General features: G+C 46.3%; 1 protein-coding gene across 1 annotated transcript; it reads left to right on the top strand.

Annotated features, from left to right (window-relative positions):
• The first annotated feature begins 28175 nt into the window (after nt 1–28175).
• On the top strand, nt 28176–54253 carry LOC137523000 (indolethylamine N-methyltransferase-like). The gene is made up of 6 exons (XM_068243175.1): nt 28176–28386; nt 31781–31984; nt 35906–36109; nt 39504–39707; nt 53327–53534; nt 53633–54253. The coding sequence occupies exons 4-6, from the start codon at nt 39551–39553 to the stop codon at nt 54057–54059; spliced, it is 792 nt and encodes a 263-aa protein (XP_068099276.1). The 5' UTR covers nt 28176–28386; nt 31781–31984; nt 35906–36109; nt 39504–39550; the 3' UTR covers nt 54060–54253.
• Nucleotides 54254–72089: the final 17836 nt, after the last annotated feature.

The raw sequence follows: 72089 nt of genomic DNA, 5'->3' as shown, positions 1-72089 counted from the left end.
GGTCAGGTGTGCCCAGCTTGCTGCTAGAAAGATGCATAACACTGAATAAGGCACCACAGAAAGGTGAAAAATTAATATTCACAAATAATCTAAAATCATGAAAGATATACACGTATAAGCAACCATATCTATATATATAAAATCGGATGTATGTGTGTGTGTGTGTGTGTGTGTGTGTGTGTGTATGTGTGTGTGTGTGTATGTGCCGCGATCACTCGAAAACCCCTTGACCGATTTGAACGAAACTTGGTATACAGGTTCCTTACTACCTGGGATGATAGGTTCTGGGGGTCTCGCGGCCCCCCTGCCCATCTGGGCGGAGCTACAAACAGCAAATCAGATTCCACCCATTCAAGTCAATGGAAAAAATGTAAAAGGCTGCCATTCTCACAGTAATCAAGCCAGAGTCCCCACACTTGGCACAGTTGGTCACTTGGTGACCGAGGTTACAAATCCAGGAAAAGCGGGTGGAGCATAAAACAGCCAATCAAAATTCAGCCATTCCTTTTAAATGGGAAAAAATGCAGCCATTCTTACACTGTTAATCGCAGGGTTCTCAAACTTGCCACACTTCGCCACTGGGTGAATAAGATTAAGATTTTGGAAAGTGGGTGGAGCCTACAACAGCCAATCAAAATTCACCTATTGCGTTTAAAGGGGAATATTTAAACTGCTGCCATTCTTACACTGTTTATGGCAGAGGCTTCAGACTTGCTGCAGTCAGTCATTAGGTGACTGGGGTCCAAATTCACTAAAGGGGTGGGGCCACAAACAGCCAATCAGATTTCTTTGCTGGATAAACTGCTTCCATTCACACAATTTTGATGCCAGGAACCTGAAAGCTCACAAAATTGGTCATTGAGTGACTGTGTGACAAGGTTACACAAAGTGGGTGGAGCCAAAAACACATTTTACTGGGAAAATATAAACTGCAGCCATTCTTACACTGTTAATGGCAGGGTTGTCAAACTTTGCACAGTTGGTCATTGAGTGAATGTGATTAAGATTTTGGGAAGTGGGTAGAGCCTACAACAGCCAATCAAAATTCAACTTTTGATTGTCAAAGGGAATATTTAAACTGCAACCATTCTTATACTGTTAATAGCAGATGCCTCAAACCTGGTACAGCTGGGCACTGGGTGACTGGGGTTCAAATTCAGAAAGGGGCGGAGCCACAAACAGCCAATCAGATATACAAAGTATTGATACCAAGGATCCCAAAGCTGATAAACTTGGTAATTGAGTGACTATATGTCAAGGTTACAAAAAGTGGGCGGTGCCAGAAACTTAATTTTTTACATGGCAGGGTTCCCAAACTTGATACAATTGGCCACTGGGTGCCTGGGATTATTATTCAGAAATGTGGGTGGAGCCTACAACAGCCAATCAAAATTCAGCTATTGATTTTCATGGGGAATATTTACATTGCTACCATTCTTACACTGTTAATGGCAGAGGCCTCAAACCTGATACAGTCAGTAATTGGGTGACTGGGGACCAAATTCACTAAAGGCGGTGGAGCCACAAACAGCCAATCAGATTTGTTAGATTGATTTCAGCCATTCTGTTATTGGCAGGGTTCTCAAACTTGACACAGTTGGCCACTGGGTGACTAGGATTAATATTTAGGAAAGTGGGTGGAGTGTACAGCAGCCAATCAAAATTCATCTTTTGATTTTCAAGGGGAATATTTACATTGCTGCCATTCTTGCACTGTTAATGGCACAGATTATTATACAGAAAAGTGGGTGGAGCCTAAAAAAAACAATCAAAATTCACCTGTTGATTTTCAAAGGGAATATTAAAATTGCTGCCATTCTTGCACTGTTAATGGCACAAGCCTCAAACCTGGTACAGTTGATCATTGGGTCACTGGGGTTCAAATTCAGAAAAGGGGATAGAGGAGGCATGGGCAAACTTGGCCCTCCAGCTGTTGAGGAACTACAAGTCCCACAATGCATTGCAGGAGTCTGACAGCCACAGTCATGACTCATAAAGGCAAATGCATTGTGGGATTTGTAGTTCCTTAACAGCTGGAGGGCCAAGTTTGCCCATGCCTGTGATAGAGCCACAAACAGCCAATCAGATGTTTCATTTCACTGGGAAAATACAAATTATTGATGCCAAGGACCCAAAGCTCACAAACATGGTCATTGAGTGACTGTGTGTCCAGTTTACAAAAAGTGGGCGGAGCCAAAAACAAATTTCAATGGGAAAATGTAAACTGCAGCCCTTCTTCACTGTTAATGGCAGGGATCTCAAACTTTGCCAAGATGGTCACTGGGTGACTGAGATTAATATTCAGGGAAGTGGGTGGAGCCTATAATAGCCAAAATAGCCAAAATAGTCAAAATTCACCTGTTGATTTTCAAAAGGAATATTTAAATTGCTGCCATTTTTACACTGGTATTAGCAGATCAGAGCAGTTTCTAGGCTAAATTTCACCCAGGGCGAGGGTGTAAAAATCGCCCCCCACCCCACCCCCATGGAGCCAGGCATAGGTGCCCGCAGTACAGGTTGAACAGGTTAGCTACGTAGGTGCCTCCAGTATAGGGTAGCCTGCATAGTTGCCCCCAGTGTAGGTTAGATAGGTAGGTGCCTGCTTTATAGGTTATCTACATTGGTGCCTCCAGTATAGGGTAGCCCGTATAGTTGCCACCAGTGTGGGTTAGATAGGTAGGTGCCCCCAGTATAGGTTAGATAGGTAGGTTCCTGCAGTATAGGTTCGATAGGTAGGTTCCCCCAGTATGGGTTAGATCGGTAGGTTCCCCCAGTATAGGTTCAATAGGTAGGTTCCCCCAGTATAGGTTAGATAGGTAGGTCCCCCCAGTATGGGTTAGATAGGTAGGTTCCTGCAGTTTAGGATAGTTAGGTAGGTTCCCGCAGTATAGCTTGGCTAGGTAGGTTCCCGCAGTATAGGTTAGTTAGGTAGGTTCCCGCAGTATAGGTTAGTTAGGTAAGTTCCCGCAGTATAGGATAGTTAGGTAGGTTCCCACAGTATAGCTTGGCTAGGTAGGTTCTCGCAGTATAGGTTAGTTAGGTAGGTTCCCGCAGTATAGGTTAGTTAGGTAGGTTCCCGCAGTATAGGTTAGTTAGGTAGGTTCCCGCAGTATAGGATAGTTAGGTAGGTTCCTACAGTATAGCTTGGCTAGGTAGGTTCCCGCAGTATAGGTTAGTTAGGTAGGTTCCCGCAGTATAGGTTAGTTAGGTAGGTTCCCGCAGTATAGGTTAGTTAGGTAGGTTCCCGCAGTATAGGTTAGTTAGGTAGGTTCCCGCAGTATAGGTTAGTTAGGTAGGTAGGTTCCTGCAGTGTAGGATAAATAGGTAGGTTCCTGCAGTTTAGGTTAGTTAGGTAGGTTCCCACAGTTTAGGTTAGTTGGTATGGGCGGTATGAGTTGGGCGCAGGAGCGGGGGGAGCGAACATAATAGTAAAAACTCACCTGCTTCCGCCGAACCCGCGCTGCTTCAATGTCCTTCCTTTCCCGGCATCTATCTCATTAGTCACAGTGCTTCCTGTGATGACATGCGGTATGTCATCACAGGGGGCGCTGTTACCAGGCGACGGACGCCGGGAGAGGAAAGATATTGAAACTGCGGGGAACGGATGAAGAAGGTGAGTTATAACTATTATGTCCGTTCCCCCGCTCCGGCGCCCCCCCTCCTGCCGCACAATAAAGCACCCCGGGCGATTGCACGTATCACACACCCATAGAAACGGGGCTGTAGCAGATGCCTCAAACCTGCTATAGTTGGTCATTGGGTGACTGGGGTTCAAATGTTGGAGAGGAGTGCAGCCACAGACAGCCAATCTGATTTGTTTAATTTCTATGGGAATATACAAATTATTGATGCCAAAGACCCCGAAGTTCACAAACTTGGTCATTGAGTGTTCGTGCATTAGGGTTAGAAAAAGTGGGCGGAGCCAAAACCGGTCAAATACATACACAGGCAGTTCCACGTCATTAGTGGGTGGAGACAAATGCAAATTTCACTGGGAAAATGTAAACTGCAGCCATACTTACACTGTTAATGGTAGGGTTCTCAAACTTTGCACAGTTGGTCACTGGGTGACTGGGTTAAATATTCAGAAAAGTGGGTGGAGCCTACAAAAGTGAATCAAACTTCACCTATTGCTTCTCAAGGGGAATATTTAATTGCTGCCATTCTTGCACTGTTAATGGCACAGGCCTCAAACCTGCTACAGTTGGTCATTGGGTGACTGGGGTTCAAATTCAGAAAAGGGGTGGAGCCACAAACAGCCAATCAGATTTTTTTCATTTCAATGCAAATTATTGTTTCCAAAGACCGCAAAGCTCACAAACTTGGTCATTGAGTAATTGTGTGTTAGGGTTAGAAAAAGTGGGCGGAGCCAACACTAGCCAAATACATACCCGGGCAACGCCGGGCAATCAGCTAGTATCCTATAAAAATACTGATACATTTTTATGTTCATTCAATCCAAGTGGTCCTACTGCAACAAAAAAAAAAATTCTTGTGCCAGTTGCCACCCCTCCTATACCTTATTACTTTTTCCACCCCCGAAAAAATATCTCAATTTCGTAGAGTCTGCCGTGTGTACCTGTCTTATATCTTCAACTACCTTTGGGCATCCTTTCATACAGTCATTGCCCAAAGATCTACAATGTTTCTGATACCAGTCTTTCATCATCCCAGTGGACATTCCAATGTAGATCATCTGATAAGGGCAGATCAGTGCATATAATATTCCCTTGGTCTGCCAGTTGATAAACTGTTTAAACCTACACATCAGACCAACTCGGTTCTGCACGGCTCTAGTTTTCATCCCTCATCCACTGTCCGAAGCCTCCCTTTTGGTTAGTTCCTCTGTTTTAGGAGGAATGCAACCACCTGGCAGGATGGTGTCGAGCAGTCGGATAGACTATGGTTCAGACTAACAGCTAGAGGATATAATCAGGACCTTATAACTTTTGAAAAGGTAGCAAAAAGAGACATAAGCTCTTTCCTCAAACTTAAAGTTACAATTCCCCAAAATCAATTCTTCATGCATTTTACCTTTTCACCTATGTTTGACAGAATTTACAAAAATCAATAAAAGGCAACTGGTGGCTCTTACAAGAGGACAAGTTGCTTAGTGAGAAATATCAGATGCCCCCTTGTATTTCCTACAAAAAGGGGTTCTAGCCAGAAGGACCATTTGACAGTGACACATAGTGAATTTGTTAGTAGCCATACTACTAGCTGGCTAGGGGGGAATGGACCCAAGGGGAACTACAGATGTAATTATTGCTCCTGATGTAACTTTCTGGTCATGGGCAGATTTAATTCTAATACGTTCTAATATCTAAGGAACCATGGCTACTCAATTTGTGTATCTAGTTAGCTGTAATTGTGAGGGGAATGGTTAGTGTTAGGAGTGGAGGGGGGTGAGGTAAGTGGTAGGGTAGGAGAGTGTAATGAGTCAAAAAAGTAAGGTTAGGATTGGAGTGGGAGGTTAGTGTTAAGTGTTCAAAGCAGGGAATGTTAGTGTTACAGAGTACAGAGCGTGAATAAGTTGAGAAATTTCAGAAAAAATAACCAACGACATTCCACACCAACAGAACAAACAATCCAGACAACGATAACAAATGTACGTAAGAAAGGATGCTGTTTTTACAGAAAAAGGGGGCTGGGGGGTCGATTTCAGTGTTTGTCATAAGCAACATGTTACCCAGATACGCCTCTTCCAAAAAGTAGGTGAAATAAAGTACGGTCAAAATTATTCAAGTATTATTCGATTATTTTCTTGCTTTCTGGTGGTTAAAGGCCATTATTGATAAGGTGTGAAATATCACCTAGGAGAAAACTTAGGGGATATCTAATGGTTAATTTATAAATCTGCAAAGAGCTGGCTAATAACCGAACGATGTATTGTCACCAAAATGACATAAGAAGTCTTCTACATTTGTTGCCAGTCTCTACTAGTAAAACAAGTCATAAAATGCCATTATTTCATGAAGGTTTGAATTTAGGATGATACCATTTATGGGCTAACTTAAAAGAAAAAGAATAAAGTTTTGACTAATAAAGCTTGTTCAGTAACTATACAGAAAAGACATCCATGTAGAAAAAATGTTTTTTCTTGCAAAAAAGACTGATGCCAGCATGTATTCATAATAAATATGCTTTACTGAGAACCAAGAGTCCAAGAATGATAAAATCAATCAAAACCACAAACCTGTGGAGGTCCATAGAGACCTGATGTATGCATCATTCACAATACAAATATATCAGTAACCACATCCAGGAAAAAAAATCTTACAATCCATGTACATGCGTATGCCATAATAAGCATCGGTTAGTCTAACTAACTGGTGATAGCAGGGCCGGATTTAACATAAGGCACTGTAGGCATGTGCCTACAGGTGCCTGATGAGGGAAAGGTGGCTCACTCCCATCCCTGAATGCCTCCCTCCTTCCCTATACAGTCCTAAATGTGGAGATGTTACTCACTCAGGTCTCAGCATTCCACTGTTGAGATCTCACTTCAGTCAGGAGCACCTCTAGCTACCTAATACTTGAGGGGACCTCTAGCTACTTAACACTGAGGGTACCCCTGGCTACCTAATGCTAGGGGACACCTGTAGCTACCTATGACGGGGAAGGGAGGAGTGACCAGGTCAGCCAGCACACTTGGGGTGCAGGTTGGCGGGGGTTTGTAAGTTCATGGAGAGTGGAGACTAGGGTGCCAGGTCATTTGTGCCTAAAGGCTCCTGTGATGCAAATCCGGGCCTGACTGATAGTATGAGATAGGACAACCCCCTGATATCCACATAATGTATGTCCTGTTTGTCACAAGACAAGTGCAGCTGCTGCATGTAGTATAAGCAATAAACTATACCTGGATAAAAGAGGATGCCACTCCCATGCCCCCACGAGCTCTCTCACGAGTTCCATTTTAGATATGCTTCTCCAGAGGTGCATACCTGACACCCAAGTCCCCATTTATATAGTGTGAGAGATGCAGAATCCTAATGTCAATGATTTACTGATTGTGCTCCATGCGTGGCCACGCATGTGGAGTGATCACGCAGGGCGTCATCACATGATGTCCCTGCTGATCTTGTCTCCGCCCCATCCTACACTATACTGAATATTATGCTGTCGTATTATGCAGGCAAAGTCTTTCTTCTAGAATACATACAAATGAAAAGTATCACTATTGCAAGGTTAGAGTGGACTAGGATAGAATAATACATAACTTATAGGCTAACAATCAATTCTAGATTGTTCATATACTACAGAAGACGAGTATCTATGCCCCTGAGATGGGAGGAGTACTCCCGCGGGGGGAAGATATACTGCTGTGGCTAGTGGTTAAGGGTTAGCTGCAGTAAGTATGGTTATTTACACCTATTTTAGCACATGTGCACTTTTAGGTTCAGCTGCAGCAAATATGGCTTTTCACTGGCACTACAATTATCTATTCTGGAGACAGTTCTCGCCTCGTTCTTGGTCACCTTATGGCTGTGGGTTCACCTTTTTTGGTTGAAGCAGTTCCATGATGTGTTTTTTCCAGTTTATTTCTTCTTAAATGTGTACTATAGATATGTGATACGTGTAATATGAATATGTGATTGGTACTTCCAAGATATAACTATCACTTTATATTTATGGTCATGAAAACAAGAGGATCAGACAACTCATTTTTGCAGTAGTACCTTTATCATACATAATTTTTGCAATTTTATATGTAGGTTTTTGCACTGTGTGTGTACACATTTTGTGCATGTTTTTTAGATTTTTTTTTTAGATATTTTAGATTTTTGAGGAACTTCTTCCACTTTACTATAGGTGTCGAGGTGTTGAATATATAGTACTATCTTTGTAGAGATAGTAGAGCCTGTTTATGCATAGTTTGAGCTACACTAATTTCTTTCACTATTAGGAACTCTTGGATATGTACTCTGTAGTCTGTATATCTGTGTTAATTGTTTTTGCCTGTGTACAAGTCCTGCATTGCTTTATGCTTTCTCTGGCTGCATTTTATCTTATGCATAGATATGTTTTGGTCATATACAGTACTTTGTGATCATCTGTTTTTTATCCACTAAATGGAGCTCTTTTATACATGAAATATAGTGTATTTATGTTGCTTATTGGTTATTTATTTTACATCCACCAGATGGAGTTATTATATTATTCCTATATCTACAATTGTTTGTTAGCCTATAAGCTATGCCTTTTTCTATCCTAGTCCTCTATAATGTTGCAATAGTGATACTTTTCATTTGTATGTATTCTTGATGAAAGACTTTGCCAGCATTATAGGGCAATTCAGTATAGTGTAGGTCGAGGTGATGACGCCCTGCGTGATCTGGTCACATGCGTGGCCACGCATGGATCTCAACCAGGAAGTAATTGGCATTCGAATTTGGCGCCACTCACACTATATATATGTATATGGGGACATGGGGGTCAGGTATTCACCTCTGGAGAAGTGAGTCTTACGCAGAATGCGTGAGATGTGGAGTTTTCAACATAATTCCCTAATAAAGTCATACGCATGTAGGTTAATACATAGCTAAATAACAGGGCCTCTTAATTATCAGCTTAGATAGAAAGCAAGTGATTTCAGTCTGCCAGAAGCTAGACACTAATTATTGATTTTTGCATACAGAGATCAATCCAAAGTACCTTTATCCTTTACTTTGCATGTTTGAGTTAGCCAGGGTGACCTAGCTACTGGCTCTTTTAGGACATGTCAAACTGATAAGGCATTTTTATGTAAAATTGCTACTTTCTGCAAACTATATGATGACTTGCATTTTAGGGACCAGCACCAAGCTGTAATCATTAACTTATTGACATGTGATTTCTGTGTGAGTGAGTTGCATAAAGATAGGAGAGATTTTCAATAATAATAATACTCTGAGGTGTTGGGCCTCTCTCTCTCTCAAATTCACAGGTCCTAGGTACGGACTTTACAGAGGGAGCACAAACGGCATCCTCTTTCATCCAGGTATAGTTTATTGCTTATACTACATGCAGCAGTGGCACTTTCTTGTGGCAAACAACAGGACATACATTGTGTGGATATATGAGTGTTGTCCTGTCTCATCCTGTCAGATTGCCAGACTTGTAATATCAGGTTGGAGTGTGCTTTAGAATTGGTGCTTATTATGGCAAATGCATGTACATGGATTGTAAGAAGATAGTTTTTTTTCCCTGGATGTGATTACTAATATATTTGTATGCTGACATCAGTCTTTTTTTTTTTTTGCAAGCAAAAGGCTTTTCCATCATGGATGTTTTTTTCTGTATAGTTACTGTTCATGTACTATATCCATGGCTGTACTTATCAAGGTGGTCCTAATTATAATTTTAAATAGGTTTATACGGTTTGTTAGTAATAATGATTTTTCTGACTCCATTGTTGTATGCTGTTTGCTAACACAGTACAATACTATACTGCTGCTACATTATGTCATGAAGGGAGTTAAAGAGAACCTGAACTGAAAATTAAAAGTCAGAATAAACATAAACACGTCAGCACACAGTTAAACTGTAATATCGCCCACTTAAGCCATAAGGAAACATGGACATTACCTTGCACATTCAATTGTAATTGACAGCTGCTGATATACAACTGACAGCAACTGGTATATTTCAGTTCTGACAAAATATTGTCAGAACTGGAAGGGATCACTGTAAAAAGGTAGGTATGTAATATTCATCTGCAGCTACATCATGTGTTTATTTTAAATAATTTTACTCAGTTCAGGTTCCCTTTAAAGTCTGGCATAACATTAAATAAAAACCATGCTCCATGTTTCCATGCTCCTTGTTAAAAAATCCACAGTTATCCTACCTGCCTTTGCCCCAAAAGAAATGTAGTTTGTGTAAAAATCAGAATTCCTTCCAGATTACACTGCTGCACTGTGCTGAAAGTTGTCATTCAGTCTGTATGCTATGTCTAGTTCAATCAAAAACCTTGTTGTAGCCCACTTGAAATGGCCTGAGCTTCACACAAGGGATAGACCCAGAGATCCGCTAATGCTGTTGCCTGAGCCTCATACGAGCTGCCGCTGGGGAGATACACACTGATACTGTTGCATGTCTGAGCCTCACACAAACGATAGACCCAGAGATCCGCTGACGCTGTTGCCTGAGCCTCACACAAGCGATAGACCCAGAGACCCGCTGATGCCTTTGCCTAGGCCTCACACAAACGATACACCCAGAGACCCGCTGATGCTGTTGCCTGAGCCTCACACAAACGATAGACCCAGAGACCCGCTTACCCTGTTGCCTGAGCCTCACACAAACAATAGACCCAGAGACCCGCTGATGCTGTTGCCTGAGCCTCACACAAGCGATAGACCCAGAGACCCGCTGATGCTGTTGCCTGAGCCTCACACAAGCGATAGACCCAGAGACCCGCTGATGCTGTTGCCTGAGCCTCACACAAGCGATAGGCCCAGAGACCCGCTGACGCTGTTGCCTGAGCCTCACACAAACGATAGACCCAGAGACCCGCTGACGCTGTTGCCTGAGCCTCACACAAACAATAGACCCAGAGACCCGCTGAATCTGTTGCCTGAGCCTCACACAAGCGATAGACCCAGAGACCCGCTGATGCTGTTGCCTGAGCCTCACACAAGCGATAGACCCAGAGACCCGCTGATGCTGTTGCCTGAGCCTCACACAAGCGATAGACCCAGAGACCCGCTGATGCTGTTGCCTGAGCCTCACACAAACGATAGACCCAGAGACCCGCTGATGCTGTTGCCTGAGCCTCACACAAGCGATAGACCCAGAGACCCGCTGATGCTGTTGCCTGAGCCTCACACAAACGATAGACCCAGAGACCTGCTGACACTGTTGTCTGAGCCTCACACAAACGATAGACCCAGAGACCTGCTGACACTGTTGTCTGAGCCTCACACAAACGATAGACCCATAGACCCGCTGATGCTGTTGCCTGAGCCTCACACAAACGATAGACCCAGAGACCCGCTGACGCTGTTGCCTGAGCCTCACACAAACAATAGACCCAGAGACCCGCTGATGCTGTTGCCTGAGCCTCACACAAGTGATAGACCCAGAGACCCACTGATGCTGTTGCCTGAGCCTCACACAAGCGATAGACCCAGAGACCCGCTGATGCTGTTGCCTGAGCCTCACACAAGTGATAGACCCAGAGACCCGCTGATGCTGTTGCCTGAGCCTCACACAAACAATAGACCCAGAGACCCGCTGATGCTGTTGCCTGAGCCTCACACAAGCGATAGACCCAGAGACCCGCTGATGCTGTTGCCTGAGCCTCACACAAACAATAGACCCAGAGACCCGCTGACACTGTTGCCTGAGCCTCACACAAGTGATAGACTCAGAGACCCGCTGATGCTGTTGCCTGAGCCTCACACAAACGATAGACCCAGAGACCCGCTGAATCTGTTGCCTGAGCCTCACACAAGTGATAGACCCAGAGACCCGCTGATGCTGTTGCCTCCACTTCACACAAGTAATAGACCCAGAGACCTGCTGATGTTGTTGCCTGAGCCTCACACAAACGATAGACCCAGAGACCCGCTGATGCTGTTGCCTCCACTTCACACAAGCGATAGACCCAGAGACCCGCTGATGCTGTTGCCTGAGCCTCACACAAACGATAGACCCAGAGACCTGCTGACACTGTTGTCTGAGCCTCACACAAACGATAGACCCAGAGACCTGCTGACACTGTTGTCTGAGCCTCACACAAACGATAGACCCAGAGACCCGCTGATGCTGTTGCCTGAGCCTCACACAAACGATAGACCCAGAGACCCGCTGACGCTGTTGCCTGAGCCTCACACAAACAATAGACCCAGAGACCCGCTGATGCTGTTGCCTGAGCCTCACACAAGTGATAGACCCAGAGACCCACTGATGCTGTTGCCTGAGCCTCACACAAGCGATAGACCCAGAGACCCGCTGATGCTGTTGCCTGAGCCTCACACAAGTGATAGACCCAGAGACCCGCTGATGCTGTTGCCTGAGCCTCACACAAACAATAGACCCAGAGACCCGCTGATGCTGTTGCCTGAGCCTCACACAAGCGATAGACCCAGAGACCCGCTGATGCTGTTGCCTGAGCCTCACACAAACAATAGACCCAGAGACCCGCTGACACTGTTGCCTGAGCCTCACACAAGTGATAGACTCAGAGACCCGCTGATGCTGTTGCCTGAGCCTCACACAAACGATAGACCCAGAGACCCGCTGAATCTGTTGCCTGAGCCTCACACAAGTGATAGACCCAGAGACCCGCTGATGCTGTTGCCTCCACTTCACACAAGTAATAGACCCAGAGACCTGCTGATGTTGTTGCCTCCACTTCACACAAGCTGCCACCAAAGCTGGAGAAAGAGACCACCACAGACATCTTGTTACAGTAAGAGACACTATACTAGTATTCTGCATGATTCTCTGTTAAAGGAGCACTATTAAGGGGCCGATGTAGTGAGGGGGTATGGGGGCTCTATACTGAGATTCTCTCTACTAAAGGGGCAGTATTGAGGGGAACTATGTACTGAGAGGGTATTACTACTATGGGGCTCTATACTGAGGGGGCCTTACCTAGATTCTCTGTACTAAAGGGGCACTATTGTGGGGAACTATGTAATAAGGGGGGTATTACTACTAAGAGGACTCTATACTAAGGGGATCTTATCTAGATTGATTCTTTCTACTAAAGGGAACTGTTGAGAGGCGCTATGTACTGAGTGGATATTACTAGTATGGAGGCTCTATACTGGCATGATGTAGTAGTAGTAGCAGCAGCAGCAGCAGAAGCAGAAGAAGAAGGCTGTATCTAGTCTACTAAGGGGGCACTGTTTACCGAGGTGGCAGGCATGAGAAGAAGAGAGCAGTGAAAGGGAGCAATGCAAATGTAGGGGTAAAAAAAAGGACTTGTTTTATTTTTATTTTTTCATTTAACTTTCAGGCAGTGTGTGCCAATATCACCTCATAGGATGGCATCACCTTCATCAGCATCCAATATCTGGAACCATTTCCAAATTGCACGAAATTAAAAATATGCAAATTGCAACCTGTGTTCAGCAAAGATACCCAGAGGAAGAGAGTCACATACAACCTCAGCAACGTGGAAACTGAAAGGCAAACATTTTTCCAAATTTCTGGAAATGTAAGGTTCACCATCGCCAGTATTGCCTCCAGCTTCACCAGCCACCTCAAGCCCTCAGTGTGTCAGTGCGGATTTACCATCCAAAGACAAAGAGTGCCCAACCCCAGATGAACTGGCTTCTGTTGGACGTCCTGCATCAATGTGTAGTCCAGCTTCTAGTCCAGGATCAGCTGAGTCATCATTTGCAGACAGCCTGTTCAAACTACCCCCAGTGAGACCCAAAGGTGTACCACCACCTTCTTCTAACTAATGCACTATGACAGTCTTTCTTGACAAAATGCAAAGCTTTAAACCTGTACACAAAGAGCTAAAACAGTTACCCAATAAGTCGCTGAAATGATCTGCAAAGATTGTGAACCACTATCCATAGTAAAGGATAAAGGTTTCAGAAACCACCTAGAGCCAAGTTATGTCATCCCCAAGCAGGAAACACTTTGCAGAAAAAGTAATTCCAGAAATGTATGAAGAGGTAAAGATGAAAAATTGGAAAAATCCGGCCACTTTGGATACAAGGGAATGGTTTGTCGGGATGGATTAATTGTGTAAGAATGAGGATTTGGGACGTGCAGCTAGACTTGAAGAAGTGTGGAGAAGCCTCACAACTAACCTTAGTTAGGTTACCTTAAAGAGAGTGGCTGGGGTGGGGAGAGGGGCATGTGTAGGAGGGTGTTGATGTATATGTGTAGGAATGTGGTATGAGAAGGATAGTTAAATAGCAGGCTCAGCAACAGTCGTTTAATGATGAGGGAGGGTGAGAAAAGAAAGACCTAAAACGCTTGTATGTAGCTCCTACCAAACTATGATGATCACACAATTCAGTTCAGGGGTATGGCAAGAAAAGAGTATTGCTAATGCCACATGTAACTGATTACTCATGAATTTGGGTCTGTGTGCTGAGTTTAAAAAAAAAAAAAAAGATGAAAAATTATACTCACAAGGGTGGGTTGCACTCCAGAACCACCGACAGAGCCTACAGGAAATGAACCGTTCCCATTCAGTATCCCATATCCACTAGGCAGGTGCACTTTACTCTTGGCAAAACCCAACCGCCCTGGACTTCTCTACCAGCCGTGGTGCAGCTGATGTACCAGGCTGTCTTGCAGTTGGTCAAGATGCTTTCTATAGTGACATGACACGAAAAGACAATTAACATTTTTATTGCGCTTTTCTTCTCCTGGCGGACTCAAAGCATCAGAGCTGCAGGCACTAGAACGTGCTCTATAGGCAGTAGCAGTGTTAGGGAGTGTTGCCCAAGGTCTCCTACTAAATAGGTGCTGGCTTACCGTGCCAGAGGCAGAGCCCTTAACCATTACGCTATCCAGCTATCTGCAGAAATTAACCAGCAGCTTATGTGGAAAGTTAGCACTCCTTAGCTTTCTCAAAAGGTAGAGGCATGGTTGTGCTTCTTCTTCTGGTCAAAACTCAGGTTGGAGGCTTAGAATTGAATGGTTGAATAGTCAGAATGGAGTGTTTAGGCGTAGAAATCCAGTTTTGCCCTTAAAATTTTGGTTTTAGGCTTGGAATGTAAGGTTTAGGGTTAGAATTTAGGGTTTAGGGTTAGAAATTAGGGTTAGAAATTAGGGTTTAGGGTTAGAATTTAGGTTTTAGGGTTAGAAATTTGGGTTAGAAAGAAAAGTTGAAAAAAAAATTAGTTGTTTTTTAGGGGGATTTTTTTCCCACAAAAAAATTTCTTCTCGTAAAAAAAAAAAACTTGTTTTTTTTTTGCCAAAGAAGACGATTCTTCTTCTTCTTCTTCTTCTTCCTCAGGTTGGAGGCTAAGAATTGAAGTTGAATAGTCAGAATGGAGGGTTTAGGCTTATAAATCCAGTTTTGCCCTTTGGTTTTAGTCTTAGAATGTAAGGTTTAGGGTTAGAATTTAGGGTTTAGGGTTAGAAATTAGGGTTAGAGAGAACAGTAAAAAAAAAAAAAAAATAGTTTTTTTGGGGGGGATTTTTTATCATGGTCCAAAGGGGCTGGTATAGCATAGAGTGCAGAGCATCTTATGGTCCAGGATCCGATTCTGTATGTGCCAGCCTGCATGGGTGACAAAAGAGACTTAAGAGGGGGGTCCCGCACATCCTTTTTTATGCAGATAACAGGTATGTTTGCCAGGGATCCTTATACAGCAATATTGCAGCTGTACTGTGATCCCTAGAAACAAGCATTGCCACTTTGCTCCAGGGTTTCCTGTTGACCAGTATACAGTAACCAACAGGAAACCCCAGCAGGAAATTCACTGCTTTTCTGGTACGTAGGTAGGTATGTTATCTCTAATTTAACCATGTTTAAAAACAATTTTTCCAATTGTAACTTTAAAATTAATATTTTCAAAAACTGCAAAGTCTTTTTTGAAAAAATGTCACCTCGTTCCTACTGTTCTCAACATATGTAGCAAATTCTAGGCAATTTATGCATGTATGCTTTGCTATTAACCAATTAAAGAGACTCTGTAACAAAATGTTCAGCCTTATTTCTTCTATCCTATAAGTTCCTATACCTGTTCTAATGTGGTCTGGATTACTGCAGCCTTTTCTAGTTGCTCTATCTCTGTAATATATCTAATCTTTTCTTTGTCAAGCTTTGTTGACCCAGGGAGGAATGGGCTGCCTTTGTTGTAATGGGAACAAGTTATGCACACCCCCTGCATGCCCCCACCAGGGTGTGTGCTTTGTTTATTCCTCACAGGCAGTGTCCCTGCTGTCAGTTTCAGCTTGTCTGACCTTAGTCTCCGACCTTAGTCTCCTCTGCCTGATTTGCCCGCCCTTCACTATAGAAAGTGCATTGTTTCAGCCTGAGAAATTTTGGCCAATCAGAGAGGAACAGAGGTGTGGGAGGGGAAAACAGAAGGGTGAAGAGGCTTCAGCCAATCAGGCTGCATTAGTTCAGTCTGAGGGGAAGTAGAGAAGCAAAAAAAGACAACCCAGCATGCCCTGCAACTTCTCTTTTGTGTACCAAATTTCATGTCAACTTGGGAACGATAATTTATCAACAAGAAGAGTAATAGTGATTTTAACTTTTGGATTGCCTGATTAGCATCCTTATTACTTGTTTACCAGATAAAAATAAAGAATTGATTTTTTATTTTATGCCCGACAGTTACTCTTTAAGACGGTGGTATTATTCATTGCAATTTCACCCCAAAATCTGTTGGTGTATTCACAAAAATGTTAAAGGCAAATTTTAACGTGAAATACACCTCAACAAGTTTGGCAAGCAAAAATTTTGTCACAAATTCAAGTTCAGAAATTTAGCCTGCTCATCCCTATCCATATATAAATAATAATAATAATGGTTGCTCTTTGCTGTTTTTACAGCTGCTACAACATAGGTTTAGGCTCGGTTAAAGGTGGGGTTTTTTTTGCGGACCGGAATCGGAACGTATACTGTACAAACGAATCGGATGCAAACGGATCCAATGTTAACCTATTGGACCGTTCACATGCATCCGTTGGTATGGATCCATTGCATACGTTTCTGTAACAAAATGTTCAGCCTTATTTCTTCTATCCTATAAGTTCCTATACCTGTTCTAATGTGGTCTGGATTACTGCAGCCTTTTCTAGTTGCTCTATCTCTGTAATATATCTAATCTTTTCTTTGTCAAGCTTTGTTGACCCAGGGAGGAATGGGCTGCCTTTGTTGTAATGGGAACAAGTTATGCACACCCCCTGCATGCCCCCACCAGGGTGTGTGCTTTGTTTATTCCTCACAGGCAGTGTCCCTGCTGTCAGTTTCAGCTTGTCTGACCTTAGTCTCCGACCTTAGTCTCCTCTGCCTGATTTGCCCGCCCTTCACTATAGAAAGTGCATTGTTTCAGCCTGAGAAATTTTGGCCAATCAGAGAGGAACAGAGGTGTGGGAGGGGAAAACAGAAGGGTGAAGAGGCTTCAGCCAATCAGGCTGCATTAGTTCAGTCTGAGGGGAAGTAGAGAAGCAAAAAAAGACAACCCAGCATGCCCTGCAACTTCTCTTTTGTGTACCAAATTTTTTGTGTACCAAATAAGAGTCATGTAAACTGGGGAATGATAATTTCTCAACAAGAAAAGTAATAGTGATTTTAACTTTTGGATTGCCTGATTAGCATCCTTATTACTTGTTTACCAGATAAAAATAAAGAATTGATTTTTTATTTTATGCCCGACAGTTACTCTTTAAGACGGTGGTATTATTCATTGCAATTTCACCCCAAAAATCTGTTGGTGTATTCACAAAAATGTTAAAGGCAAATTTTAACGTGAAATACACCTCAACAAGTTTGGTAAGCAAAAATTTTGTCACAAATTCAAGTTCAGAAATTTAGCCTGCTTATCCCTATCCATATATAAATAATAATAATAATGATTGCTCTTTGCTGTTTTCACAGCTGCTACAACATAGGTTTAGGCTCGGTTAACAGTAGCGTTTTTTTTGCAGACCGGAATCGGAACGTATACTGTACAAACGAATCGGATGCAAACGGATCCAATGTTAACCTATTGGACCGTTCACATGCATCCGTTGGTATGGATCCTTTGCATACGTTTCACTCCATGGACTGAAAACAATGCTGCAGGCCCTAATTTTATGGACCGTTCTGCCCAGCAAAACGGCACCGGAAAAAATGCTATGCCTTGGGAGAAATGGGGAACGGAACGTTTCTTCACACTAGTGAAGAAATGGACCATTCAGAGGGCATCCATGGGGGGTGGGGGGATGTGGGGACGCAAATCTGAGTGGCGGGAGGGTAAGGATTGGGTGCAGCAGCTGGGTGGGTGGGTGCGTGAGCGGGGGTTGAAATACATACCTAAGGTCTATTGAAGCCAGCAGTAGAGGCTTAGGTCTTTTTCCGCGTCATGTGACTACATGTCGTGTCATGTGACTAGTCAAATAACACGTCGTGTAGTCACAGCGGAGGAAGAGGAAACCTCTACCGCTGGCTTCAAAAGACCATTAGGTATGTATTTGCCAGCATACAGAGTGATCTCGATTGGTGATCAGATCCGTTTTCACTTTCCGATTTGCCAATGTGCACAGAGCCATCCGGATCCGGTGAAGCGGAGACCGAATCCGCTTCCCGGATCCGTTTGGCTCACAAAAAGCATTGTGAACCGGGCCTTAAAGTTCCACAAGTGGTAGGGAAACACGGTACTGGAACCCTCACAGGGAAACAGGTCCCTGGACCACCGGTGCCAAGCCTCACTCAGGTCGCCCCGTGAGTAGGAACAAACAATACAATGAAGTGAAGAGGCGGCACACCACTGGCTTCACTAATTAAAGCATGTATTGTAGTACAGGGCTACTCATCAGGATTCCGGATATCCGGGTAACTTGGATATCCAAACTTTTTTCAGCTATTTGACCGGATTCGGATTCTGGATACCTGGGCCCAAATCCATATAGCAACCCGCGGATATTTGGTCGCATACCTGGATATCCGTTGATACCGGTCGGATATCCAAATACGGGTACTGTTACCATGGAGATGATGTCCATGACGTCATTGAGCCAATCAGAGGGCTCCAGGCCTAATCCCAAGCAACCAATCACAGAGGGGAACTTTGGCCAGTCCCTCCTGTATATAAGGAGGGGGGCCATGATGAGGATCTCGTCCTTGCTTTGTTACATGCCACTGAGAGACAACTCCAGTGTATTTGGCTAAAGCAAGTGCATTATCAGACTGTGAAACCTAGCGTTTTTACACATAAACACCTTCACTACACTACTGTTATATTGTATTGTAGTTAGCTAGCCTGTGTATAATGTGTCAGTGTCAGTCAGTCAGACTTTGAGCTGCAGCAGCTGCCTGCTAGTTAGGTCCTGTGTCTGTGTGTGTGCTGTGCACAGTCCAGGCCTCCTGCTGCTGGCTGGCCTGCTATTAGCCTTAGCTAGCTAGTAGTTACAGTATAGGTAGGTAGGATTACTGTGTTATTTATGTAGTTACTGGCTGCAATGCTATTAGTTGTTAGAGAGTCAGTAGTATTGTATTAGCTACTACAGATTATTGCAGTGCTGCTGTGCTGCTGACTGAGCAGTGAGCAGTGTCAGTGTATCTTGTTCTACTCTGCTGTCTGTCACTCCATGCTGATTCACAGTCCAAGCCCCATATTAATAAAGGACAAGTACCCCACACATCATCTGTGACATCACATATCTTGTACTATGTCTGGCACTGGCAGCCAGGGGAGGGTCAGCAAGGCCAAGACGAGTGGGAGCAACATTGCATCCTCCGTCAGCAGTTCTGCCGCATCAGTCTCCATTCCACCGCTACCCACTGGCGGTCCAGCTGTTAGGGGGAGTTACGCTGCAGAGACGCAGCAGCGTGTAGCGGACATTTTCAAGCTGGGTCAGTGGCGCAAAGTGGAGGAGAAAGACGCCACACCTGTGATACAGCTGAATGCAGCTGTTGGTGGATGACGAGCAGGCCACCACTAGCGCTACAAAACACATTCTGGACACAATGGGCTTTGTGGAAGAGTCTGAGATGGTGGCAGTAATTGTTTGGGGGGAGCCCGTCATCCATGATGTGTCAGCAGAAGAGGAGTTTGGGGCTGGCTCATCATCCCAGCAGTTGTTCGAGGAGGAGGCGTTTGATGTTGATGACGAGGTGAAGGACCCGAACCACCATACACAGGAGGGGGATGTCAGCTCTGACTCTGAGGAGGAGGATGTGTCAGTGGGTCTGGCACAGAGGATCAGCATTGCAGGGATTGGCAGGAGCAGCAGTGGGCATGGAATGCGTGACCCACAGCCTGCTGCTCCATCTGCCACTACTACCACCAGCCGCACCACTCAACCCCAGGCCCCAACCACCACTGGGAGAAAATCTGCAGCAGCATCCCATTCTGGGCGACGTAAGGGGCAGGGCAAATTGCAATCCCCCATCTGCCCTCACTTGAAAGCAAGTTTGTGACTTGTAATGTGTCCCATATGCAGATAAGCAGAGGGTCTAACCCCTCCAACTATGGCACCTCCAGCTTTATCAACTATCTGGCCAATAAACACAAACCGCAGCACGAGGAATTCAAGAGGCGGAAGGAAGCTGGCGCTGGCCCTTGCAGTGGTCAGAGCTAGTGTTGGGCGAACATCTAGATGTTCGGGTTCGGGCCGAACAGGCCGAACATGGCCGCGATGTTCGGGTGTTCGAGCCGCACTCCAAACATAATGGAAGTCAATGGGGACCTGAACTTTCGTGCTTTGTAAAGCCTCCTTACATGCTACATACCCCAAATTTACAGGGTATGTGCACCTTGGGAGTGGGTACAAGAGGAAAAAAAATTAGCAAAAAGAGCTTATAGTTTTTGAGAAAATCGATTTTACAGTTTCAAAGGGAAAACTGTCTTTTAAATGCGGGAAATGTCTGTTTTCTTTGCACAGGTAACATGCTTTTTGTCGGCATGCAGTCATAAATGTAATACAGATAAGAGGTTCCAGGAAAAGGGACTGGTAACGCTAACCCAGCAGCAGCACACGTGATGGAACAGGAGGAGGGTGGCGCAGGAGGAGAAGGCCACGCTTTGAGACACAACAACCCAGGCCTTGCATGAGGACAAGAAGCGTGCGGATAGCAATGTGCATTTTGTCGGCATGCAGTCATAAATGTAATACAGATGAGAGGTTCAATAAACAGGGACCGGAAACGCTAACCCATCACAGATGTTCATTGTTCATGTTACTTGGTTGGGGTCCGGGAGTGTTGCGTAGTCGTTTTCAATCCAGGATTGATTCATTTTAATTTGAGTCAGACGGTCTGCATTTTCTGTGGAGAGGCGGATACGCCGATCTGTGACGATGCCTCCGGCAGCACTGAAACAGCGTTCCGACATAACGCTGGCTGCCGGGCAAGCCAGCACCTCTATTGCGTACATTGCCAGTTCGTGCCAGGTGTCTAGCTTCGATACCCAATAGTTGAAGGGTGCAGATGGATTGTTCAACACAGCTATGCCATCTGACATGTAGTCCTTGACCATCTTCTCCAGGCGATCGGTGTTGGAGGTGGATCTGCACGCTTGCTGTTCTGTGTGCTGCTGCATGGGTGTCAGAAAATTTTCCCACTCCAAGGACACTGCCGATACCATTCCCTTTTGGGCACTAGCTGCGGTTTGTGTTGTTTGCTGCCCTCCTGGTCGTCCTGGGTTTGCGGAAGTCAGTCTGTCGGCGTACAACTGGCTAGAGGAGGGGGAGGATGTCAATCTCCTCTCTAAAGTCTCCACAAGGGCCTGCTGGTATTCTTCCATTTTGACCTGTCTGACTCTTTCTTCAAGCAGTTTTGGAACATTGTGTTTGTACCGTGGATCCAGAAGGGTATAAACCCAGTAAGTGGTGTTGTCCAGAATGCGCACAATGCGTGGGTCGCGTTCAATGCAGTCCTAGGCCGAAGAGGTCATAGCTTAGGGTCACAAACACCTGTTTATTTGGGCAATTTCAATGGTAGTGATGCTGACGTACATAAATCTCAGCCACGGCCGTTAGCAACGTCTGAATTGCAGGTAGAAGACATATTGTTAGACTTGGATTCCAAAGATGGGGTCCCTACATCTCTGCAAACCAGAGTTACAGGGGTCCAAAATTGGTAAAATCCCCCATAGGCTTTCATTGCCTCCCTATTTCACTTTCCAAAATCTCACATCTTTTCAAAGGGCAATTGCTCAGCAGTGGCAAATTTTCTAGCATTGTAGGGACCCTTAGGGGGAACATGACTGGTGAGTTTTGGGCCCCTAGGCCGAAGAGGTCATAGCCTAGGGTCACAAAAACCTGTTTATTTGGGCAATTTCAATGGTGGCGAGTCTGACGTACATAAATTGCAGCAATAGCCGTTAGCAACGTCTGAATCTCACAAAATGTCTCATGCAGGTAGAAGACATATTGTTAGACTTGGGCTCCAAAGATGGGTTCCCTACATCTCTGCAAACCAGAGTTACAGGGCTCCAAATTTGGTAAAATCCCATATAGGCTTTCATTGGGCCTTCTATTTACAGTTCCAAAATCTCACATCTTTTCAAAGGGCAATTGCTCAGCAGTGGCAAATTTTCTAGCATTGTAGGAACTGTTAGGGGGATCATAACTGGTGAGTTTCGGGCACCTAGGCCGAAGAGGTCATAGCCTAGGGTCACAAAAACCTGTTTATTTGGGCTATTTCAATGGTAGTGATGCTGACGTACATAAATCTCAGCCATGGCTGTTAGCAACGTCTGAATTTCACGAAATGTCTCATGCAGGTAGAAGACATATTGTTAGACTTGGATTCCAAAGATGGGGTCCCTACATCTCTGCAAACCAGAGTTACAGGGGTGCAAAATTGGTAAAATCCCCCATAGGCTTTCATTGCCTCCCTATTTCACTTTCCAAAATCTCACATCTTTTCAAAGGGCAATTGCTCAGCAGTGGCAAATTTTCTAGCATTGTAGGGACCCTTAGGGGGAACATGACTGGTGAGTTTCGGGCCCCTAGGCCGAAGAGGTCATAGCCTAGGGTCACAAAAACCTGTTTATTTGGGCTATTTCAATGGTAGTGATGCTGACGTACATAAATCTCAGCCATGGCCGTTTGCAACGTCTGAATTTCACGAAATGTCTCATGCAGGTAGAAGACATATTGTTAGACTTGGATTCCAAAGATGGGGTCCCTACATCTCTGCAAACCAGAGTTACAGGGGTGCAAAATTGGTAAAATCCCCATAGGCTTTCATTGCCTCCCTATTTCACTTTCCAAAATCTCACATCTTTTCAAAGAGCAATTGCTCAGCAGTGGCAAATTTTCTAGCATTGTAGGGACCCTTAGGGGGAACATGACTGGTGAGTTTCGGGCCCCTAGGCCAAAGAGGTCATAGCCTAGGGTCACAAAAACCTGTTTATTTGGGCAATTTCAATGGTAGTGATGCTGACGTACATAAACCTCTTCGGCCTAGGGGCCCGAAACTCACCAGTCATGTTCCCCCTAAGGGTCCCTACAATGCTAGAAAATTTGCCACTGCTGAGCAATTGCCCTTTGAAAAGATGTGAGATTTTGGAAAGTGAAATAGGGAGGCAATGAAAGCCTATGGGGGATTTTACCAATTTTGTACCCCTGTAACTCTGGTTTGCAGAGATGTAGGGACCCCATCTTTGGAATCCAATTTAACAATATGTCTTCTACCTGCATGAGACATTTCGTGAAATTCAGACGTTGCTAACGGCCATGGCTGAGATTTATGTACGTCAGCATCACTGCCATTGAAATAGCCCAAATAAACAGGTTTTTGTGACCCTAGGTTATGACCTCTTCGGCCTAGGGGTCCGAAACTCACCAGTTATAATCCCCCTAACAGTTCCTACAATGCTAGAAAATTTGCCACTGCTGAGCAATTGCCCTTTGAAAAGATGTGAGATTTTGGAACTGTAAATAGGAGGCCCATCACGTGTGCTGCTGCTGGGTTAGCGTTACCGGTCCCTTTTCCTGGAACCTCTCATCTGTATTACATTTATGACTGCATGCCGACAAAATGCAAATTGCTATCCGCACGCTTCTTGTCCTCATGCAAGGCCTGGGTTGTTGTGTCTCAAAGCGTGGCCTTCTCCTCCTGCGCCGCCCTCCTCCTGTTCCATCACGTGTGCTGCTGCTGGGTTAGCGTTACCGGTCCCTTTTCCTGGAACCTCTTATCTGTATTACATTTATGACTGCATGTCGACAAAAAGCATGTTACCTGTGCAAAGAAAACAGACATTTCCCGCATTTAAAAGACAGTTTTCCCTTTGAAACTTTAAAATCGATTTTCTCAAAAACTATAAGCTCTTTTTGCTAATTTTTTTTCCTCTTGTACCCACTCCCAAGGTGCACATACCCTGTAAATTTGGGGTATGTAGCATGTAAGGAGGCTTTACAAAGCACGAAAGGTCGGGTTCCCATTGACTTCCATTATGTTCGGAGTTCGGATCGAACACCCGAACATCGCGACCATGTCCGTCCCGAACCCGAACATCTAGATGTTCGCCCAACACTACACGTGAGCCGTTCGGCCAATCACAGCGCTAGCCGAACGTTCGGGGAACGTTCGGCCATGCGCTCTTAGTTCGGCCATAAGGCCGAACGGTTTGACCGAACACCATCAGGTGTTCGGTCAAACTCGAACATCACCCGAACAGGGTGATGTTCTGCAGAACCCGAACAGTGGCGAACACTGTTCGCCCAACACTAGTCAGAGCACCATTAAGGCCTATACACACGTCGGATTTTTGCGAACGACCCGTCGTTTGAACGTTCCGTCGTTCGCACGTCAAATCCGGCGTGTGTACAGACTATCGTTCGGGTGATAAGACTGGTTTTCAGCGCTGAAAACCAGTCTTATCACCCAAACGATAGTCTGTACACACGCCGGATTTGACGTGCGAACGACGGAACGTTCAAACGACGGGTCGTTCGCAAAAATCCGATGTGTGTATGGGCCTTAACCCTCTTTGCCACTCCTGCCGACACAGAGGCCTGTTCAGGCAGCCAGTCCTCCTCAGTGGTCTCCTCTGCTCCCTCCTCGGCTTCCCATGCAAGCCAAAAATGCCAGCACCACCACCAGACCCTGCTGAGCGAGTCCTTCGTGATCAGAGCTCAGCCTCCCGGCAGGAGTTGCATACGTCAGCTGAACGGCCTGCTTGCATGGGCCATGTCCTCCCAGCTCCTCCCATACTCGTTTGTGCACGAGGGGAGCCAGATGCATGTGCTCCTGCAGTGCGCAGCGCCGGATTGGCCAATCCCCAGCCGGCACTACTTTGCACGCACGGCCATCCCAGCACTGCACCAGTTTGTGAAGGCCAACATGGAGCGTGGGCTGGATCATGCGGTGGGTGAGTGGGTCCATGTGACCATGGACTCCTGGAGCAGCAGGTTCGGGACAGGCCACTATCTGTCCTTCACGGCGCACTGGGTCAGTTTAGTGGAAGGGGGTGAGGAGGGGACAGCAGCATCATCATCCCAGTGGGTGGTGCCACCCCGCAGCAGGGTCAGGGGGAGGGCAGCAGGTTCCAGCTCTGATCTGGTTCCATCCTCCGGCTAACCCGCCGCCAAACGCCTCAGCAGCATTATGAAGGCCCGCCACTGCCAAGCGCTGCTGCAGATGGTCACCCTGGGGAAGAACAAACTTACGGCAGACCACGTCCTGGCTAAACTCTGAGAGCAGGAGAGGAGTTGGCTGACCCCCAGAGGCCTGAAAGTGGGAGAAGTGGTGGCCGACAATGGGGCAAACCTGGTTGCCGCCATCCACCGGGGAAACCTCACCCACATCCCCTGTCTGGCCCACGTCCTGAACCTGGTGGTGCAGAAATTTCTGCGCACCTACCAGGGGATGGACACTCTTTTGGGAGCGGCAAGGAAAACCGTGGGTCATTTCCGCCGCTCGGGTGGTGCCACAGCATCCCTGGAAGCCATGCAACTGGAGCTGAACCTCCCACAGCACCGGCTCATCATAGACATTCCAACATGCTGGAATTCCACCCTGGCAATGTTGGAACGTCTGGTTGAACAGAGGCGGGCTGTCAACCACTACCTGGCCAAAGCCACCATGGAGGTCAACTTCTCCGGGACCGGCACCACCCACCTCCTGGACATCATCCGCCCTGCTGAGTGGGAAAAAATGCAGCTGGTGTGCATGGTGCTGGCACCCTTCCTGGAGGCCACCAACATGGTCAGCCGGAATCATGAGTCGCTGTGTGAGTGGGTGACCATGGTGTGCATGCTGGACAAGGCCCTCGATGCTATGCAGGAAGTGGGAGAGGCAGCCTTGATTCAGCAGGAGCAGCAGCAGCAACCTTCACAGTCCACCTCTGTGGCAGGAGAAGGAGGTTGAGGACTTGGAGGAGTTGGAGGTGCCTGACCTTGAAGAGGAGGGGGCACAGCGGAGTGCAGCTGCAGTGGTGTGGGGTGGAGAGAGCAGGAGGAGGCTCAGGAGTCAGAGGAGGAGGACAGCACTGGGGGTGATGAAGATGAGTATGTGTCAGCAGAGATTGCAGCCCTCTTCCTCATGGCAGCGCAAATGCTGCAGTGCCTGCGCAAAGACCCAAGGGTGAAGCAGATGCGTGCTCGGGAGGACATCTGGATAACCCTGATGCTGGACCCACGGCTGAAGGGGAAGCTGGCTCAGTTCCTGCCTGTAGGAGGAGACCCTGTGCGCCGAATGAGGGACTTGCAACGGATTCTGGTTCGGCGCTTGGAGGAAGCCTTCCGCCGGACTCCCACCCCCCTTGCTGTCAAAGTCCAGCCAGCACAGCAGCAGGTGCCTGCATCCAGCAGCAGCAACAAACCTGCTGTCTCTGACAGAGCCGGGACAAGGTCCTCCAGCACCCAAGGCTGAGACACCAAAGTGCGCCCCTCCATCCCTGCCACCCCAGCCATCACACACTGATTGCTATTAGACTAAGAGGCGCCACAGGGCCCACAACCACCCCAACACCTTAATATCTAGTTATATGGCTTGCAGTCACTGCCATGTATCCCCTTTTCTTATTTCTTTCTGCTTCAAATACAATTAGGAATGACAGCTGAATGAATTCTGCGCCCCCTCCTACACTGTGCCCTGAGGCTGGAGCCTCTCCAGCCTATGCCTCGGCCCGGCCCTGGTCTCTGACAAAGGCGTTCTACGCCACGCCAGTACCGCTGCCTACAGAGGAGGTGCCTGCAGCAGCATCCGGCTCTCAAAGCCAGAACCAGCACCTGACCCAGATGGTGGCTGACTACATGGGGTCCTACAGTGGGCTTGACACCGACACCCCTGTGGACCCCTTGGATTACTGGGTCAAGCACCTGGATATCTGGAGGGAGCTGGCACAGTACGCCCTGGAAGTGCTGTCCTGCCCGCCTTCCAGCGTGCTGTCAGAAAGGTGCTGCAGTGCGGCCGGTGGCGTGGTCACCGAGCAGCGCTCTTATCTGTCCACCCAGTCTGTGGACAGACTGACTTTTTTAAAAATAAACCAGGCTTGGGCGGTTGGTGAGTTCCTGGCCCATGTTGTTGGCAAGAGGTGGAAATGAAGTGGCTGAGTGGGAATCACTATGCCTGCCTCACCACCCTTTACCACCACAACCTCCTGGCTCCATCTTCATTGATAAGCCAGGTTCAATTTTTTTTTACAGCCGTGGTACTACCAACACTAGGTGTCATGGTTATTATCTGAACACAATTGCTGTGTAATTTTTTTGGAGGTGTCTGTGCTGTCCAAGTTGTGGGGAGGCCCCAAATGCGGCAGTACGACTGCTTCCTGGCGCCTCTCCTTTTTTAATGTTTTACCTGTACCATGGTACCAACACTAGGTGCCATAGCGATTCTCTGAACACGATTGCCGTGTTATTTTTTTGGAGGTGTCTGTGCTGTCCAAGTTGTGGGGAGGCCCCAACTGCGGCAGTACGACCGCAATTTAAAGGCCACTTCCGGTTTTCTATCCGGATATCCGAATCCGTTGGATACTGGGGTCGGATATCCGATTCGGATTAGAAAATTTTGAACTCGGATATCCGACCCGGATCGGATATTGGGGTATCCGGATCAGAATCGGATCCAGATAGTGAAAAGTGGCATCCGAGCAGCACTGTTGTAGTACGACAGAACAGCACACTACATGTTACGAACCATCACGGTCCATTACCTGATGAAGGGCCGTGATGGTTCGTAACATGTAGTGTGCTGTTCTCTCGTGCTACAATACATGCTTTAATTAGCATTGCCAGTGGTGTGCCCAGAGGCGTAGATATGGTTTTCAGCACCTGGGGACATATGCTCCCCCTTGCACACCCTTAGCTACGTCTCTGGGTGTGCCGCCTCTTCACTTCTTTGCAAGTTCTAGAGTTCCATCTGACATTCCAATTCAGTGAGGTCTTTTTTTGTTGTCTTTTGGAAGGATAAATGGCTGCTGGACTGGATCCTCTATCATATTACATTTTTTCTCCCTAAAGAGCAGATACGGTTAATGGTTGCTAACATGTGATCAACAAAGTATACATTCAACTGAGCTCTCATGATCATATCCTGGACATATGATGTGCTTGTGATGTTCAGAATTTGTTGATTCTGATAAGTATAACCCGGTACCCTTTCATTATCAGAACGACAGAGGAGAAAGCTGTGACTAGTCTTCTGCCTGACCTACAAGATGGACCGCAGCTCCTACAAGCTCTACCATAAACACGAACAAGATCATGATTCCAGAACATATCTGGAAACATATTATTCAGAAAATCCGGACATGTCATTTAAAGAAGACTCTGTGTTATTTCCAGTAGAGAAAATGCACCACGCACTTGTCATGGGTAAGTACACCAATGACATTGATAACCAATTTTTTTTAAATTACATTTAAAGGACACCTGAATAGAGTTGGGCCGAACCTCCGATTTTAGGTTCGCGAACCGGGTTCGCGAACTTTCGCGGAACGTTCGGTTCGCGTTAAAGTTCGCGAACCGCAATAGACTTCAATGGGGATGCGAACTTTGAAAAAAAAAAATAATTATGCTGGCCACAAAAGTGATGGAAAAGATGTTTCAAGGGGTCTAACACCTGGAGGGGGGGATGGCGGAGTGGGATACACGCCAAAAGTCCCCGGGAAAAATCTGGATTTGACGCAAAGCAGCGTTTTAAGGGCAGAAATCACATTGAATGCTAAATGACAGGCCTAAAGTGCTTTAAAACATCTTGCATGTGTATACATCAATCAGGTAGTGTAATTAAGGTACTGCTTCACACTGACACACCAAACTCACCGTGTAACGCACCGCAAACAGCTGTTTGTGTAGTGACGGCCGTGCTGGACTGGTGCGCACCATGGCGAGAGTGCAGGTTTTGGTGGCTTTACAGCCCATATGGTCGGCCTGGCTGATGTAGCTGAATGACAGAACAGTGACTGTCCAGCTGATCAAATTTGGTCTGACCACAATGAAGCAACGACCTTATTATCTTTTGTGTGCCCCCCGAGACACTCATCTAGGCGCCGGTCATTGCTTCATTGTGATACGCAAGCCCCTTCACCACGGCAAGGTAATGATCACGAAGGGGAATGGGCGCATGTACATGCCTTTTCTTTTGTTGTTGCAGCTGCCCTCAGTGCAGCCAGAAAAATTAGGCAGTCATGTACACGCACCATAAAAATTATTACAGCGGCCGCTGCTAGCAGCGGCCTAAAAAATTCAGCAATCCGCCTGGAGTCCCGGACCCTGTTGGTGGTGGCGGAGAAGGTAGTGAAGCGGCCTGCAGGCAGACATGCTGTGTGGAGGGACTGGGAGCGACTTAGTCTTTTTGGGGCAGGCCAGGCAGCCAGTCACACGGCGTGCAGGCAGAGATGCTGTGTGTGCGGGGACTGACTTAGTCTTGGGGCGGGCAGCAGCCCTCCGGGATCCATGCCTCATTCATTTTGATAAAGGTGAGGTACTTAACACTTTTGTGACTTAGGCGACTTCTCTTCTCTGTGACAATGCCTCCAGCTGCGCTGAAGGTCCTTTCTGAGAGGACGCTTGCGGCAGGGCAGGAGAGAAGTTGGATGGCAAATTGGGACAGCTCTGGCCACAGGTCAAGCCTGCGCACCCAGTAGTTCAAGGGTTCCTCATCGCTGTTCACAGCAGTGTCTACATCCACACTTAAGGCCAGGTAGTCGGCTACCTGCCGGTCGAGGCGTTGGTGGAGGGTGGATCCGGAAGGGCTACGGCGAGGCGTTGGACTAAAGAACGTCCGCATGTCCGACATCACCATGAGATCGCTGGAGCGTCCTGTCTTTGACTGCGTGGACACGGGAGGAGGATTAGTGGCAGTGGTACCTTGCTGGCGTTGTGCTGTCACATCACCCTTAAAGGCATTGTAAAGCATAGTTGACAGCTGGTTCTGCATGTGCTGCATCCTTTCCACCTTCAGGTGAGTTGGTAACAGGTCCGCCACTTTGTGCCTGTACCGAGGGTCTAGTAGTGTGGCCACCCAGTACAGCTCATTCCCCTTGAGGTTTTTTATACGGGGGTCCCTCAACAGGCAGGACAGCATAAAAGACGACATCTGCACAAAGTCGGATCCAGTACCCTCCATCTCCTCTTGCTCTTCCTCAGTGACGTCACGTAAGTCAAACTCCTCCCCCCAGCCGCGAACAATACCACGGGAAGGTTGAGCAGCACAAGCCCCCTGCGACGCCTGCTGCGGTTGTTCTCCTGCCGCTGTCCCCTCCTCCTCCTCCTCCTCCTCCTCCCCCAAAGAAACACCTTGCTCATCATCCTCTGAATCTGACTCGTCTTCTGCACACGACCTCTCTTCTTCCTCCTCCTCCCCCCTCTGTGCTGCCGCAGGTGTTGAGGAAACAGCTGGGTCTGATGAAAATTGGTCCCATGCCTGTTCCTGCCGTAACGGTTCCTGGTCACGCTCATTCGCAGCTTCATCCGCCACTCTACGCACAGCACGCTCCAAGAAGTACGCGTAGGGAATTAAGTCGCTGATGGTGCCCTCACTGCGGCTCACCAGGTTGGTCACCTCCTCAAACGGCCGCATGAGCCTGCATGCATTTTTCATCAGTGTCCAGTTGTCGGGACAGAACATCCCCATCTTCCCAGACTGTTTCGTTCTACTCCAGTTGTAGAGGTACTGGGTGACGGCTTTCTTCTGTTCTAGCAGGCGGGAGAACATGAGCAGGGTCGAGTTCCAGCGAGTGGGGCTATCGCAAATGAGGCGTCTCACCGGCATGTTGTTTTTACGCTGAATTTCTGCAAATCGTGCCATGGCTGTGTAAGAGCGCCTCAAATGCCCACAGAACTTCCTGGCCTGCTTCAGGACATCCGCTAAGCCGGTGGCGTGGTCACCGAGCAGCGCTCTTATCTGTCCACCCAGTCTGTGGACAGACTGACTTTTTTAAAAATAAACCAGGCTTGGGCGGTTGGTGAGTTCCTGGCCCATGTTGTTGGCAAGAGGTGGAAATGAAGTGGCTGAGTGGGAATCACTATGCCTGCCTCACCACCCTTTACCACCACAACCTCCTGGCTCCATCTTCATTGATAAGCCAGGTTCAATTTTTTTTTACAGCCGTGGTACTACCAACACTAGGTGCCATGGTTATTATCTGAACACAATTGCTGTGTAATTTTTTTGGAGGTGTCTGTGCTGTCCAAGTTGTGGGGAGGCCCCAAATGCGGCAGTACGACTGCTTCCTGGCGCCTCTCCTTTTTTAATGTTTTACCTGTACCATGGTACCAACACTAGGTGCCATAGCGATTCTCTGAACACGATTGCCGTGTTATTTTTTTGGAGGTGTCTGTGCTGTCCAAGTTGTGGGGAGGCCCCAACTGCGGCAGTACGACCGCAATTTAAAGGCCACTTCCGGTTTTCTATCCGGATATCCGAATCCGTTGGATACTGGGGTCGGATATCCGATTCGGATTGGAAAATTTTGAACTCGGATATCCGACCCGGATCGGATATTGGGGTATCCGGATCAGAATCGGATCCAGATAGTGAAAAGTGGCATCCGAGCAGCACTGTTGTAGTACGACAGAACAGCACACTATCATATTACATTTTTTCTCCCTAAAGAGCAGATACGGTTAATGGTTGCTAACATGTGATCAACAAAGTATACATTCAACTGAGCTCTCATGATCATATCCTGGACATATGATGTGCTTGTGATGTTCAGAATTTGTTGATTCTGATAAGTATAACCCGGTACCCTTTCATTATCAGAACGACAGAGGAGAAAGCTGTGACTAGTCTTCTGCCTGACCTACAAGATGGACCGCAGCTCCTACAAGCTCTACCATAAACACGAACAAGATCATGATTCCAGAACATATCTGGAAACATATTATTCAGAAAATCCGGACATGTCATTTAAAGAAGACTCTGTGTTATTTCCAGTAGAGAAAATGCACCACGCACTTGTCATGGGTAAGTACACCAATGACATTGATAACCAATTTTTTTAAAATTACATTTAAAGGACACCTGAATAGAGTTGGGCCGAACCTCCGATTTTAGGTTCGCGAACCGGGTTTGCGAACTTTCGCGGAACGTTCGGTTCGCGTTAAAGTTCGCGAACCGCAATAGACTTCAATGGGGATGCGAACTTTGAAAAAAAAAAATAATTATGCTGGCCACAAAAGTGATGGAAAAGATGTTTCAAGGGGTCTAACACCTGGAGGGGGGCATGGCGGAGTGGGATACACGCCAAAAGTCCCCGGGAAAAATCTGGATTTGACGCAAAGCAGCGTTTTAAGGGCAGAAATCACATTGAATGCTAAATGACAGGCCTAAAGTGCTTTAAAACATCTTGCATGTGTATACATCAATCAGGTAGTGTAATTAAGGTACTGCTTCACACTGACACACCAAACTCACCGTGTAACGCACCGCAAACAGCTGTTTGTGTAGTGACGGCCGTGCTGGACTGGTGCGCACCATGGCGAGAGTGCAGGTTTTGGTGGCTTTACAGCCCATATGGTCGGCCTGGCTGATGTAGCTGAATGACAGAACAGTGACTGTCCAGCTGATCAAATTTGGTCTGACCACAATGAAGCAACGACCTTATTATCTTTTGTGTGCCCCCCGAGACACTCATCTAGGCGCCGGTCATTGCTTCATTGTGATACGCAAGCCCCTTCACCACGGCAAGGTAATGATCACGAAGGGGAATGGGCGCATGTACATGCCTTTTCTTTTGTTGTTGCAGCTGCCCTCAGTGCAGCCAGAAAAATTAGGCAGTCATGTACACGCACCATAAAAATTATTACAGCGGCCGCTGCTAGCAGCGGCCTAAAAAATTCAGCAATCCGCCTGGAGTCCCGGACCCTGTTGGTGGTGGCGGAGAAGGTAGTGAAGCGGCCTGCAGGCAGACATGCTGTGTGGAGGGACTGGGAGCGACTTAGTCTTTTTGGGGCAGGCCAGGCAGCCAGTCACACGGCGTGCAGGCAGAGATGCTGTGTGTGCGGGGACTGACTTAGTCTTGGGGCGGGCAGCAGCCCTCCGGGATCCATGCCTCATTCATTTTGATAAAGGTGAGGTACTTAACACTTTTGTGACTTAGGCGACTTCTCTTCTCTGTGACAATGCCTCCAGCTGCGCTGAAGGTCCTTTCTGAGAGGACGCTTGCGGCAGGGCAGGAGAGAAGTTGGATGGCAAATTGGGACAGCTCTGGCCACAGGTCAAGCCTGCGCACCCAGTAGTTCAAGGGTTCCTCATCGCTGTTCACAGCAGTGTCTACATCCACACTTAAGGCCAGGTAGTCGGCTACCTGCCGGTCGAGGCGTTGGTGGAGGGTGGATCCGGAAGGGCTACGGCGAGGCGTTGGACTAAAGAACGTCCGCATGTCCGACATCACCATGAGATCGCTGGAGCGTCCTGTCTTTGACTGCGTGGACACGGGAGGAGGATTAGTGGCAGTGGTACCTTGCTGGCGTTGTGCTGTCACATCACCCTTAAAGGCATTGTAAAGCATAGTTGACAGCTGGTTCTGCATGTGCTGCATCCTTTCCACCTTCAGGTGAGTTGGTAACAGGTCCGCCACTTTGTGCCTGTACCGAGGGTCTAGTAGTGTGGCCACCCAGTACAGCTCATTCCCCTTGAGGTTTTTTATACGGGGGTCCCTCAACAGGCAGGACAGCATAAAAGACGACATCTGCACAAAGTCGGATCCAGTACCCTCCATCTCCTCTTGCTCTTCCTCAGTGACGTCACGTAAGTCAAACTCCTCCCCCCAGCCGCGAACAATACCACGGGAAGGTTGAGCAGCACAAGCCCCCTGCGACGCCTGCTGCGGTTGTTCTCCTGCCGCTGTCCCCTCCTCCTCCTCCTCCTCCTCCTCCCCCAAAGAAACACCTTGCTCATCATCCTCTGAATCTGACTCGTCTTCTGCACACGACCTCTCTTCTTCCTCCTCCTCCCCCCTCTGTGCTGCCGCAGGTGTTGAGGAAACAGCTGGGTCTGATGAAAATTGGTCCCATGCCTGTTCCTGCCGTAACGGTTCCTGGTCACGCTCATTCGCAGCTTCATCCGCCACTCTACGCACAGCACGCTCCAAGAAGTACGCGTAGGGAATTAAGTCGCTGATGGAGCCCTCACTGCGGCTCACCAGGTTGGTCACCTCCTCAAACGGCCGCATGAGCCTGCATGCATTTTTCATCAGTGTCCAGTTGTCGGGCCAGAACATCCCCATCTTCCCAGACTGTTTCGTTCTACTCCAGTTGTAGAGGTACTGGGTGACGGCTTTCTTCTGTTCTAGCAGGCGGGAGAACATGAGCAGGGTCGAGTTCCAGCGAGTGGGGCTATCGCAAATGAGGCGTCTCACCGGCATGTTGTTTTTACGCTGAATTTCTGCAAATCGTGCCATGGCTGTGTAAGAGCGCCTCAAATGCCCACAGAACTTCCTGGCCTGCTTCAGGACATCCGCTAAGCCGGTGGCGTGGTCACCGAGCAGCGCTCTTATCTGTCCACCCAGTCTGTGGACAGACTGACTTTTTTAAAAATAAACCAGGCTTGGGCGGTTGGTGAGTTCCTGGCCCATGTTGTTGGCAAGAGGTGGAAATGAAGTGGCTGAGTGGGAATCACTATGCCTGCCTCACCACCCTTTACCACCACAACCTCCTGGCTCCATCTTCATTGATAAGCCAGGTTCAATTTTTTTTTACAGCCGTGGTACTACCAACACTAGGTGCCATGGTTATTATCTGAACACAATTGCTGTGTAATTTTTTTGGAGGTGTCTGTGCTGTCCAAGTTGTGGGGAGGCCCCAAATGCGGCAGTACGACTGCTTCCTGGCGCCTCTCCTTTTTTAATGTTTTACCTGTACCATGGTACCAACACTAGGTGCCATAGCGATTCTCTGAACACGATTGCCGTGTTATTTTTTTGGAGGTGTCTGTGCTGTCCAAGTTGTGGGGAGGCCCCAACTGCGGCAGTACAACCGCAATTTAACCACCCTGGCGTTCTATTAAGATCGCCAGGGCAGCTGCATGAGGGTTTTTTTTAAATTAAAAAAAAAATATTTCATGCAGCCAACTGAAAGTTGGCTGCATGAAAGCCCACTAGATGGCGCTCCGGAGGCGTTCTTCTGATCGCCTCCGGCGCCCAGAATAAACAAGGAAGGCCGCAATGAGCGGCCTTCCTTGTTTTGCTTAGATCGTCGCCATAGCGACGAGCGGAGTGACGTCATGGACGTCAGCCGACGTCCTGACGTCTGCCGCCTCCGATCCAGCCCTTAGCGCTGGCCGGAACTATTTGTTCCGGCTGCGCAGGGCTCAGGCGGCTGGGGGGACCCTCTTTCGCCGCTGCTCGCGGCGGATCGCCGCAGAGCGGCGGCGATCGGGCAGCACACGCGGCTGGCAAAGTGCCGGCTGCGTGTGCTGCTCTTTATTTCATGTAAATCGGCCCAGCAGGGCCTGAGCGGCACCCTCTGGCGGTAATGGACGAGCTGAGCTCGTCCATACCGCTAAGGTGGTTAAAGGCCACTTCCGGTTTTCTATCCGGATATCCGAATCCGTTGGATACTGGGGTCGGATATCCGATTCGGATTGGAAAATTTTGAACTCGGATATCCGACCCGGATCGGATATTGGGGTATCCGGATCAGAATCGGATCCAGATAGTGAAAAGTGGCATCCGAGCAGCACTGTTGTAGTACGACAGAACAGCACACTATCATATTACATTTTTTCTCCCTAAAGAGCAGATACGGTTAATGGTTGCTAACATGTGATCAACAAAGTATACATTCAACTGAGCTCTCATGATCATATCCTGGACATATGATGTGCTTGTGATGTTCAGAATTTGTTGATTCTGATAAGTATAACCCGGTACCCTTTCATTATCAGAACGACAGAGGAGAAAGCTGTGACTAGTCTTCTGCCTGACCTACAAGATGGACCGCAGCTCCTACAAGCTCTACCATAAACACGAACAAGATCATGATTCCAGAACATATCTGGAAACATATTATTCAGAAAATCCGGACATGTCATTTAAAGAAGACTCTGTGTTATTTCCAGTAGAGAAAATGCACCACGCACTTGTCATGGGTAAGTACACCAATGACATTGATAACCAATTTTTTTTAAATTACATTTAAAGGACACCTGAATAGAGTTGGGCCGAACCTCCGATTTTAGGTTCGCGAACCGGGTTCGCGAACTTTCGCGGAACGTTCGGTTCGCGTTAAAGTTCGCGAACCGCAATAGACTTCAATGGGGATGTGAACTTTGAAAAAAAAAAATAATTATGCTGGCCACAAAAGTGATGGAAAAGATGTTTCAAGGGGTCTAACACCTGGAGGGGGGCATGGCGGAGTGGGATACACGCCAAAAGTCCCCGGGAAAAATCTGGATTTGACGCAAAGCAGCGTTTTAAGGGCAGAAATCACATTGAATGCTAAATGACAGGCCTAAAGTGCTTTAAAACATCTTGCATGTGTATACATCAATCAGGTAGTGTAATTAAGGTACTGCTTCACACTGACACACCAAACTCACCGTGTAACGCACCGCAAACAGCTGTTTGTGTAGTGACGGCCGTGCTGGACTGGTGCGCACCATGGCGAGAGTGCAGGTTTTGGTGGCTTTACAGCCCATATGGTCGGCCTGGCTGATGTAGCTGAATGACAGAACAGTGACTGTCCAGCTGATCAAATTTGGTCTGACCACAATGAAGCAACGACCTTATTATCTTTTGTGTGCCCCCCGAGACACTCATCTAGGCGCCGGTCATTGCTTCATTGTGATACGCAAGCCCCTTCACCACGGCAAGGTAATGATCACGAAGGGGAATGGGCGCATGTACATGCCTTTTCTTTTGTTGTTGCAGCTGCCCTCAGTGCAGCCAGAAAAATTAGGCAGTCATGTACACGCACCATAAAAATTATTACAGCGGCCGCTGCTAGCAGCGGCCTAAAAAATTCAGCAATCCGCCTGGAGTCCCGGACCCTGTTGGTGGTGGCGGAGAAGGTAGTGAAGCGGCCTGCAGGCAGACATGCTGTGTGGAGGGACTGGGAGCGACTTAGTCTTTTTGGGGCAGGCCAGGCAGCCAGTCACACGGCGTGCAGGCAGAGATGCTGTGTGTGCGGGGACTGACTTAGTCTTGGGGCGGGCAGCAGCCCTCCGGGATCCATGCCTCATTCATTTTGATAAAGGTGAGGTACTTAACACTTTTGTGACTTAGGCGACTTCTCTTCTCTGTGACAATGCCTCCAGCTGCGCTGAAGGTCCTTTCTGAGAGGACGCTTGCGGCAGGGCAGGAGAGAAGTTGGATGGCAAATTGGGACAGCTCTGGCCACAGGTCAAGCCTGCGCACCCAGTAGTTCAAGGGTTCCTCATCGCTGTTCACAGCAGTGTCTACATCCACACTTAAGGCCAGGTAGTCGGCTACCTGCCGGTCGAGGCGTTGGTGGAGGGTGGATCCGGAAGGGCTACGGCGAGGCGTTGGACCAAAGAGCGTCCGCATGTCCGACATCACCATGAGATCGCTGGAGCGTCCTGTCTTTGACTGCGTGGACACGGGAGGAGGATTAGTGGCAGTGGTACCTTGCTGGCGTTGTGCTGTCACATCACCCTTAAAGGCATTGTAAAGCATAGTTGACAGCTGGTTCTGCATGTGCTGCATCCTTTCCACCTTCAGGTGAGTTGGTAACAGGTCCGCCACTTTGTGCCTGTACCGAGGGTCTAGTAGTGTGGCCACCCAGTACAGCTCATTCCCCTTGAGGTTTTTTATACGGGGGTCCCTCAACAGGCAGGACAGCATAAAAGACGACATCTGCACAAAGTCGGATCCAGTACCCTCCATCTCCTCTTGCTCTTCCTCAGTGACGTCACGTAAGTCAAACTCCTCCCCCCAGCCGCGAACAATACCACGGGAAGGTTGAGCAGCACAAGCCCCCTGCGACGCCTGCTGCGGTTGTTCTCCTGCCGCTGTCCCCTCCTCCTCCTCCTCCTCCTCCTCCCCCAAAGAAACACCTTGCTCATCATCCTCTGAATCTGACTCGTCTTCTGCACACGACCTCTCTTCTTCCTCCTCCTCCCCCCTCTGTGCTGCCGCAGGTGTTGAGGAAACAGCTGGGTCTGATGAAAATTGGTCCCATGCCTGTTCCTGCCGTAACGGTTCCTGGTCACGCTCATTCGCAGCTTCATCCGCCACTCTACGCACAGCACGCTCCAAGAAGTACGCGTAGGGAATTAAGTCGCTGATGGTGCCCTCACTGCGGCTCACCAGGTTGGTCACCTCCTCAAACGGCCGCATGAGCCTGCATGCATTTTTCATCAGTGTCCAGTTGTCGGGCCAGAACATCCCCATCTTCCCAGACTGTTTCGTTCTACTCCAGTTGTAGAGGTACTGGGTGACGGCTTTCTTCTGTTCTAGCAGGCGGGAGAACATGAGCAGGGTCGAGTTCCAGCGAGTGGGGCTATCGCAAATGAGGCGTCTCACCGGCATGTTGTTTTTACGCTGAATTTCTGCAAATCGTGCCATGGCTGTGTAAGAGCGCCTCAAATGCCCACAGAACTTCCTGGCCTGCTTCAGGACATCCGCTAAGCCGGTGGCGTGGTCACCGAGCAGCGCTCTTATCTGTCCACCCAGTCTGTGGACAGACTGACTTTTTTAAAAATAAACCAGGCTTGGGCGGTTGGTGAGTTCCTGGCCCATGTTGTTGGCAAGAGGTGGAAATGAAGTGGCTGAGTGGGAATCACTATGCCTGCCTCACCACCCTTTACCACCACAACCTCCTGGCTCCATCTTCATTGATAAGCCAGGTTCAATTTTTTTTTACAGCCGTGGTACTACCAACACTAGGTGCCATGGTTATTATCTGAACACAATTGCTGTGTAATTTTTTTGGAGGTGTCTGTGCTGTCCAAGTTGTGGGGAGGCCCCAAATGCGGCAGTACGACTGCTTCCTGGCGCCTCTCCTTTTTTAATGTTTTACCTGTACCATGGTACCAACACTAGGTGCCATAGCGATTCTCTGAACACGATTGCCGTGTTATTTTTTTGGAGGTGTCTGTGCTGTCCAAGTTGTGGGGAGGCCCCAACTGCGGCAGTACAACCGCAATTTAAAGGCCACTTCCGGTTTTCTATCCGGATATCCGAATCCGTTGGATACTGGGGTCGGATATCCGATTCGGATTGGAAAATTTTGAACTCGGATATCCGACCCGGATCGGATATTGGGGTATCCGGATCAGAATCGGATCCAGATAGTGAAAAGTGGCATCCGAGCAGCACTGTTGTAGTACGACAGAACAGCACACTATCATATTACATTTTTTCTCCCTAAAGAGCAGATACGGTTAATGGTTGCTAACATGTGATCAACAAAGTATACATTCAACTGAGCTCTCATGATCATATCCTGGACATATGATGTGCTTGTGATGTTCAGAATTTGTTGATTCTGATAAGTATAACCCGGTACCCTTTCATTATCAGAACGACAGAGGAGAAAGCTGTGACTAGTCTTCTGCCTGACCTACAAGATGGACCGCAGCTCCTACAAGCTCTACCATAAACACGAACAAGATCATGATTCCAGAACATATCTGGAAACATATTATTCAGAAAATCCGGACATGTCATTTAAAGAAGACTCTGTGTTATTTCCAGTAGAGAAAATGCACCACGCACTTGTCATGGGTAAGTACACCAATGACATTGATAACCAATTTTTTTAAAATTACATTTAAAGGACACCTGAATAGAGTTGGGCCGAACCTCCGATTTTAGGTTCGCGAACCGGGTTTGCGAACTTTCGCGGAACGTTCGGTTTGCGTTAAAGTTCGCGAACCGCAATAGACTTCAATGGGGATGCGAACTTTGAAAAAAAAAAATAATTATGCTGGCCACAAAAGTGATGGAAAAGATGTTTCAAGGGGTCTAACACCTGGAGGGGGGCATGGCGGAGTGGGATACACGCCAAAAGTCCCCGGGAAAAATCTGGATTTGACGCAAAGCAGCGTTTTAAGGGCAGAAATCACATTGAATGCTAAATGACAGGCCTAAAGTGCTTTAAAACATCTTGCATGTGTATACATCAATCAGGTAGTGTAATTAAGGTACTGCTTCACACTGACACACCAAACTCACCGTGTAACGCACCGCAAACAGCTGTTTGTGTAGTGACGGCCGTGCTGGACTGGTGCGCACCATGGCGAGAGTGCAGGTTTTGGTGGCTTTACAGCCCATATGGTCGGCCTGGCTGATGTAGCTGAATGACAGAACAGTGACTGTCCAGCTGATCAAATTTGGTCTGACCACAATGAAGCAACGACCTTATTATCTTTTGTGTGCCCCCCGAGACACTCATCTAGGCGCCGGTCATTGCTTCATTGTGATACGCAAGCCCCTTCACCACGGCAAGGTAATGATCACGAAGGGGAATGGGCGCATGTACATGCCTTTTCTTTTGTTGTTGCAGCTGCCCTCAGTGCAGCCAGAAAAATTAGGCAGTCATGTACACGCACCATAAAAAGTATTACAGCGGCCGCTGCTAGCAGCGGCCTAAAAAATTCAGCAATCCGCCTGGAGTCCCGGACCCTGTTGGTGGTGGCGGAGAAGGTAGTGAAGCGGCCTGCAGGCAGACATGCTGTGTGGAGGGACTGGGAGCGACTTAGTCTTTTTGGGGCAGGCCAGGCAGCCAGTCACACGGCGTGCAGGCAGAGATGCTGTGTGTGCGGGGACTGACTTAGTCTTGGGGCGGGCAGCAGCCCTCCGGGATCCATGCCTCATTCATTTTGATAAAGGTGAGGTACTTAACACTTTTGTGACTTAGGCGACTTCTCTTCTCTGTGACAATGCCTCCAGCTGCGCTGAAGGTCCTTTCTGAGAGGACGCTTGCGGCAGGGCAGGAGAGAAGTTGGATGGCAAATTGGGACAGCTCTGGCCACAGGTCAAGCCTGCGCACCCAGTAGTTCAAGGGTTCCTCATCGCTGTTCACAGCAGTGTCTACATCCACACTTAAGGCCAGGTAGTCGGCTACCTGCCGGTCGAGGCGTTGGTGGAGGGTGGATCCGGAAGGGCTACGGCGAGGCGTTGGACTAAAGAACGTCCGCATGTCCGACATCACCATGAGATCGCTGGAGCGTCCTGTCTTTGACTGCGTGGACACGGGAGGAGGATTAGTGGCAGTGGTACCTTGCTGGCGTTGTGCTGTCACATCACCCTTAAAGGCATTGTAAAGCATAGTTGACAGCTGGTTCTGCATGTGCTGCATCCTTTCCACCTTCAGGTGAGTTGGTAACAGGTCCGCCACTTTGTGCCTGTACCGAGGGTCTAGTAGTGTGGCCACCCAGTACAGCTCATTCCCCTTGAGGTTTTTTATACGGGGGTCCCTCAACAGGCAGGACAGCATAAAAGACGACATCTGCACAAAGTCGGATCCAGTACCCTCCATCTCCTCTTGCTCTTCCTCAGTGACGTCACGTAAGTCAAACTCCTCCCCCCAGCCGCGAACAATACCACGGGAAGGTTGAGCAGCACAAGCCCCCTGCGACGCCTGCTGCGGTTGTTCTCCTGCCGCTGTCCCCTCCTCCTCCTCCTCCTCCTCCTCCCCCAAAGAAACACCTTGCTCATCATCCTCTGAATCTGACTCGTCTTCTGCACACGACCTCTCTTCTTCCTCCTCCTCCCCCCTCTGTGCTGCCGCAGGTGTTGAGGAAACAGCTGGGTCTGATGAAAATTGGTCCCATGCCTGTTCCTGCCGTAACGGTTCCTGGTCACGCTCATTCGCAGCTTCATCCGCCACTCTACGCACAGCACGCTCCAAGAAGTACGCGTAGGGAATTAAGTCGCTGATGGTGCCCTCACTGCGGCTCACCAGGTTGGTCACCTCCTCAAACGGCCGCATGAGCCTGCATGCATTTTTCATCAGTGTCCAGTTGTCGGGCCAGAACATCCCCATCTTCCCAGACTGTTTCGTTCTACTCCAGTTGTAGAGGTACTGGGTGACGGCTTTCTTCTGTTCTAGCAGGCGGGAGAACATGAGCAGGGTCGAGTTCCAGCGAGTGGGGCTATCGCAAATGAGGCGTCTCACCGGCATGTTGTTTTTACGCTGAATTTCTGCAAATCGTGCCATGGCTGTGTAAGAGCGCCTCAAATGCCCACAGAACTTCCTGGCCTGCTTCAGGACATCCGCTAAGCCAGGGTACTTTGCCACAAATCTTTGAACCACTAGATTCATGACATGCGCCATGCAGGGTATGTGTGTCAGCTTCCCCATATGCAAAGCGGCAAGCAGATTGCTGCCGTTGTCGCACACCACGTTGCCTATCTCCAGGTGGTGCGGGGTCAGCCACTCATCCACCTGTTTCTTAAGAGCAGCCAGGAGAGCTGCTCCAGTGTGACTCTCCGCTTTGAGACAAGCCATGTCTAAGATGGCGTGACACCGTCGTACCTGGCATGCAGCATAGGCCCTGCGGAGCTGGGGCTGTGTAGCTGGAGAGGAGAACTGCCACTCAGCCAAGGAGGAGGAGGAGGAGGACAGCGAAGAGCATGTAGCAGGAGGAGAGGAGGTGGCAGGAGGCCTGCCTGCAAGCCGTGGAGGTGTCACAATTTGGTCCGCCGCTTTCTGCTTGCCATCGTTCACCACCAGGTTCACCCAATGGGCTGTGTAGGTAATGTAGCGGCCCTGCCCGTGCTTGGCAGACCAGCCATCCGTGGTCAGGTGTACCCTTGACCCAACGCTCTTCGCAAGAGATGACACCACTTGCCTCTCAACTTCACGGTGCAGTTGGGGTATGGCCTTTCTCGAAAAATAAGTGCGGCCTGGCATCTTCCACTGCGGTGTTCCGATGGCCACAAATTTACGGAAGGCCTCAGAGTCCACCAGCCGGTATGGTAACAGCTGGCGAGCTAACAGTTCCGCCACGCCAGCTGTCAGACGCCGGGCAAGGGGGTGACTGGCCAAAAGTGGCTTCTTCCGCTCAAACATTTCCTTCACGGACACCTGACTGCTGCTGTGGGCAGAGGAGCAGGAACCGCTCAAGGGCAGAGGCGGAGTGGAGGAGGGTGCCTGTGAAGGTGCAAGGGAGAAAGCGGCAGAAGCAGATGATGCACCTGAAGGAGGAAGAGGAGAAGGAGGGTGACTTTTCTTTTGTGTGCTGCTGCTGCTTTTGCTCAGGTGGCCATCCCATTGCTGTTTGTGCCTTTTCTCCAGGTGCCTTCGTAAGGCACTTGTCCCTACGTGAGTGTTGGCCTTTCCACGGCTCAATTTTTGTTGGCAGAGCGAACAGATGGCTTTGGTCCGATCTGAGGCACACACATTAAAAAATTTCCACACCGCTGAGCCACCCTGGGATGTGGGCACTATGGGGACCTCAGCAGCTGATGCTGAAGGGCAAGTTGGCTGGCTGTACATAGGTGGTGGCGATACATGGTGCCGGACTCTGCCACCAGCTGTTTCTGACGAAGAGCTGCCCCAGCTTCTTTCAGCAACTTCTATCCTCCTACTACTCTCTGACTCCCCCTCTGAACTGTCCCCCTCTTCATCTCCTCTATTGGGAACATACAGAGGATCCCTATCATCGTCATCATCGTAATCATCCTGCCCAGCTTCGCTTGACTCAGAAAAATCCAAACATGCACCATCAGTAGGTCCTTCATCCTCCTTACACGTTACATCCATAGTGTTGCCGCGTAACGCAGACATATGAGCTGGTGAAAATTCATCTGGCTGTAACAATGGCTGTGCATCAGTGATTTCACCACCACTAAATAATTCTTGCGAAGTGTCAAATGCAGCGGAAGTGGTGCTAGTAGTAGCGCTGGTGGCTGAGCAAGATGAGGTGTTCTGTGTCGCTAAATACTCAACCACGTCCTGGCAATCTTGGGAGGTGATGGGACGTGCCTTCTTCCGAGCACTGTACTGTGGGCCAGGTCCACACGAAATTACATTTACACGACCTCGCGCAGACCTGCCGGGTGGCCTTCCTCTGCCTCTGCCACTACCTCTTCCTCTTCCTCTACCTGTTTTGTCCATATCGGGTATGCACGGAGTGGTATATCACACTGCGTGCACTCACGTAGGTAGGTGGGTTCACTTAACTGCACAGGTATGCGCACTGATGCGGTGGGTTCACTGAACAGTACAGGTATACAGTGGCGGGTTCACTGAACACAACAGGTATGCAGTGGCGGGTTCACTGAACAGGTATGCAGTGGCAGGATCACTGAACAGGTATACAGTGGCGGGTCCACTGAACAGAACAGGTATACAGTGGCGGGTCCACTGAACAGAACAGGTATACAGTGGCGGGTTCACAGAACAGGTATGCAGTGGCAGGTTCACTGAACACAACAGGTATGCAGTGGCGTGTTCACTAAACAGGTATACAGTGGCGGGTCCACTGAACAGAACAGGTATACAGTGGCGGGTTCACAGAACAGGTATGCAGTGGCAGGTTCACTGAACACAACAGGTATGCAGTGGCGGGTTCACTGAACAGGTATACAGTGGCGGGTCCACTGAACAGAACAGGTATACAGTGGCGGGTCCACTGAACAGAACAGGTATACAGTGGCGGGTCCACTGAACAGAACAGGTATACAGTGGCGGATTCACAGAACAGGTATACAGTGGCGGGTCCACTGAACAGAACAGGTATGCAGTGGCGGGTTCACTGAACAGGTATACAGTGGCGGGTCCACTGAACAGAACAGGTATACAGTGGCGGGTCCACTGAACAGAACAGGTATACAGTGGCGGGTCCACTGAACAGAACAGGTATACAGTGGCGGATTCACAGAACAGGTATACAGTGGCGGGTCCACTGAACAGAACAGGTATACAGTGGCGGGTCCACTGAACAGAACAGGTATACAGTGGCGGGTCCACTGAACAGAACAGGTATACAGTGGCGGGTCCACTGAACAGAACAGGTATACAGTGGCGGGTCCACTGAACAGAACAGGTATACAGTGGCGGGTCCACTGAACAGAACAGGTATACAGTGGCGGGTCCACTGAACAGAACAGGTATACAGTGGCGGGTTCACAGAACAGGTATACAGTGGCGGGTCCACTGAACAGAACAGGTATACAGTGGTGGGTTCACAGAACAGGTATGCAGTGGCAGGATCACTGAACAGGTATGCAGTGGCAGGATCACTGAACAGGTATGGAGTGGCAGGATCACAGTACAGGTATGCAGTGGGCTGAGGGCTCACTGAACAGAACAGGTATGCAGTGGCAGGATCACTGAACAGGTATGCAGTGGCAGGATCACAGTACAGGTATGCAGTGGGCTGAGGGCTCACTGAACAGAACAGGTATGCAGTGGCAGGATCACTGAACAGGTATGGAGTGGCAGGATCACAGTACAGGTATGCAGTGGGCTGAGGGCTCACTGAACAGAACAGGTATGCAGCCAGGAAGAAGTTAAGCCTAACTAATCTTTCCCTATATGAGAGACTGCAGCAGCTCGCCCTACTCTCACTAATGCAGGCACACGAGTGGCCGTAATGGCCGCCGCTGCCTGCCTTATATAAGGGGGGGTGGGGCTCCAGGGGCTAGTGTAGCCTAATTGGCTACACTGGGCCTGCTGACTGTGATGTAGAGGGTCAAAGTTGACCCTCAGTGCATTATGGGGCGAACCGAACTTCTTCCGCAAAAGGTTCGCGTGCGGTACCCGCACGCGAACCACCTACGTTCGCGCGAACCACGTTCGCGCGAACCACGTTCGCCGGCGAACCGTTCGGCCCAACTCTACACCTGAAGTGAGGGTATATGTAGGCTGCCATATTTAGTTCCATTCAAACTGGCTGACCCCCTGGTCCTCTGCCTCTAATACCTTTAGCCCTAGACCCCGAACAAGCATGCACAAGATCAGGTGTTTCTGACATTATTGTCAAATCTGACAAGATTAGCTGCATGCTTGTTTTAGGTGCATGATTTATTTTTATTTTTTATTTTTTTTATTTTTTTTCTTTAAACTCAGCACACAGACCCAAATTCATGAGTAATCAGTTACCTGGGGCATTAGCAGTTTCTTTTCTTGCCATACCCCTGAACTGAAATGTGTGATCATCATAGTTTATTCATCATAGTTTTTTTGTCATAGTTTGGTAAGAGCTAAATATGCATATCTGTGACTTTCTTCACCATTAAACCCCTATTCCACCCCAATTAAACGACTGTTGCTGAGACAGCTATCCACCTATCCCTCTCGTACCACAGTCGTATACATTTACACCATCAACATCCTACACGTACTCCTCTCATATCTCCAGCTTCTCTCTTTAAGAGAACCTATACCCTACAGAGTCATCCAACAAACATCAGGTAACCCCAAACAGACCCAACACAGTCATCCCACCATCCGCCCCTTCCCAGAGGCCCACCATCTCCCTCCATCACCAACCAACACCACCTCCCTCCAGCCCAAACAAGGGCTGATTTAGACACTACTGCAGGCAAATAGAACAGTAGGGCTGCCAGGCAACTGGTATTGTTTAAAAGGAAATAAATATGGCAGCCTCCATATCCCTCACACTTCAGGTGTACTTTAAAGAACTGTTGTCTCAAAAAAGTAGGCAGTTAAGATCTGACAGAACCGACAGGTGTTGGGCCAGTCCATCTCCTCATGAGAGATTCTCAGGGTTTTCTTTGTTTTCTACAGCACTTCCAGAACAGCAGTTTAACTGCCAAAATAGTAAGATACCAGCCAGCCTCCCTACTCACTTGCACACTATTTTGTCAGTTAGAATTTACAACTGCTGTTCAGGAAATGCTATTGAAAACAAAGAAACCCCGAGAATCCCCCATTTTGAGATGGACTGGTCCAAAACCTGTCGGTTCTGTCAGATTTGAACTGCCTACTTTTTTCGTGATAGTAGTGGTCCTTTAAGGGAGATATCCAATTTGAGTTTGATAAGGTCTAGCAAATAGGTGCCTATTGAATGGGCACAGAGTGCACAAAGCCAAAGAGTGGACACTCTCATGAAACCACTATCATGACAAATTAAAAAAATGTTTCACTGATATATGTGAGATGTACATCTCTACCAGAGTAAAATGCACTATAAATTAGTTTTTCCTTATGTTGCTGTCACTTACAATAGGAAGTAAAAACCTGACAGCTTTTGGACTAGCCCATCTTCTCATGGGGGATTCTCAATATTTCCTTTATTCTTTATAAAAACAATCTCCAAATCTCTGTAGAGGATCTATACAAAGATATTGGCCACCCTCCATATTCTGACAGTTGGACTGAGCAACTGCCATTCAACAAGTGCTCTTGAAAATGAAGGAAATGCAGAGAGTCCCCATAAGGACTATAGTCCAAAAGTCAGATGTGTCATTTTACTACCTACTGTTTGTGGCAGCAGCATAGGAAAAGAAAATACATTTCTAGGGCATTTTATTCAGGAACAAATGTACACATGAAATTAGTACAGAATGCTACTGCTGACAAACCAACCTTGCTACTGTCACATTACACCAATTCTTTGCTCACTGCACTGGCTACCTGTAAAATAGAGAATACTCTTCAAGATTGGACTGTTGACATTCAAATCCCTACACAATTTGGGCCTTGGATACATAAAGGACTCGATTAAACTGCACCACACCTCTCACAACCTCAGATCAGCAGGTTCCATAAACTTGGTCACTCCCAGAGTGCACCTCAGAACCTTTGGAGCTGGAGCTTTCTGTCATGCTGTTCCTACACTTTGGAATTGCTTGCCTGACCCAGTAAAGACAACCCCATCCCCAGAGTTATTCAACTCCAGACTGAAAAGCCACCCGAATAGCCTGGCATTTGCGGACTTATGCAGGTGAAACTCAAAAAATATCTTGCAAAAGTCCATTTATTGTTTCAGTACTACAACTTAAAAGGTGAAACTAATATATGAAATAGGAGCCCTTTGCAGGTGTTTTGTATGAATTAGTTGATAATAGTCTGACACTTTGAGCCTAGAACATTGAACATTTTCACAATATTCTAATGGGATGAGATTTTAATTTGGGGGTTTTCATAAGCAGTAATCCATAATATTAACTAAAACCTTGAAATATATCTCGCTTTCCATTAAATTCTATGAGTCTATTTCATATGTTCGTTTCACCCTTTAATTTGAATTACTGAAATAAATGGACTTTTTCACATTATTCAATTTTTTCTTTACCTTTTTTCACCTGTAGAAATCTCCCTTATAATCAACATGGGCATGCTTGCCTCAGCTAAAACGCCGCTCTCCTACGGCAGAACGAGGGGTCTTTACCCCACAAATCCCCCCTCCTGCCAAATTCATGACCAACTTGGTTGCAGATTTTGCTGCTCATGGAGGCAGAGCTTTCGGCTGTAGCTCTGCCTCCATGCGCGTCTGTCAGTGGCGGATCTCCCTGCCCCTCTCAGTGAAGGAACACTGAGAGGCGCGGGCAGAGGCGGAGATACGCGCTGATAGATGCGCTGAGAGGCAGGGCTATAGCCGCTAGCCCTGCCTCAAGCAGGGAGCGATCCCTGCAAAACACGGAGGGGATTTGGGGAGTAAAGACCCCTCGTTCTGCCACAGGAGAGCGGCGTTTTAGCTGGGGCAAGCATGCCCATGTTGATTATAAGCTAAAAAGTGATTTTTAAACTCGCTTCAGACTCTCTTTAAGTCCTACAGGAGAAAAGCACTTTACAGATGTTGTTTGTTGTTGTTTTGTTGTTGTATGCACACACGTCAATTTTACATTGTTTCATGACAGTGGTCCTTTAACCTCTTGAGGACCAGAGTTTTATCCTCCCTAGTGACCAGATGATTTATTACAATGCAGCACTTCACAGCTTTATCAGTTTATTGCTCGGTCTTACAACTTAGCACCCAAATGAATTTTGCCTAGTTTTCTTCCCACTAATAGAGATTTATTTTGGTGGTATTTGATTGCTGCTGCTATTTTTATTTTCTTTTTATTAATTACATTTTTTTTTTAATAAAAAACCCCATTTCTTTTATTCCCCCCTTCCCCCATAAATCAGCCCTAGACTGCAATCCATACACCACACTACAGATACATATGCATATGCCTATGATAGGAATTAGACTGGGAGCTGTTGGGTAGTGTTGAGCGAACAGTGTTCGCCACTGTTCGGGTTCTGCAGAAAATCACCCTGTTCGGGTGATGTTCAAGTTCGGCCGAACACCTAATGGTGTTCGGCCAAACTGTTCAATGGCCGGCCGAACAGAGCCGAACAGGGCCTCTGTTCGGCCGAATACGGCCCCTGTTCGGCCGAATACGGCCCCTGTTCGGCCGAATACGGCCCCCCTTATGGGGTCGCAGGCATAAGGGGGGAGCATGCCCCGATCGCGGGGGGGGGGGGGGGTCGGAAATTCCCCCCACCCCCTCCGCTAGCGCTCCCCCCTCTGCCCGCTTCCCCATAAAAAAAGTTTAATGCAAGTTAAATAGTACCGGTGGCTGGCAGTGACAAGTTGAGGCCGGGCAGCGGGCGGTTCAGTGGTAGTACCCTTGTGGTACTTCCGCCCTTTCTCTGACCTCACGTCCTCTACGTGATGACGCATACGAGGGTATGCTTGACGCGTACCCTTGTATGCAGAGGACGTGAGGTCAGAGAAAGGGCGGAAGTACCACAAGGGTACTACCGCTGAACTGCCCGCTGCCCGGCCTCAACGCGTCACTGCCAGCCACCGGTACTATTTAACTTGCATTAAACTTTTTTTATGGGGAAGCGGGCAGAGGGGGGAGCGCTAGCGGAGGGGGTGGGGGGAATTTCCGACACCCCCCCCCCCCCCCGCGCGATCGGGGCATGCTCCCCCCTTATGCCTGTGACCCCATAGGGCCCCCAAAATGGGCATGTTCGGGGGTCCCATTGACTTCCATTGAGTTCGGGGTTCGGGCCGAACATGCCGAACATCTGGCCCATGTTCAGCCTGTTCGGCCCGAACCCGAACATCCAGGTGTTCGCCCAACACTACTGTTGGGAGGGACAGTTAAGTGACAGAGCTGTCCACTGTACACCGCTGTTCTAGATTACAGTGCTGTACACATATATATTTGCTTCTTTCAGTTAAAATCAGCCTGCCAGCTCCGATTGCGGGCTGGCAGGCTGATCAGGGAGCCACACTGTGTTGACAGCAGGGAACGCGCACTCGAGACAGCACTCGTTCTCTGCTAATCTCACTCCTTGCGAGATGATGCCTATTGGAGTGATTGAGACCTGAGAGCGCAACTCTCCCGCCGCCAATCGGCATTAGGCGAGTGGGAGATGGTTAAGCATTAAAGCAAAAATGGCACAAGAGAAGGAAGGATTCATGCTCCTAAGATGTTGGGGTGTGGCAGAGCAACATGTCTAATGAAATGCAATGTGGCAGGTCTGTCATCATGGAGGCCACGAGGGGCAGAGCATACATCTGACTGATGGGGGTGTGGTAGGTAGATAGACAACATGCTATCTTGTGGAGAAGCAACAAAGTAGGGATGGTCATAGTCAGCCAACTTCGCTACATTGGAATAACGCATAGTTTTACGCAATTACGCTTCGCCAAACTACGGCTTCGAAATCAAATATTCACTTCGTATGCATTTCTTAAACTACACGTTAAAATACGCAATTACACGTATGCAGACGCTTATGCCCGCATGCAGAAAATTTTACACATTAATTCCTCTTTTATACCAGGTACTCTTCTATGCGTACATTCCCCTTTACAATGCGTAAATTTGTAAGCATACAATTGCACGCGGAAATAACGCATTCGTAGTTCACTACACAATACACATGTTAATTATGCATAGTGGGCGTAAGCTACGCATAGCAGTACTGCGCTACACGTAAATTTGTAAGCGTAGTTTTGAAACTTCACCTACGAACTACGATACGTAAATTCGCACTGGCGTAGTTTCTGCTCATCCCTGCTGCAAAGTCATAAAACATGATAAAGACAGAAATGGGCAATCAGGATGGTGGGGCTACCATATTTTACTGGTGTAGTATTTTGGGGTTGGTCAATTTTTAGTATATGATAAGAGTTGGTACAAGGAAGTGGAAGTGCAACGCAAAAGGTTTGCCTTGGTTCTAAATGACCAATCTCTGTTGGATTCATTTCATTTGCAGCCTTGGAGCGCTGCCAATCTTTTGTTTTTTGAAAAATTGTGTGGACCATTAATGGCCAGCAGCCCCAGGTAAGAATTATGTTTTAACTGTTAGACTAGTGGTTAGGTCTCTTCCACGAGGACACGTCATCGCTGTGAAAGAGTCTAGTAAAAAAAAACAATCTGTGCACATTCTGTTTGTTGAAGCCAACGTCCTGCAACTTCTATCTTTCTTTACAAAAATCCTATACAGAATCACAGATGGCTCCTGAAAGTGCAGCAGCCACATATGAAAGCATTAATTGCATTTTCACATGGAATTTCAGATTTCGTCAAAACACCCGCAATTTCAAAATGTATGACCCTATGACTAAAGCGGGCCACACACCATACAATGAAAACTTTGATTTCCCCTTTTTTGAAAACAAAAACAATTACAGTATTTGTGTACAATTTTTTTTTTACAGCTGTGGTAGAGGATTCTGATCAATGCTTCAGAAAATTGAATGATGTAGGATATATTGTAAATGTCTAGGTTTACTGTATCACATGGCCCACAAATGTAGCATGTATTTCATTAGACAGATTTGGTTGCCTTTTTTGTGCTTGTCCCACTCCTCCTCCAGGTCTTCCTCTCCCTCTGCCTCTATCTTTTCCTGTCTGAATTCCTCTTCTCATCCGCACTCTTCCTCTATCCATTTTTGTTGAAGACAGTTGACTTTTGTAGTGTTTGTAGCCCTGACTGGTGTGTCCATATTTATGCACCTTTGTGTGTGCACACCTGGTGACTGTGCTTAACCATTCGGTTCATGTGAGTGCTCATTTGAGAGTCTTTGCCTTGATATTGCAAGGAAGTGTAAATACCATTGATTTCTGAGTCTAATGTACACAAATTGTGTGTAGTGTTCTGAAAATCACTGCGTGTAGAGTTTTGCTAAAAGTGTGAAGCTGTCTATGTGCTTATAGTTGTGCCTATCTGAGAAGGTATTTTGCTCCTTGAGTGTTAGGTTTTGCAATTGTGGTAAAGTTTTAATTTAAGTGTGTGATCGGTTGAAAAAAACTATAGTGATTTTAGATCAGCCATGACTTAAATAGATAATACCTATAACTTCCAGGTAGTGTTTTTTTTTTTCTAGACCCTCTGATGGTGGTTTTTTTCTAGACCCTCTGATGGTGGTTTTCTCTAGACCCTCTGATGGTGGTTTTCTCTAGACCCTCTGATGGTGGTTTTCTCTAGACCCTCTGATGGTGGTTTTCTCTAGACCCTATGATGGTGGTTTTCTCTAGACCCTCTGATGGTGAGGATTACTGCTCTTCAGAAGCTGATACTTTAACCACTTCTCTACCACAGGGTTTTTCCCCTAAAAACAACACTAATTTTAACATTTCAGGGAGGCAAGGGTTAATGGGCTTAATGGGGGTATAATTTATTTTAAAAAAAACCTCACTGATGCTAATCACTCACTAATGCTGTATTAGTTATCTGAGATCCTCTTACGAGTGATCTCAGTAACTGTAACAGCATAGTGATTGATTCAATGTTTACACACATTCTAAATGAATGAGCACTGTCATTGGCTTTGGCAGTGCTCATTCAAACTTGTAAGCACTTGATTGGCTGACCAGCGGGTGCCGAACGCGACCGCACATCCGCGTGCACGCGACCGCGCATCCGCGTGCACGCGATCGCGCACGCGAACGCTCACAGCGGGAAAACAAACAGGAGATGCCTATCTACGCCCCTGTGCCCCAGGTGAATTTTAAAGGGGCGTAGATAAGGGTGGCAAGGGTTGCTAAGTGGTTAAAAGGCATTTCTCAGATAGGTTTCCCAAAACCCCGGTAAGCTGTTTCTGGTCACCTGTCATTTTACCTTCAAATGATCCCTTTAAATTCATATATTGGGCCCTATCCAATTCACTTTTTCTACTAAGTTTTCTCAGAGAAGATTATTTTCATCTTCTGTTTACAGTAAAATAACTTTCCATCACTCTGCAATTGAAAAAGTACCAACAAGTAGGTGGAAATGTGCTATCAAAATGATTATGCATATCTTCTTGCTTGCTGGTGGCCTAGAAGGAATTTTACTATAAGTGTTGAAATATCTCCTTGGAAAAACTTAGGAAAACAAGGGAATTAGCTTGTGCCTCATTATCTTTTACACTGCCATGGTTGAAATAAATGTTGCGTGATGAAATTCCTTCTAACACGTTGTCTACCCCCTGCAGGTCACATTACTGGAAAGCTCTTGATTGACATCAGTGCCGGCCCCCATATTCACCATCTCTATTCTGCCTGTGAGTTCTTCCAAGAGATCATCCTGATGAGGACCAATGAGCAGTGCATCATGGAGATAATGAAATGGCAGGGTGACCGTACTGGAGCTTTCAGTTGGGGACATGCGGCTGCCCATGTTACCAACTTAGAAGGAAAAAGGTGAGATCTCATGGAATGACCTTTGAATTTGATAGTAACATCCCGTATTTTTGCATTCCAAAGTAGTACTATCTTCAGCTTCTTCTTTTTTTTTACAGTGATGAATGGGAGGCGAAAGAGTTGAAGCTGAAGTCAGCCATTACCCATGTTGTGAAATTTGACACAGAGACAGAATCTCTGACAGACCTAATAGGGGTTCCTCAGGCCGACTGTGTCTTCATCTATGGATTGCTGGATCTGATCTGCAAAGATCAAGATGACTACATGAGTAACTTGAGAAGGATCTTAAAGCTATTAAAACCAGGGGGTCACCTGTTCTTAATTGGAGCAAGAAATGCCTCGTTTTACACAGTTGGGGAGCAGAAGTTTCACATGTTCACATATGATGAGAATTTTGTGAAAAAAGCATTTGTTGAAGTAGGGATGTCCATTCTCCAATGTGAAGTTATGCCAAGAAAATCTAAGAGCCATTTAACTGATTATGATGGCTCCCTGTTCATCGCAGCTTGCAAACAGTCATTGTAGGTTGAAAGTGAAATGTTAACAGTTGAATCCAGAATTATTATTATTTTTGGGGGGAAGGGGTGGAGGAGGAAGGAATTAGCCATGTTCTCGTAATCTTTTAGACTTTCACCCCAATGTTATTCTGATCTGTTTTTCTCTTTACAAAGGAGTAATTTTGAGATGAAAACATGAGATAATGATTGGCAACTGAAAAATCTCTGTTATATTTCTTACTGATAAAGAAACACCACAAAGACATAAAGTAGAATGTGATACATTATTCAGAATACCCAATTTTATGTTAATTATCCTGGTTTCAGCATCAGAAACATCCCTGTATCTATATACTGGTTTATTTTGGTATTTAACCCCCCCTCCCAGTAATGTTTATCCTAGGCTCTGATGTCACAAAGCCTTCTTCGGCCATTGCAATCTGGAAGACCAGGAGCCATATGCAATTAACTTTTTCTCCTGAGTTGTCTCCTGAGTTTCTTCTTAGGAAATAATTTTTCATCTTCGATTTAGATTAACTTTTCAGCACTTTGCAATGGAAAAGTACCATAAAGTAGGTGAAAAAGTACTATCAAAATTATTGTGATTTTTTTTTTTTTTGCTTGCTGGTGATTTAAAAGGTATTTTATTGACAAGTTTGAAAATATCACCTAAGAGAAAACTCAGGTGAAAAAGTGAATTTCACATGGTCCCCGTTGTCAAACTTGACACAGAGGAAGAGCAGCATACACAAGGGGAGCGGAAGGCAAATGGGGGCATACTAGGGGCAGAACACAATGGGGACAGGAGGGATGCATTGGGGACACATTGGGAAAGAAGGGGGCACATTGGAGGCAGATGAGACCAGAAGGGGACACATGGGGGACACACTGGGGTCAAAAGGGAACACATGGGGAAAGAAGAGGACACACTGGGGACAGAAGGGGACACACTGGAGACAGAAGGGAGCATATGTTGGACAGATGGAAGCACATGGGGACACAGGAGGACACAAGCATTATGGAAGAACATCTACTAGACCAGTGGTTCCCAACCTTTTTGGAGTCGTGACACATCAAACCAAACGTTCAGATCTCCGTGACACGTAGACTATATGCATGTAATGAGAGACAGCGTTTCCCTACTAAATGCACATAAGAGAAAGTTTCACCAGTAAATGCAGGTAATGAGAGACGGCGTTTCCCTAGTAAATGCACATAATAAGAGACAGCTTTTCACCAGTAAATGCACATAATAAGAGACCGCTTTTCACCAGTAAATGCACATAATGACAAACAGCCAGTTGTCCCCAGTATATGTAGCCAGGGATATAAATATGTGCCCAGTATATGTAGCCAGGGGTATATGTGCCCAGTATATGTAGGCAGGTGTATATGTAGCCAGAGGTATATGTGCCCAGTATATGTAGCCAGGTGTATATGTCCCCAGTATATGTAGCCAGGGGTATATGTGCCCAGTATATGTAGCCAGAGGTATATATGCCCTGTATATGTAGTCAGGAGTATATGTCCCCAGTATATGTAGCCAGGGGGTATATGTCCCCAGTATATGTAGGCAGGGGTATATGTCCCCAGTATATGTAGGCAGGTGTATATGTCCCCAGTATATGTAGGTAGGTGTATATGTCCCCAGTATATGTAGGCAGGTGTATATGTCCCCAGTATATGTAGGCAGGTGTATATGTCCCCAGTATATGTAGGCAGGGGTATATGTCCCAGTATATGTAGCCAGGGGGTATATGTCCCCAGTATATGTAGGCAGGGGTATATGTCCCCAGTATATGTAGGCAGGTGTATATGTCCCCAGTATATGTAGGCAGGTGTATATGTCCCCAGTATATGTAGGCAGGGGTATATGTCCCCAGTATATGTAGGCAGGGGTATATGTCCCCAGTATATGTAGCCAGAGGTATATGTGCCCAGTATATGTAGCCAGAGGTATATGTCCCCAGTATATGTAGGCAGGGGTATATGTCCCCAGTATATGTAGTCAGGAGTATATGTCCCCAGTATATGTAGGCAGGAGTATATGTCCCCAGTATATGTAGGCAGGTGTATATATCCCCAGTATATGTAGGCAGGTGTATATGTCCTGAGTATATGTAGGCAGGGGTATATGTCTCCAGTATATGTAGGCAGGGGTATATGTCCCCAGTATATGTAGGCAGGGGTATATGTCCCCGGTATATGTAGCCAGAGGTATATGTGCCCGGTAAATGTAGCCAGGGATGTATGTGCCCAGTATATTGTAGCCAGGTTCCCCCCAGGAGGAGAGAGCGAGGGAAGGAGAGCAGCACCTCAGGGTGCTCTCCCTCCTTCGCTCTCTCCTCCGGAATGAAGTGCGGTGGCTGGCAGAGGGGCGGAACTTACCTTCCGTGTCCTCCGTCTGGTCTCGTCGCCGGCGCGGGATGATTTGCCACTTCTCTGGCCTGATCCAGACCAGAGCAGCGGCTGCGGCACCAGAGCTTCCAGCCGGCGCATGAAGCGACATGGAAGGTAAGTCCCGCCCACTGCCAAACGCCACCGCACACACAGATCGGAGGGGAGAGCGAGGGAGGCTAGCACCCTAAGGTGAGAGAAGGGGGGGGAGATGGCCCCCTTCTCCGCCGCTGCCCACAGCTTTACCTCCGCTGCGCTGCTTCCCTCCGAGAGCCGCGACACATGCCCGAAGCTGCCGCGACACATGTATGTGTCGCGGCACATGGGTTGGGAACCACTGTACTAGACGCTCCTAGAACATGGACACACCAGGTTTAGTATATATATATATATATATATTTTTTTTCCCCTGACTTTTGCTCTCTAAACCTAGGTGTCTTATGTTCTGCAGCATCTAATATGGCAGCAAATATAGTATACTAGCTGATGCCCCGGCGTTGCCCAGGTATGTATTTTGCTGCTGTCGGCTCCGCTCACTTTTTCTAACCCTTAAGGTGTCCATACACGGTACAATAAAAATGTTCCATTTTCCCGTTTATTCGACCAAAACAATCGAATCGAATGAAAGTTTAAAAGAATCTTTTTTTTCGATCAAGAAAAAAGAATTGATTATCCCATTTTTTTTTTCAATAAAAATCCAATCGAACATGTTGGAAAAAATCTTTATATTCGATATAGCGGAATAATTGAACAAAATTATCTAATCGAACAAAAATGAAAAAAATTGTACCATGAATGGGCACCATAACACACAGCCTTTTACATTTTTTATATTGACATGAATGGGTGAAATCTGATTTGTTGTTTGTAGCTCCGCCCAGGTATGCAGGTGGGATGCGAGACCCCCAGAACATATCATTCCAGGTAGTAAGGGATCTGTATACCAATTTTTGTTCCAATCGGTCAAGTCGTTTTCGAGTGATCGCGGCACATACATACATACACACACACACATACACACATACATACATACATACCTGTACATATATCCGATTTTATATATATAGATTGTATTTGTTTAACCATAATTTTAGTGAAGATATCACATTTTCACACAGATGAAAATATTCACCCAAAAAATATATGTGCATGAGATAATACATCTTGCACCAAATGTATTGAAACTCATGGGCAGAAGAAAATACATTTTGTACACAGATAAGTATGCATGCAAAAATGTTTTCACCAAATACATTGGAGCAGGGGCGTAACTAGGCCCCACCTGGCCCCTCTGCAAATTTTAAGAGCGCCCCCCGGGGTCCACATGGGGCTGTTTTGTGGGGGCTGGAGGGGTGGCAGCATGAGGGGAAAGCCATGGCCACAGTCGGCGGGGAGAGGGGGGGAAAGGCGGGGAGAGGGGAAGTTCCCCCCCTCTCCCTCACCTCAGGCTCTCCCCTCTGCGCTCCCCTCCAGCTTAAATGTGTGTCCGTGGGCAGCAGCGGGCAGGAAACAGATACATACCTTCCGTGCACTCCAGCCTGCGTTCCTCTCGCTAGCCTCTGACGCGACTTCCTGTTATACCGGAAGTTGCGTCAGAGGCTAGCGAGAGGAACACAGGCTGGTGGAGCGCACGGAAGGTATGTATCTGTTTCCTGCCCGCCGCTGCCCACGGACACACATTTAAGCTGGAGGGGAGCACAGAGGGGAGAGCCCCGAGGTGAGGGAGAGGAGGGGGGAACGTCCCCTCTCCTCGCCGACTGTGGCCACGGCTTTCCCCTCATGCTGCCACCCCTCCAGCCCCCACAAAACAGCCCCGTGCGGGCCCCAGGAGGGGGCCTGGGCCCCCCCGTGGGAGCAGGGGCTGCATGCCCTATTGTTACGCCAGTGCATTGGAGTCTACTGGCATGAGAAAACACATATGCGAGAAAATGTATGGACATGCATTCAAAAACACTTTTTTCCGAATGCACCGAAGTCAATGAGCATGAGAAAACACATTTTCAAGAAAGTTCTAATTAAAAAAAAAAAAAAAAAAAGCAAAAATCCCTTAGATTTTTGGGAAAATTTTGAGTTAGGCTAAAATTAATATTTCAATAAAAAAATTACTTTGACACAAATTGGAGCTCATCCCTGGATGATTGTGCATCACAAGCTGGTTCTGGAAAGGATCCAAAAAGAAATGGAAGTCATGCAAAGGTTTGGCAAAGACAGAAGAAAAGTAGGTAAGTGGAAGTTGGAGCTTCTCGGTTTCTCACTTTGGATGCAGAGAAGGCTATTCTTCAGAGTTGAATCATTTGATTCAAGTTTTACGCAAGTTTCGTTTCCATGCAGGAGTGCAACTATAGTTGGCTCCAATGCAGAAATCTGTTGCTGGGCCTCCGCCCTACCCCCACCCAGGAGGAAGGGGAGGTTGCAGGCTGGGTGCTAGGGGGGCCCGGTTCTGTACCTAATGTAGTTAGGCACAATGCACAGCAGAAGCCTTATTACCTGCTCCTGATGATCGCATCTCCCCTACTTCCTGGTAAGTTAGCTTCAGTAACCCCAAGGACCGCCCCGGGGCCCCACCCAGCAGTGACAGTGGGGGCTATAGTTATGCCACTGTATCTATGGATTTATCCAGAAAGTGAAAAGGACCCTCAAGTAACAACCCACAGCTCCAGTCACAATTGTAGGTATGGCTTGAAAGGAATATGAGATGAACAATAGGACACAGTCAGCAAGGATGCTCCTTATCTCCAATAACCTTTGTGGTAGAGAAAGGGGTGGGTAGAGGGATGGCAAAGAAATCAAAAGAGTAAATATAACTGTGCAAGACAGACCCTGAAGAATTCATTAGATTGATGAAGGAAAAATATACTTAAGAAGATGGAGATCAGAGACTGTCTTCAATATGAATCCCTTTTTAATGTATTCTGTTAACCCTTTTATAATAATGTTTATGAATTTTGTTTTCATCCATACAATTATAACTTTTTGATGCTGACTCCTCCCTAAAAACCTGAGTCGTTTACACCCAAAACTAGTAACCTTTGTAAACTGCTAGAAATTTTGCATTCAAACCACATGCAGATATGTGACTGTCCCTTTTTTAAAGTCACAACATGTAGATACTTATGAAAAATTGGCTAAAGCATCTATTTAAGGTGTCCCTTCAAAGATGACAAGTCTTTAAATTGTCCTAAGGTCCTTCAGTTGAACAGGGGTTAATGTATGATCTAAATGTTTATTAATAGTTAACCACTTAATCCACCACTACAGTATATCTACTTCCTCTGTGACTTCATCTAAGCCATGAAGATATAGATATACATCTTGTAGCTGAAGCACAGCCTCTGGCACTATCTGCTGCAGCACTAATTGGTGAAAGGGAATATATGTTCCCTGAGCAATAAAGATTTATTTTTTACCATTAAAAATACTTATTTTCTCAGTTCATAGTGAAAAATATACACTGTAACATTATTTCAGATACAAATATCCTCACCATAAATTGTGACAGGAACATATGTTTTGTGATAAACGGTAGAAAAAGCACTACAAAATGTGTGTTTTTAATCTACAGTAGCACTTTTTTTTTAAACTGGAATTGGTAACACTGAGAAATAATGTTTTTTCTCTATTTTTTTTCCTGTTTTTCCTGTTAAAATGAATAGAAAACAAAATTGTTCTAGGTATAAATGCCATACAATGAAAGCCTAGTTTGTCTTAAAAAATATATATATATATACATTTAATTTATGAGACATAAGTAGGGATAACGTTATTGCTGATTAAATAGGGACCTAACTAAAATTTCAAAACTGCTCTGGTCTATAAGGGGGAAACAAGGTGCGGAAGCAAAGTGGTTAAAGGAAGGTTACCCCATTAAAAGATTCCAAAGATAAGAACATTAATTCATATGTATGCTATTGCATTTAAAACAAGTACAAATAATGTAATTTTTATTTATGAACTGCTCCTAACGGCATCACTGTAAGCCTTCAAAGTTTGCTACACAAAAGGACCTAGGCTGGCTTCACACATAAAAAGATGTCCAGTCTTGTCCTGTCATTTTTTGACAATTGCCATCAGTTTTGTATGGCTGGGTTCACACATACATCTGTACATTTCTGGTCCAATCCTGTCCATTCAATCAGATTTGTATGAGTTTTATACAGTTTGGCTCACACACAAAAGGTGTACAGGTGTGCAGTTCCAATCCTGTCCGGTGAAACTGATAGAAAACTGATGCACAACTGACAGGACAGGAGTGTACTGAAAACATACAGATCTATGTGTGAACCAAGCCTTACACCACCACCCACAAAACCTGCAATCATGACTGTAAGTTTTATTGGCCCTTATTCAATTCACTTCCCTTCACTTTACTTTACTTTTTCTCCTAGATGGCTGGATAATGTATGGTTAAGGGCTCCGCCTCTGACACACACGACATGGGGTTCGAATCTCGGCTCTTCCTGTTCAGTAGGCCAGCACCTATCCAGTGAGGAGACATTTTTTGGCAAAACTCCCTAACGCTGTTACTACCTGCAGAGTGCACCTTAGTGGCTGCAGCTCTGGCACTTTGAGCCTGCCAGGAGAAAAGCACAAAATAAATGTTCTGTGTCTGAATCTAGGTGATTTTTTTTTTAAACACATTATCAATAAAATGCCCTTTTAAGCCACCAACGAACAAGAAAATACTCATAGTAATTTTGACAGTACTTTTTCATCTACTTTTTGGTACTTTTTCCATTGCAGAATGCTGAACAATCATTTGAAACAAAAGAAGAAATATTTACTCCTAGGAGAAAACTTAGGCAAAAAAGTTAATTGAATAAGGGGCAATTATTGGCTCAAATGCAATTAACTTTTTCACCTGGGATTTCTGCTAGAATATAGATTTTTTTTCAAACTATTTTTCAAATAACGTTTTAGCTCTTTTCAGTAGACATGTCATGAACATCAACTTTTTCGAACTTCCGCAAATATTCACGAACAGGCGGACCCGGCGAACCGCCATAGACTTCAGTGGTCAGACAAATTTTAAAACCTATAAAGACTGTTTCTGGCCACAAAAATGATGGAAAAGTTGTTTCAAGGGGCCTAACACCTGGACTGTGGCATGCCGGAGGGGCATGCAAAAAAATCACACCAAAAATTACGGAATTGCCACAAAGTCGGGGTTCAATCCCTAAGAGGGAATAAATCTCATTACATTCAGAACACAACTATTGGTATACAGCTGTGCACGCCCATGGGTGTCAGTGGGCTGTGGAGTATCTCACACAGAGAATTGCAATAGTACTATCAGAATACAGTGAAATAATAATGCACTGGAGTGGTTCTGTGTCTGCAACTTAATGAGGCAACAACAACAGCAGTAGTGTGCACACAGCTCTGGGTGTTATTGGGCTGTAAAGTGACACACTGCACACACACAAAAAACAAAATACAGGAGACCGATGTACTAGCCCTCAAAAGGACTGTTTGGGGTGCTTTCACAGCAAGTGAGGAACAAGAACACAAGCCTAGCTAATGCGTTCCCTACATACTGTATCTGCAGCAAGTCTGACCCTGCTATCACTAACAGTCAGCAGCCAGCAGAGAATGAATCCAATATGGCCACCGCAACTGCTTTTTGATAGTGAATTGTGTATGGGCCCTTAATAGGTGGTGTGGGGTTCAGGAGGGGGTGCTAGCTGATTGGCTGCCATGTGTCTGCTGACTGTGAAGTAAGGGGTCAAAGTTTAGCTCCATGATGATGTATATGGGGTGAACAGCGGAAATTCGCCGGGAACTGTTCGCTGGTGAACTGCTCGGGCCATCTCTACTTTCCAGTTTATAATGAACCATTTTATGACAAGGGCCCATACACAATTCACTTTTTCACCTAATTTTTCTCCTAGGAGATAATTTTTCATCTTCTGTTTAAAATAACTTTTCAACATTCTACAGTTGAAAACATATCAAAATTATTAATTATCATATCAAAATGAAATAATTATCAAAAAAGAGTATCTTATTGCTTGCTGGTGACTTAAAGGGTATTTTATTTCCAAGGTGTGACAATATCACCTAGGAGAAAACATAGGAGAAAAAGGGAATTGCATATGGGCCATTTAACTTTTACAATAAGGGCCTATATGCAATTCAGTTTTTCACCTGAGTTTCCTCCTAGGTGATATTTTCAGACTTTTCAATAAAATGCATTTTAAACCCCCAGCAAGCAAACAACTTATCAAAATACATTTTTATTGTACTTTTTCACCCCTTTTAGGTACTATTTCCATTGCAAGGTGCTAAAAAGTTATTCTAAATTGAAGATGAAAAAAATTATCTCCTGGGGAAAACTCAGGAGAAAAAGCTAATTGCATATGGCCCAATGGCCCTTATCTAATAACATTTTCTCCTGAGTTTTCTCAAGGAGATAATTTCTCTCTTATCTAAAAATAACTTTTCAGCACTTAGCAATTGGAAAAGTACTAAACAAAAATAGTTTTCATAGTGAGATCAAACTTATTTAAGTATTTTCTAGCCTGGTGGGAGCTTTTATAGGTAAGGTGTGAAAATATTTCCTTGGAGAAAACTCAGGAGAAAATTGAAGAGGATACGGGCAAATATATATTAATTGGTTAAATATTTTAGTGATTAGGGATGGCCCTGCCTCAGAGAACTCTAGGAGAAGCATGTGATCAGTTTGATCAGCTGTTAGATTTGTAAGGTTCTGATTTGCTGTGATAACTTCCTGGTTTAATGCACGATCATGACCGGTAAATCTAGTGCAGAGTGGTGCAGTGGAAGTGTGCTGGGCCCATAACCCAGAGGTTGATGGATCGAAACCATCCTCTGCTAGGCATGATTTCATTTTTGCACCTCGCTTTATTGCATGGGCAAAACGGTTTCCATAACCCTGTAAGAGAAAATGTAGCAGTGGCTGTGTGCACATTCTCTGTGGTGCAGTTGGTTTGGCTGTTAACCGAAAGGTTGGTGGTTCAAGCCCACCCAGGGATGGCCTTGCCTTTTTTGTTCAACAGTTGTCCGAAGAGAACCCCAGATAGCCATGTAGATTCAAGGTATGTCACAATGGTACACAATGGTACCACAATGGTGGTATAATGGTGAGCATAGCTGCCTTCCAAGCAGTTGATCTGGGTTTGATTCCTGGCCAATGTATGTGAGCTGGCTTTTGACATCCTACAAATCCCTGGAAGACAAGACAGGAGGAAGGAGAGGAGAAGCAGTGGCTGTGTGCACATTGTCTGTGGTGCAGTTGGTTAGTGTGTTTGGCTGTTAACCAAAAGCTTGAGGACTGAGGAGAAGGGTTTCTTTAAAAAAAAAAAAAAAGACACCCGAATTCCAAAATACAAATTTTTCCCGAATTTGCGATCATTCGGCCGAATTTGAGAGGCAGTATTCAGGTAGATTTGAATTTGAATCATCAGAATTCGGATTAGGATTTGAATTAGGCAACCATGAAAATTGACCCGAATTTTCGGGTACATAACAAATTCGCGAATTTGGAGAGCAACCCTGTACAGAGGTGCCACACAGGAATCCTAGTGTAACCATCCCCACAGCTGTGTGGGAGCAGGTAAGATAATGCCTCTATGAAAGCAGTGACCTCTCCCTCAACCTTGCACCCACAGGGACCTCTCCCTCCACCTAGGACCCATACTGTCCTCTCCCTTTCCAGCATTAGCACTGCAGGGATCCTGCCTCCCCCAGCACCTACATTGACTTTTCCCTCCCCCAGCAGCAGCCTTCCTGTCCCCAGCAGTACCCTTCCTGTCCAAAGCAGCACCCATGGTGACCTCCAGCACCTAATCTGACCTCTTCCTCCCCCAGCACCCCCAATGACTTCCCCTTCCTGGAGCACACACACGGACCTCTACTTCTCCCAAAATCCACCCCTTCCCCCCATAGCTGGGACCCAGTACTCACGCTCACATGACCTCAAGTACCTGCACCCAGCTCTGACATTGCACCCAGTACTGACACCTGCACAAAGCCTCAACATGGCCCCTCTATCTGCATCAAGCACCCACTTAACCAGTATGCACCCCCAAAGTATCTGCATTCAAAACCTGATGCCCAAAGCTCACCCATAGCCAGCACCCAGTACAGGCATGGCGTCAAGTATTCGCACCCATGTCACACCCAGTACCTGCACCCAGCACTCACATGACATCCAGTACATGCACCCAGATCTCACATGGCACTAAGTACTTGGAATCAACACCCGCATTACACTCAATACCCACCCATAGCCAGAACACACATGACACTCTGTACTCACACCCAGAACCCACATGGCACCCAGCATCTGCATTCAGCACCCACAAGACAACCAGTACCCTCTAGCCAGAAATGAGGAAGAGAAGGGGGGGGGGGGCGTTGTGAGGCACCTTTTTTTAATTTGAGCACCCACCACTTAAGGACCCTCTGCACGGCCTTACTCACCAATCAGGATACCGAGTGTAGTGAGCCATGCACCTCCATTCATTAGCAGCCTTCTGGTCAGTGGTCAGTCTGTGTAGTGAACCGTGCGCATTGATTCCTAGTCTCTGCCGTCTCATCTGTCTGACGTCCTACTGTGGCAGCCGGAGCCACAGGATGTCAGATAGATGAGACGGCAGAGACTAATGAGGAATCAAGGAGCACGGTTCACTACACAGCCTGACTACTGACTGGAAATCTGCTAATGAATGGAGGCGCATGGCTCACTACACTCGGTATCCTGATCGGTGAGTGAAAGGAGCCCACTGGGCACCACACTGCGCTAATGCCGGGCCACTTAAAACCTTCTCCGCCACATACCCGCACATGGCGGGGGGTCACACGATCATGCATGTCACTTCTCTCCACCCGACCGACTGCTAATTCCAGGGACACTTACAACCATCTTCCCGCATACCTGCACGTGACGGGGAGGGGGGCTGACATACATGACACTCTCTGACTGACGGCTGACATTCGCTGACTCGAGTATAAGCCAACACCCGTATTTTTGGGCCACTTTTTTGGGCCCAAAAATTCGGCTTATACTTGAGTATATATATATATGGTAACCGTTACACTGGGAGTATTTTTTTAAAAATAAAAAGCTACAAGTCATCTATGTTTGAATTTTGTTTTTATTTTGTGTTTATTTACTGTCTTGCCCAAATCTACATCTACCAAAGTCCATATTAGTCTCAGTGGCATAACAATAAGGGCTGCAAGCTATGCAGCTGCGGGGAGGGGGGGGGGCTCTGGGGCCCACCCAGGGCCGTTTGGGGGGGCAGGAGGGGTCGCAGCATGAGGAAGAGCATTGGCCACCTACAGCGGTGGGGAGGGGGGGCATTCCCCCCTCCCTCACCTCAGGCTCTCCCCTCAGAGCTTCCCCTCCAGTATCAATCATTGGCAGCAGCGGCGGGCAGGAACACATACCTAGATACATTCCAGAGGTTCCACCATCTAAGTGTCTGACGCTACTTCCTGTTTATCAGGAAGTAGAATGAGGCACTTAGAAATCGGACCTCCATGGTGGAACACATGGAGGTATGCGTTCCTGCCCGATGCTGCTGCCAATGATTGATGCTGGAGGGGAAGTGCTGAGAGAAGAGCCAGAGGTGAGGGAGGGGAGGAGTGGACTCTCCTCCCTGCCAATGTAGATGGCCAATGCTGTTCCCTCATCCTGCGACCCCTCCTGCCCCCCAAAATGGCCCTGAGCAGGCCCCAGGGGGGGCATACAAATTTTCACAGGGGGTTCAGTGATTTCTAGTTATGCCCCTGGTTAGTCCGTAGGGATGACATTGAGATGCAAATGCATTTTAGTTGATTGAAGATTAAGCTTATTATTAGGATACAGAATTATGCTAATTACTATAAAAAATGTTTTGTTAAATATTGCAGTGAAAGCATTTTAAATGGTCCATTTTCAAGCTGCATAAATTTGCAGCAACATTTGCATAATTCTGCATAATCTTAGAATTATTTGCATATTTCAAGTAAAGTAGAACTTTGGCACTGAGCCAAAACTTTGTACTCAAGGCCTTTTAGACGTCCTTGGCATAGGAGTATTGGGAAACAAAAACGTCTACAGACCAGAGGTGCCAAGCAACTACTTGACTCGGTGCTGTGTATCACTCCTGTTATTTATTGCCTGAGGAAGCAGGATCTTGCCTGCAAAACACGTTGCAACTTTCATTGGGAGTATGTGAATAAATTGTGTATTACTTAAAGTCGACAGTACCTGTGTCTGTTTGGGGCCGGTTGGTCCACCACCACAGCCCGAACACTTTTAAACGTTTTAGTGACTTTTATCCTACCGGCGCCTCTGTGCATTTCTGCGCATCTAGAAGTCCGCCCTTGTTCCTCCTATCTACAGAGAGCGACGTCTTATTCCTGAGTGGGGACAGGCTTGTTCTCCCCACCTGCCTTTACAGTGGTTGCCTTGGAGGTAACCCTGGTTTGTGAGTATAATACTTACGTTTCACATTTCTTCATCCCCATGTCCGCAGGAGTCCAAGGGCCTGTACACTCTGCTGCGCTTGTGCTGCACTTTTCAAATCGCATGCGTTTTTTAATCGGTCTTTTGAAAAATCATGAAAATCGTGAAGACCTGCACGTACTAGTGCGATGCATTTTTTCGATTCCCATGAAGGCTTGCGATTTAAAATTCGCATGCGATTTTAAAAACGCAGCACAAGCGCAGCAGTGTGTACAGGCCCTAAGGGTTAAGTTCTGCAGTTACAGCATTAAATGTGTCTATTTATAAATTACATCAATTTGGATACGGATTTTTTCAGCATAAAATTAATTGACTTTGGGTTTTGTACGCTCTACAAAAGCCACTGTTGTATAGTACAAATCATCTGAGATGGGTACAATGGCTGTCTTTGTTTTTAGCCATGTATACATCAACTGTTGTCTGTGACTGCTTCTGATCTCGATTGCTACAGTAATGTCTAACTCACACACATAATACCAGCATGCCATTATTCATGTCACAGTGCTTTCAGCAAAACATGATCAACCTTGTTGTGAAAAGGCTGATAAGAGTATTAGAAAAAAAACAGGCTTTACAGGACAAACAGGCAAGCAGCATTATTCAAAAAAATGCATATACAGTAAAACCTTGGATTGAATGTTACTTGCAATATAAGCAAAACATTTTGTGAAATTTTGCTGTGATATACAAGCAACTTCTTGATATACAAGCAAAAAATAAAGTATACATGTCATGCATCGCATCACCCCAACTGAGCATCAGATAGTTCTTCTCCCTTTGGTCCCGCAGGATTGTACTTAAAGAGGAACTCCAGCCTAAACAAATATACTGTCATTAAGTTACATTAGTTATGTTAATTAAAATAGATAGGTAATATAATCTCTTACCCACACTGTTTTAAAAGAACAGGCAAAGGTTTGATTTCATGATCGCATCCATCTTTTTGGTTGAAAGGAGGTGACAGGGAGCATGAGACACAGTTCCAACTGTCCTGTGTCCTGAGCACCTCTTCCAGTTGCTAGGCAACATGAATAACAACATAGGCAATCCCATCATGCTCTGCACAGCATCAGGGAAAAAAGCCCTGGCTTTTTTTCTTTGATGGGTGGAGCTTAGATAAAAATGCAGTTAAAAATGATGCTGTGGTAAGAAAAACAAAGTTCTGATGCTGTGAAACTGTTAAAGAAACACCAAGCCTTTTTAGTTCTGCTGAGTAGATTTTTAGTCCGGAGGTTCACTTTAATCTGATTGTAGAGACTATGCAAAGTCACATTTTCATTAAATTCTCAAAAGTAGGCAAAATTAACTGTCAATGGATAAGTTTCTTGTTAAAGCCGCACAAAAGAAAGGTTGGGAGGAGCCAACACATGGCAATAATTATGTTAGTCATAGTGAAAGACTTTTTTACATTTTTATTTTTCGACTATTTTACTACAACTGTTTTTGGATTGTGGAACAAATCACCTGGGTTTCCATTAATTCTTATAGGGAAATATGCTTTGATATAAGAGAGCTTTGAATTACAAGCATGTTTCCGGAATCAATTATGCTCGCAAACCAAGGTCCCACTGCATATAATGCCAAATACAGGAAACAGATGTACACTCCAAGACAGCACTTGCCTTTTAAATGGGTCCACAGACAGCATGTCAGCTAATAAAAAGATGAAAATGCATGCACCTGTGTCTGCAGCACCAAATCCAGCAAGAGCTGAAACGGGCGGCCATAGACAGGAGAGAGACTTCAGTTGCATGCAATCATAGATCGTGTGATTAGCGCGGGCTCCGTGTGTACGTATCCCTCTCCGGGTGCCCCCTCCCTACACGGACCTGTCCCTAGGAGCTGCATAAGTAAAGGTTATGCAGCTCCTAGGGACCAAAGTCAGAGCTTGATGTGCATTGTAATGAGTGAAATAAGTATTTGATCCCTGATTAAAAGATATCTTAGTACTTGGTGGCACAGCCTTTGTTGGCAAGCACAAAGGTCAGATGTTTATTGCAGTTGTCCAGGTTTGGGGTTGCACACATCTTAGAATGGAATTGCAGATCCCCTACAATCAATTAGTCAATAAGGTTTTGGGGCTGATGTTTGGCAATGTGAGCTCCCTTCACAGATTCTCTGTTGGATTAAGGTTAGAAGAATGGCTAGGCCATTCCAGGAACTTCGCATGCTTGCTTCTTGCTGAACCCCTTCCTTGTTGACTTGGCCCAATATTTTCAATGCAAACCGCAAAATGACTGGGTCTCTACCTGGATTTAGTGCAAATGCAGCAAAAACTTTAATATACCATAGTAGCAAAACACACAACGTTTCGGCCATGAGGCCTTTCTCAAGTGTTACAGTCAAGTTAAAAATCACATATAAATCCATTTTAGATTTAAAACACTCCCCCTAAGGGGCACTAACTTAAAGAACAAGAGGCCATTTTTTAAAGAGACAGCATCACAGAAAACATTTTAAATTAAATGCATCATTTAGTCCATTAGGGGTTAATGTACTCAGCCTTTCGATCCATCTATATTCCCGTCTCAGTAAGGTTGTCTGTTCGCCCATTCCTTCACCAATGTAAACTTTCTCAAGGAGACAAAATGAATGGAAGCAGGAAATTTGGGCGCGTGAGGCAGGTGGACAAAAAGGGCGCTGCCATTCACTCCCATAATAAATATCGTTTAATTGGCGCCCTACAGGAAAAAAGGGCGCCGGAGAAAAATAACGTTTTAAAAGCGGCGCCCGGAGACTTTTAATGTTTTATAACTGCTTCTCATGATTACCCATTATTTAATGATTTATAATTTTTTAAACATTATTTTTAAACGAAAACAGTACAATATTTTTTAAAACATTACTTTTAAACGAAAAACCGTACAAATTTTTTTTTAAACATTTTTAAACGAAAAACCGCACCATATTTTTTTTAAAACGTTATTAATGCTTATCACAAGGGGGTCTTAGGTTTAGGCATCACAAGGAGGGTCTTAGGTTTAGGCACCACCAGGGGGGGGGGTCTTAGGTTTAGGCACCAACAGGGGAGTCTTAGGTTTAGGCACCAACAGGGGGGTCTTAGGTTTAGGCACCAACAGGGGGGTCTTAGGTTTAGGCACCAACAGGGGGGTCTTAGGTTTAGGCACCAACAGGGGGGTCTTAGGTTTAGGCACCAACAGGGGGGTCTAGGGGTTAGGGATAGGTACAGGGAGGGTTCTGTGTGAGAGTAGGGTTAGGTATAGCTTTAGTAAAATTCTTAGTAATGTTTTATAAAACGTTATTATAAATTTCACTTTTTAAACGGGAAGATTAACGTTTTTAAAATTGCCGATTTCATACACATTATTTAATGATATATAACTTTATAAAACATTATTTTTAAACGAAATATAGCACAATTTTTTTTAAACGTTATTCATGATTATCGTTTAAAACCCTGCACCCTTTTTTCCCGGCGCCCTTTTTTAACGTACGCAAATGAATTGCATATAGCCCCAGGTATACTATGTCAGAATTTTTGTATTAATAAAGCCCATTTTTATATCGGTAGAATAAGTAATAAATATTGCAGAGAGCTACTAGGGGCAGGACTCTGTCCTTGTGAGCTTACAATCAACAGGGGAGTGGGGAGGAGATACTGAGCAAGCTACATGTATATGGTATACCGTATGTGCTATATATGCTGTATCAGTTTGTTTTTCAAACATGGAGGCACATTTAATCAACTCTAGCATATGATCAAATTGGATACATTCAGCTGACGTCTCATGATAAGACCATGGACATATGATGTGCTCGTGATAATCATAAGGGAGGCTGGTAATAGTGTGCAGTTGGGGGGCCAGGGATTGGGGTGAGAGCAATTATTATATATAACAGAGGCTTTAATGTGACTGTCTTCGCATGTTCAGATTAATCACAGAGAGAGAAGAAAGCTGTGACTAGTCTTCTGCCTGTCATACACGATGGACAGCTCCTACAATCTCTACCATAAACATGATCATGATTCCAGAACATTCCTGGAAACATTATGCTATTCTGGAAAGCCTGACAAGCCATTTAAAGAAGACTTACTGACATTACCAGTGGAGAAACTGCACAAAGCACTTGCCAAGGGTTAGTAGACAAGTGACATATTTCAGAGAAATTTACCAATGGGTATTGATAAGGAATGGCAAATATGTGCCTGTTGGGAATGGCATAGAGTGCACAAAGCCAGCGAGTAGGCACAGAAACTGTAATAGTGTGAATGATGTTTGGGAAGGGTGGGGGAGGTTAAATTTACATTTATTTTGGAAGCCTTAAAGAGAAACTCCAACCTAGAATTGAACTTTATCCCAATCAGTAGCTGATACCCCCTTTTACATGATAAATTTAATGCTTTTCACAAACAGACCATCGGGGGCGCTGTATGACTGATTTTGTGCTGAAACCCCTCCCACAAGAAGCTCTGAGTACCGCGGTACTCTGGGCAAACTGCCACAATGTGACAACGTTCACAGACAGGAATTAGCTGTTTACAGCTGTCTCTAACAGCCAAAACAGCTAGGAGCAGCTACACAACCTGCCCACAGTAAAAATGTCACCATGTAATAAATGTCAGAATGTAAATAGGGGAGAGGAGAGATTTTACAATGAGCAAACACTGACTAAATCATTTATACATAATTATGGTAAAAAATGAAGCACTTTTTTTACTACATTATTTTCACTGGAGTTCCTCTTTAAAGAGAACCTGTACTGAGTAAAAATATTTAAAATAAACACATGAGGTAACTTCAAATGAACATTGCATAGTTACCTTGCCATCAGTTCCTCTCAGAAGCTCACCATTTTCTTCTGACAATAATCCCTTCCAGTTCTGACAATATTTTGTCAGATCTGAAATATATCAGTTGCTGTCAGTAAAATATCAGTTGCTGTCAGTTATAGCTGAGAGGAAAACTGATGTACCAGGTAATGTCCATGTTTCCCTATGGCTGAAGTGGGCGATGTTACATTTTAACTGTGTGCTGACCAGAAAGCTGTTATGAGTAATGGCCATTTTCAAAATGGAGGACAGAAAATTCCCTTGATCACAGTGGACAAATAGGACGCGGGACAGGATAAAGACACTGAGGAGTAGACTACATGGAAGTTAAGTATGACTTGTGTATGCTAATTTTGTCTTTTAATTTTCAGTACAGGTTTTCTTTAAAGCAGTAT

This window comes from Hyperolius riggenbachi, chromosome 6 (genome assembly GCF_040937935.1).
Source record: "Hyperolius riggenbachi isolate aHypRig1 chromosome 6, aHypRig1.pri, whole genome shotgun sequence".
Classification (NCBI taxonomy): domain Eukaryota; kingdom Metazoa; phylum Chordata; class Amphibia; order Anura; family Hyperoliidae; genus Hyperolius; species Hyperolius riggenbachi.
Note: the sequence above shows the minus strand (reverse complement) of the source record. Positions and strands in the feature narration are given on the sequence as shown.

Coding starts and splice junctions, on each gene's coding strand:
- LOC137523000 (XM_068243175.1), top strand. CDS start 39,551: ATGGACCGCAGCTCCTACAAGCTCTACCATAAACACGAACAAGATCAT. Junction 39,708..53,326: donor GCACCACGCACTTGTCATGG/GTAAGTACACCA, acceptor TACCCCCTGCAG/GTCACATTACTGGAAAGCTC. Junction 53,535..53,632: donor ACCAACTTAGAAGGAAAAAG/GTGAGATCTCAT, acceptor TTTTTTTTACAG/TGATGAATGGGAGGCGAAAG.